Source organism: Suricata suricatta, chromosome 11, assembly GCF_006229205.1.
Source record: "Suricata suricatta isolate VVHF042 chromosome 11, meerkat_22Aug2017_6uvM2_HiC, whole genome shotgun sequence".
NCBI classification, from domain to species: Eukaryota; Metazoa; Chordata; class Mammalia; order Carnivora; family Herpestidae; genus Suricata; species Suricata suricatta.
Window position 1 is genome coordinate 102,320,513 of NC_043710.1, and position 71,646 is coordinate 102,392,158.

The 71,646-nt window shown below is 47.5% G+C and overlaps 1 protein-coding gene and 1 long non-coding RNA gene across 2 annotated transcripts; one reads left to right on the plus strand and one right to left on the minus strand.

The window, feature by feature from the left end:
• Positions 1 to 9,950: 9,950 nt before the first annotated feature.
• On the minus strand, positions 9,951 to 32,921 carry POU2AF1 (POU class 2 homeobox associating factor 1). Its single transcript, XM_029914483.1, has 5 exons — positions 32,702 to 32,921; positions 14,122 to 14,252; positions 13,562 to 13,604; positions 13,202 to 13,467; positions 9,951 to 10,584 (listed from the first exon to the last, which is right to left on the minus strand). Exons 1-5 carry the CDS (start codon positions 32,715 to 32,717, stop codon positions 10,270 to 10,272), a joined length of 771 nt encoding a protein of 256 aa, XP_029770343.1. The 5' UTR covers positions 32,718 to 32,921; the 3' UTR covers positions 9,951 to 10,269.
• Positions 32,922 to 33,470: 549 nt separating this feature from the next.
• Positions 33,471 to 50,877, plus strand: LOC115271980. Its single transcript, XR_003900187.1, has 4 exons — positions 33,471 to 33,595; positions 34,157 to 34,221; positions 45,315 to 45,402; positions 50,837 to 50,877. It is a non-coding gene; the product is annotated as an uncharacterized LOC115271980 (long non-coding RNA).
• The last annotated feature ends 20,769 nt before the right edge of the window (positions 50,878 to 71,646 follow it).

Genomic DNA, 71,646 nt, shown 5'->3' on the forward strand with positions numbered 1-71,646 from the left:
TGAATTTGCAGCCAGGTGATTCCATCTTAATGTCAGCTATAAGAAGGCTAGTTTGCCTTTAAATTTTGTTTATGAAGTGCTTCGACCACACCCGGGAGCCATTTTTAAAATTTCAGTGTAAGGTACCAGGAGATCTTCTTTACCTTCTCCTTAGGAGGAACTAACATTTATGGAGGGTTTAGAATAGAGCATGTCAGGCATTCATTACAAGGGGCACTTTAGTTCTATTATTACTTATATCACAGGCATTCCAACCTAGTTGTGTCTGCTCCAAGCTGTTCTTCTGCTCACTAGATAACACTGCCTCGCGTGAGGTAACAATGTGTGTAATTTGATGTGTGGAGGAGTCTGGGAGTCCATTTCAAGAAGGCATCTCATCAGAAGCTGTAACGGGGAGCACACGTGGCGTCTGAATGCATCTGGGCGAGTTGGTGCCGAGTCACTGCGGTGAGCTGGCAGGCCGGCTCAGAAGTGCCTTCAGCCTCATCTCCTCTCTGCCTCCTCGTGTTCAAGTTCATAGGCCAGAGACACTGTTCCCCAGTGGTCAACAGGGCCGAACACCACAGCTCCAAAAAATCTTTATCCTGACTCACTTCCTCTGGCAGAAAGACAGAATTCAGGTCTGCAGAGGTATTTCGGCATTTTTAATGCATCTTTACCCCAAAGCCCTTGCACTCTATTGGCTTATGCAGAAAGGATTATGCTTTTTCTGTTTAGTAAGGTAATGTGTAAATTTCTGTTTGAAAGGGAGAAAGTGGATCTGTAAGTCTAAGACATTTGGGAAAACAAGAAGATCCCCTTCAGAATAAAGCAAAACACCTGTTTCGAATTATCTGCTAAAAGCTTCATACCGACCATATCTTTCCTTCCTCTGAAAGGCATTTTTTAAAGTTTATTTTTGAGAGAGAGAGACAGACAGACAGACAGAGATAGAGAGAGAGAGAGCATGAGTAGGGGAGAGGCAGAGAGAGAGGGAGATACAGAATCCGAAGCAGGCTCCAGGCTCTGAGCTGTCAGCACAGAGCCTGACGCGGGTCTCGAACTCACCAACTGTGAGATTATGATTTGAGCCGAAGTCAGACGCTTAACCTACTGTGAGACACCCAGGCGCCCCAGAAAGGGATTTTTAAATCAAATCTACGGAATAGGGCACTCTCATGAATAATTTGCCAGAACTGAATTCTGTGTTGAAAGTGCTCAAGGTGTTTAATCCATTTAATTTCAGCCCCTTAGATATTCTGATTTATGTTAATGATGTCACGAAATGAAAAAGAAAGGCAAGGAATTCTTGATTTGGGAAGTGTGCCAGCACCTTGGCTGAACATGGTAGTTGCTCACTATTGTACTGTGATTTTTATGAAATAGAAATTTGTTGGTCTTCACCCTGTTCCTGGCACATTGCTCCTAAAACCCTTGGAATTTCCTAAGTGACCAGAGGGGGGAAGGTGTTTTGTTAATGAAGCAGTTTAGGAAAGCCCCTGCGTAACCTGAGGGGGGTGCTGTTTGCCTGAGGAACCTACCTGTCCTCTGAGGTTAGATCCTCCTGAGAGGGAAGAGGGGCTAGAGGTTGATTGAACTGATTGCCGGGATGGATGATTTAGTCAATCAGTGACTGTGTAATGAGCCTCCATAAAAGCCCAAAAGGGTGGGGTCCAGAGAGCTTCTGGGTCGGTGAACACTTGGAGATTTGGAGAGAAGGGGTGCATGGGAGAGAGCAAGGAAGCACCGGTCCCTTTCCCCCACATCCTTGGCCCTGTGCACCCCTTCCCACTGGCTGCTAAGTAAAATAGTTCTCTGACATCTGTGAGCCACTCTAGCAAATTAATGGAAACTGAGGAGGAGGTCACTGAAACCTCCAGTCTATTACCAGTGGGCCAGAAGCACAGGTAACAATCTGGACTTAGGATCTGCATCTGACGCGGTGGGGTGCAGTCTCCTGAGCCTGTCACCTGTGGGATCCAAGCTATCTCCAGGTAGATGGCGTCAGACATGAGTAACAGCATTGGACTCACTAAAGCGCCTGATGACTGGGTGACTAACATATCAAAAGGAATGCAAAAACGGAGTGCAATGCATATAGAGCTATCATCATCGTGTCCCTCAATTTGGAAAATACTCAAGCATAAGCGTGCGAGGAGGGCTTTGGAGCCCAATCTACTAATTCTCCAAATTCCTCACCCTCAGAAATGGGCAAATGTTCTCCCCTTGGCAGAGGAGAACAACCTGGGCACACAGGTGGCGTGGCAGACTCAGAATCTCAACGGCAACTTTGAAAATGAAAACACCTGAGAAACAGCGTCTGCACACAGCCTTGTTGCCGCCTCTGGGGAGACGCCCGTTGGCTGCAGGTCCACTGAAGGACAGAGTTTCACAGAGACCACGGAAGTACGAAAAGGTAAGAATTCTGGCTACAAATTGGGCAATCCATTAAATAGATTTAGTTTTGTAAATCTACACCCAGTCATTTTTCTGACTATAATGTGTATATACTGCAGGTCCAAATGATACCACCTCGTTTAGTAGCAAAACAGGAGGGTTTGGATATTAGCACAGAGATAATCAGCACTGTGAGTGCGTACCTGACTTTGAGGGGGCGCTACTAACCATCAAGAGTCTAGATCTCAAGGTCACGGAGCAACCAGCCGGCTGACCTAAAATGGTGCCTTCTCTCTGCACATCCATTCTGGATTCAGCGCTGACCAGGTGATTCTCCCAATACGTAGACCCCTGAGTTTTTGCAGTCTGAGGCTCTCCTGAGTCACTGCAGACGCAAACATCTTGCTTCAGAGACATAGGTAGAATTTTAAGACAGCAAATAAGGACATTAGTTGTAGCATCGTTTTACCCTGTCATTGGGAGAAGCAGATTTTTCAGCCCTGCGTGGTTCATTCTTTCTTTGCAGTTTGGTTTGGCTTGAATGTCATCAAGCAATGGCCAGGGAGGACCCTGAGGTGACCTAGCAAAGGCCTCCATGACGGATTCCATCATGGCTTCTGTCTCCAGTATCTCTTCAGCTGACCCCACCTCCGCCATATTTGAATACATTCATCCATGACTGGGGGCCCCTGGGGGGTTCAGTCAGTTAAGCATCTGACTTCGGCTCAGGTCATGATCTCACAGCTTGTGAGTTGAAGCCCTGCGTCGGACTCTGTGCTCAGAGCCTGGAGCCAGCTTCTGAGTCTGTGTCTCCCTCGCTCTCTGCCCCTCCTCCACTCAGGCTCTGTCTCTCTTTCTCTCAAAAAGAAATAAACATTAAAAAATAATAATGATAATAAAAATAAAAGTACACAAGTGAGACAAGGGGAGAAGGCTCCAAACATTCTGCTCTTTCCTTTATGTTTCATTCTTGCATTTGCTCGTGGGTCTATACACATTAAAAGAAAGTCTCGTACTGTCAGATAATAAACATTTAAAATGGCTTTGGCTGCTCTCAACTGAGTCTATCCAGTTTAGCGGCCTGTTCTAGTGAGTTCTAAAAACTCTGGGCTTTGCCTGTCTACTGAAGAGCTTATGCAATCCTATCGCCCTGCCGGATTCGGTAGTGACATAACTGACGGACCAGAACAGCATTAATTCTACGTGTCACACACAAGTTGCATCTGAGATCGGTTTTTCAGGATTCAGACACAAGAATAATCCCAAGACCACTGGAGGGGGAAGCGGGGGGAGCCGTGGTCCTCATTGTCTGCGTGTTGGAGTCACCTGGAGCACTGAAAACCTCGTGATGGCTCGTTCCCAATTTGGGCAGTTCTGTTTCAGCTGACTTAAGTCAAGGGCTGGCACGAGGATTGTTAAAGCCCTTCCAGTGAATTCTCATGTGCAGTCTAGGCTGAGAAATGCTGTTAGAGTTTCTCATGTCATTGAATTGGGTGAAAAGCTTGTACTTTGACCTGGTGAAAAATGCGCTTCCTTTTAGGATTTTCCCAGGTGAGTTGAGTCAGGTGTCACGTGAGGGTCAGGTGGGATAAAGAAAACCTTTGGTGAGGACTTGCTTCTAATTTTAAGGGAGCGTGCAATGACCACACATCCCCCGCCCGCTACGCCCACCCCCACCCCTGTTCTCTCTGAAGAGAAGCATCATTCCAGTGCTCCCAGGCTGGTGCTGGCTTAGAACAGTAGCGCCAAGGTTCTCCAGGCCAGACCAGCTTTCATCGTGGGGTCCCCGCGGGGGCTCTTAGTGACAACTCCAGCAAGCAAGAATCTTTAATCCAAGCTCCAAAGTGCGGTGTGCATATCCTAGGTATCACAAGAGACGATCCCCTGGGAGTATAGAAAGAAACTACTAATTTATGAGAAAAAAAGAAATGAAATCTACTTGTATTAAGGATGTGGACTAAGGGGACCAATGGGCCTGGTTTGTCCTGGAACTCTTGATTTTCAGTACTCAGTCATGAGTGAACTGTTCCCCCAGCATGGACGAATGTGGTGCCCAAACTATGTGACCCACGGGCCTGAGATGTCCCCCGAGAGACGAGGAAGTCCTGTGTGGGAGAAAGGTTGATGGTGGTGCCTTTGCTCAGTTCATTCACTTCCATCAAATTGCAACACAGTGAGTTTTGCAGGATGATCGTCAGTGTGGTTAACTTTATGGATACAGTACCTTTCAGTGATAAAAGCTTTATGAAGGTATGAGACTCTTGTACCCCAAAGAGACCCACCCATGATGTCACAGCAAAGACTCCAGGGAATTGTCAAACTGAAAAACGAACTACATATATTTTATTTTATTTATTTATTTATTTATTTTTTAGTGTTTTATTTATTTTTGAGACACAGAGGCAGTGCATGAGCAAGGAGCAGCAGAGAGAGAGGGAGACACAGAATCTGAAGCAGGCTCCAGGCTCTGAGCTGTCAGCGCAGAGCCCGATGCGGGGCTTGAACACATGAACGTGTAATCATGACCTGAGCCAAAGCCGGACGCTTAACTGACTCAGCCACCCAGGCGGCCCTACATATATTTTAAAAATATAATCATTCTAAACTTGCTATTCTTTTTTGGTTGATAAGTCGACTGTCCAAAATATGTTACCTGCAGATTATTTTAAATGTTTTATTTATTTTTGAGAGAGTGCAAGCAAGGGTGGGACAGAGAGAGAGGGACACAGAGGATCCAAAGTAGGCTCCAGGCTGACGTGGGGCTTGAACTCACGAACCAGGAGGTCATGACCTGAGCCAAAGTCAGATGCTCAACCAGCTGAACCACCCAGGTGCCCCAGATGTTTTTTAAATAACAAACAATTTACATTCAACCCGCCCATCAAACCAAAGATGACATTTTAATGATGCTTTTAGAATTTCATGCAATGGGGAAACTTTCAGGAAGCGGAAGTTTAGCAGATGTTCAGGAATATATATATCCATCGTCATGTGCTTTTGTTGCCACTGTTTAATGATTCAGGTGAGTGTCACCTATGAAAACTGCCTCCATACCTTTTTTTAAGTAGAAGCAGAATGTTTTAGCTTGTTTAAGAATTTTCCAAATAAAGGGTTGCCTGGGTGGCTCAGTCGGTTGGGCGTCTGGCTTTGGCTCAGGTCATGATCTCACGGTTCGTGGATTCGAGCCCCCGCGTCAGGCTCTGTGCTGACAGCTAGTTCAGAGCCTGGAACCAGCTTCAGATTCTGTGTCTCCCTCTCTCTCTGACCCTCCTCTGCTTGCATTGTCTCTGACTCTCAAAAATAAATAAAAACATTTTAAAAAATTAAAATATATATATAAAAAAGGCAGCATCCTCAGTAAGTTTGTAAGACTAATTGAGGTCAGCTAGGATGGAAATTTACTAGCCAGATTTACAAATAAAGCCTTTGCAAAACTGATGGAGGCAGTTTTGAAATACTTTTTTAATTCATTTAGCACAGCTAATGATTTACTATTTTTATTTGGATCTCAGTATCTTTGTATCGTATCTTTTTCATCTACGACATCCATTCACACAAAGTACTTAAATCAATTAACTTAGACCCAGATCTTCAACTTGGAGTATCACAAAGATTTCATTTTCTTTTATTTAGATTTTATTTTAAATTAATTTTAAGCTTACTTATTTATTTTGAGAGAAAGAGAGAGAGAGAGCACAAGCAGGGGAAGGGGCAGAGAAAGAACGAATCCCAAGCAGGCTCTGCACCAACAGAGCCTGACACGGGGCTCAAACCCACTAACGGCAGGATCATGACCTGAGCTGAAGTCAGACGCTTAACTGACTGAGCCACTCAGGTGCCTCTGGAGTATCACAAGAATTTTAAAAATCAATTTAGCTACATTAAATAATATTTCTCTTTCTCAATATTAGTTATAGTTAATGAAGTTAAAAGAATTTTCTAGCATTAATAAATGAAGTAACTTTTTAAAATACTATGTTTTATGTTTATTTCATCTTATAAATTTCTATTTTTGTGACTTTTATAATGGATGTTATGTCCATAGAGTAGTTCAGGGGTACAATTTATAAATAACTAAATATACGTGTATAGGAACACTCACACTGAAAAGAGATCACTGTGCTAGAAAACTACTTCAGAGCAGAAATCTGTAATAACTCTTGTTGCCTACCTAGCCCAGAGCTGCCGCTCAGGAACTTATATTCAGTGAATGAATGAACCCCTTGGTCAATGTTCTCATGTATTTTAGGACTGCTGAGTAATAACCACTGTATGTATATATCTCATTTTATTTATCCTTTGAGGACATTATACTACATGAAATAAACCAGTCACAGGGGGACAAATACTGCACAATTCCAGTTCTCTGAGTTTTTTTCTAAAATTGTTAAACTCACAGAAGCAAACAACAGAATGGTGTTTTTGCCAGGGGCTGGGCAGAGAGGTCAAAAGGAGTGGCTAATCAATGTGTATTACATTTCAGTTATACAAGATGAATAAGTTCTAGAGATAACAATACTGTGTGGCATACTTAAAAGTATGTTGAGTGTTCTTAAAAAATTAATTAATTTTTTAAACACTTAAGTTTATTTATTTTGAGAGAGAGTGAGAGCAAGGGAGGGGCAGAGTGACAGGGAGAGGCAGAGAGAAAGAATCCCAAGCAGGCTCTGGCTGCCAGCACAGAGCCCAACAGGGGCTCGAATTCAAGAACTGTGAGATCATGACCTGAGCCAAAATCAAGAATCAGGTGCTTAACCGACTGAGCCACCTAGGCACCCCTAAAATTTTTTTAATTAAAAATAATTTAGAGCATTAGCACAGAATCCATAGCTGTACCTGTAACAAATAAGAACACCAGCTTATGGAAGTTCCTACCCAAGCTTTAAGGGAAAAAAAAATCTAAGAAGCATCATGTGTCTGAGTCAAAGAAGGGAGATTTCACTGTAATCAACTCAGTCATCTAATCCGTATTCCTTCAACAGAACACAATGGAAGTTACTACACAAAGGAAGTTACTACAAAATAAGTTATCTGTGATTTCTGATTTCAAGAAATTCATGTTTAGAACATGTCTCCAAATTCCACTTCAAAATGAGTGCAGATGAATCAGAGAATTTGAACCTCACCGCCATGTTATTATTTCGTAGGTGCCCAGCTTCTTTGCCTTGCACTTACCATCTCCTCTCTGCCTCATTTCCTGCTGGAAACGGATAGCTTCACAGATCAGAATCTGACAGAACACCGACCTAGACCAAGGTAGGAGACACGTGTTCCACCTGCAGGCAGATGGCATTACAGAAGCTGGTGAGAGAGGTTTTTTAGAAGATCTTCCCCTATCGTTGAGTGTTAGTAAAATTAGAGGGGAAAAAACCCTCAAGTACCTTTCCTTTCGGGTCTTTATTCTAAATTACGATCTACACAGAGAATAAGAAAAAAGATAACAGTGGTGATCATGTAAAGCAAACGAAATAGCTAGAGACACTATTGTCCCCCAAAACCTGGACAGAAGCCATATGGCAAAACAAAGTGTACTATTAAAAAAAAAAACAAAGAACAAAAAACCAGTTACCCCAGGAGAGATTAACAGTGAAAGCAGTGAACTCAGAAGGTCTTAGAAAATCACCAGGAAAAGGAGAGCTTCCAGACTGTTCCTCGTTTCAAGGACTGGTGTTCCAGAGGACTGGCAGGCTTCTTGAATGTCCCTCTCATGTGATGTCTGGCCCTGGTAGCCCACGTCCGGTGGGCATGGCACGCAGGCACACCTGCCCCTAGGTTCTGACACATGGGAATACCAGGGGGTGAACTGACCTCTGGACACCCAGCATCACGAGAACTTACTCATGTCACATGAATAACAACCAGGAAGGGCAGCAAGGCTAAACATTTTCCTTCATCCCAGATCCCCGCCCTCCTGGACACCAAGCCCAGCGCCCGGGGAGCCGCAGGCAGCTGGGGCCTGCGTGGGGCCTGCGCCATCTTCCCAATGCAGATCAAATTGCAAAGTCAACAAGACCAGCACAGGCTCCTGCCCACACTCCCTCTGCCCGACGCGGAACGGCCAGCCAAGGGGGATTACTCTGATAAGAAATCAAACGCTTGGCACAGAAGTCTGAGCAAATCTTTATTAAGATGTTTCCATTTTAGCAGGGAAACCCAGGAAGAAACCGAGAGAGACCATTACAACCAAGAACTTTTTACCTCAAGATAAGGAGGAAAAAAAGACACTGTTTAAATCTTAGCAAATACTTAAAGTATTTTCTTTTCCCTTCATAGTTTTTGCCAACTTCTCTCCCTTACAGAGATTGCTTCTACATCCTCTCAAGCTCTCAAATAGTAAGCGGAAAAATCTTGCATAGTGTTTTCTTAGAGGAAACCGGGGTGTTTGATCTAACAGGCCTGAGACGCCCCTCCCCCACCCCATGCCTACTCACTACCAATAAAGATGTAAATTTGGCATCTAAAATCTTATGCTTTGAAATCTAAATATTAAGTCTGAATAAAAATAATTTGGGATATTCGTATTGGGATTTTAGGCAGATGCTGAGAAATTTGGGTCAAAATAAAACCAAAGCAGAAAAAAAAAGATCCAATAAAAGGCAACTTTCTAGAGTTTTTACTTAAAAGGGGAAAGAAATGTGTCCAAGAAGCCATCGTTTCCGGGAAAAGCGTCTGTCTTCTTCATGGATTCCACCAGCTAACACCGGGCAGACGTGCCCGTCCTGACAGCCCGTCACGAGCCACACGCCCCCAGTGACAGGTCTGCTCTGGCCCCTGCCAGCTTGGAGGCCCCACAACCAGAAAAAAAACATTGAAATAAAACCCAGGGGTCCTTCTGGCTGATTCTAGAGGCCCCCAGGGCGATGCTGGCAAGGAGGCCGAGGCCCCACATAATGGTGGCTCGTGCGGGTCTGCAGGACACAGAAGAACCACGTGTGGCACTTGGTCAGGCCCCAGCCACCGATGGGCTTCAGGGGGTCTTGGCTCCCACACAGCAAGCACTGCAGTGGGTCCACACTGGGAAGAAGCAGCCGCACGTATTAATCCTCCTGATGAGAAGAGCTTGGCTTTCCTTGCGAGTGTCCTCAAGGAAAACAGCAAATCCACCAACCAAAGCAATGATTTCCCTTAAGTTTATTCTCCTTCTTAATAACCCAGTGATCGGAAGCTCAGTGGTTCCTTAGAACCCCTTCTCCCAACCCAACCTTCTCCTCCCCTCTCCCCACCCGACACACACACTCACACACTCCATTCCCCATTCCCCTCCCTCCTCTGTCCCTCAACCCACCCACTCTGCGGTCCCTTTTCCTCCCCCGGACCCCCCCCACCACCGCCTCACTGAGCCCCAGGCCGTGGACTCTGCTGCCCGGGCTGTAAATCTGGCAGCACGGAGCACAGCGAACAAAGGAGCAGCTGTGAGAACTGACAGCTCAAGGACATGGGCAGTGGGTCTGCAAGGCCCCCCAGACACCTCAGAGTGACCGAGGACGGGGCTGGCCCTGTCCCCAGCACAGCTCAGCGGGGCCGCTGCTCCAATGAATGACATGAGGCAAAAATAAAAGCACCTGGGACATAGGTTTGCAACACTGGCGTCAATATTACCACAAAAATCTCTGTAATTCCTTCTCAAATAGGAACAGAAATGAAAAAAGAAATAAGAAAGGAGGGAAGGAGAGAGGAAGGAAGGAGGGGGAGGGAGAAAGGAGGAGGGGGGAAGGGAGGAAGGGACAGGGGAGGGAAGAGGGGAGGAGGGAAGGGAAGCCAACAATTCTAGTTGAGGGTGGAAGGTGTAGCCGTGAAATAGTTTCTCCAAACAGGTGTGACTCTGAGGCTCAATCCCAGGCTCAATTTAAAATCCCAGGCTCAGGGACCAGGACTCTCAGGGGGGCGCCCGCCCTAAAAGCCTTCCACGGAGAGCGTGTGGTTGAGCGCGTAGGCATCGCCATCCTCTTCCTCCAAAAGCAGCTTGTCGATGGTCAGGGAATTGATGGCTCTCCTGGGGTCTTCCATGTCCTGGAGGACCGGCTCGGGGATGGAGATGGGAAGCTGGACGAACTGCGGCCCCGGCAGGGCGGGGGCCGGAGGCTGGTACTGCAGGGTGGAGGCGGGCAGTGTGGGCAGGGGCTGCGGCCAGGGGAAGTAGGTGAGGGGTGCCTGGTGCTCCGGGCCCTCCAGCTGGGGCCCCACGGTGGGTGCGGCTGCGCCTCTCGTCTGTGATGGGGAAGACACAGGACCAAGGTTAGCAGCCCCCGGGGGTCCGCACTTCCTTGCTCATCCTCCTCCTGGGGGGGGGGCTCTGTGTCCCCCTCAACTGGGCCCTTTCCTGCGTCTCGGCCCAGGGGCTCCAGTTCCCCCGGCTCGGCATCTCCAGCTGGGTCCCTGACCCTGTCCCTCCCTAGCTGCACGTCCTGGCTCACACCGCCTCCCTAAAGCCTCCATTTCCACTTCTGTAGAGTCCATTACAAATAGGACTGACCTCCCAGGGCTGAGCCAATTAGAGACGCTTTTCCAGATTTTACTGAACATGAATTCCATCCTAATTTCAGAGAAATTAAATTGTGGAGGGGGGAATGTATATCTTAAAAACTGATGAGAATACAGCATCATGTTTAACGACCAGGCTGGCCCCCGGCCACCAGCTGTTTTCCGCAAGGCGACACACACAAAGGCGGGCCTGCTCCACATGGCAGCCCTGGCATCCTGAGGTCCATCCACATAGTGCCGCCCATGTCCCGCCCGCTCTGGATCAGACCCGGACGCTGGGGAAGCCCGGGCCCGCCACCGCCGCCTCCTCTGTCTCTGAGCTGGGCCCCTGTGGGTGTCCCAGGACGGTCCTCACAGGTGCCCTTCTACCAATACCCCTCACCTGGGCACAACCACACTACAGTCCTGAGGTCGAGTCTGCCAGAGAGGTAGGGCCTAGATGCCTTCTATCTTCCACAGCTGAGGAAGCAGGGGGAGTGGCGGGAGGGGGAAGGCCTCTGCATGAAACGACTCGAGAGAAGTCTCCCCCTACCGCCCCTAGTTCTGCCGTCCTATCTCCGATTGCCACTGCCTTTTGAGAATAAACCATTAGAGTCATCTAGGGAAGAGATTAGCTTCGTGTCCTGGGAGTCTTGCCACAAAGCCCATTCTGGTACAGGAGGCCTGGGTGGGGCCTGGGAATCTGCATCTCCCATCAGATCCTCGGTAACGCCACTGTGGCTGGTCCAGGGACTGTAGTTTGAGCAGCAAGGCTTTAGGGTGTTTCTCTATAGAATGATAGAGTTGGCCAGGGTCTCGGAGGCCTCCCAGCCTCCCAGCCAAGCCTGACTGTTTCCAGCATTTCAGAAGTGCAAATGAAAATCCTGCTTTGTGGAATCATAAGCCCGTTTGGTCACCGGCAACCGCAGGTTTCTTTGCGCGGGTGGAATTCCATCGACCCCTTGCTTTAACGGGTCTTATCTTTTGCTAATCAGGGGCGCTGACTGGTAGCTCTCACCAGCTTTGATGCGTTCATTTACAAAGCGGCAGAACAAACAAATTATTTCTTAATAAATATGGTTTGTTTGATACACAACCTTTCAAGGTAGGAGGTGGGGATAATAAATAATGAAAGAAATCCTTAGGAATGAAATGACTGGGAACCATTAGGCCTACTGCTTCCCGCCCCCTCCAAAGGCCCTTAATATGGAAATGAGTTACTTGGGAAAGGTAATGAATTCACTCCTTCTCTAGCCACCATCATCCGTGCCCCACTTCCGTGAGCCCTTGCGTGGATGGTGCTGAAAGGGCACGTTCAACAGCTTGACGCTGAACCCTTGAGGGAAACGGTGGGGAGGTGGGGAACCAAAGCAAGCTCCACCATCAGCATGGGCTTCGCAGCTACTCTGAGGCCCCAGCTTCGCACCCCCAGAGCGTCCCCTGAGCTGAGGCTGGATACAGCTATGTGCTTAGACCTTTCCCCCTCTGAACACTTAGGGGATTCCCATTCCTTTGCTCAAAGAGATACTGTTCACGTAAAGCCACTCCTCTTCCCTTCTTCATGCCTCGGAGAGCAGGCCCTTCCTTTCCCAGTAGGCCTTTCCTTTCCCATCAGGTGCTTGAAGGCAGCCCTTGGTTAATGCTGCTGGCCGGCTTTAGGACAATCCTAATAACGTAACATTTATTGAGTATTTTTTGTATGCCAGGAACTATGCTAAGTCCTCCCTGGGCACCCCTCCCAATTGAGCCTGACATCAGCCCTCTTGTTAATATACCCATTTCACAGGTGAGGACACCAGGGCTCAGAAATTAAGTCACTCAGTCCAGGGTCACCTAGCTAGTAAGTGAAGGGACAAGGATTCGAACCCAAGCAATCTGATGCTACAGACAGGACTCAACAAATTACCCTGCAGGTGGGTCTGACTTCATCAAGAGTTGTTTTCTGAAAAGTCGTGTCACCTGTTGCAAATCCCACTGTTATGTGACTAGTCAGCCTCTAAGTTAGCTGAATGGAAAGCAAGGATTGCCTGTAGCATAAGGCCCCGAGCAGACCTCGCCTGATACCTCCGTTCACTGAAAACTAAAACTTCCGGCCAAGCCCTTCTGCTCTGGGCACAACAGGGGGAGGTTCGGGGCAGAAAGGCCAGAGAACACCCAACCCGAGGAGCACCAGGAGGCTACACGCCTTCTTCATGGAAGAAAGGTCAATTAGGTCAATGGGAAGAAAGCAGGCCTCCCTGGCAGACAGGAGGGGCTTGATGGCTCACTTATCCCAAGAATCAGTAGCAAGAATGACCCCGAGTGAGGCAGGCATCCTGGGTTTCAAAGGGTGCCCTGGGTGCAACCGTGCTTCAGCGTGACATACCGTGACGTTAGTGATGAGTGGCTGGGAGGCATAGGTCAGCACGGAGGAGGGCCCCACCACCGTGTAGCTCGGGCACATGGGCTGCACGTACATGTCAGCCGAGTAGGGGCAGCTGACAGCTTCATGGGACATGTACTCCGTGTAGGGCGTCCACGGGGCCAGGGGTTGGAGGGTGGCGGGGGCCGGCTGGGAGAGCCACCCGGCACACAGGGCCCCCTCCTCCGTCACTGTGGAAGTGGAGACCTCCATGTCAAGACAGGAAGGGCCTGTGGGAAGAAGGAAGTTACGGAGCTGCAGGTGTGGCCCAGACAAGGGGTGGGGGGGGCCCGGGAGGGGACCGGAACTGAGGGGGGCGCTTACCCACTGTGGTGTAGGTGGCCAGGGGCTGATGAGGCAGCACCACCTAGAGGGAGGAGAGACTAGGATCGGTGTTCGGCTCTCTCCAACTGGCCCTCTGCAGAAAACCTGCCCAGAGGGCCCCAGGGCACGAAAGTATACGGGGGGAGTCTTCCTTCTTAGAGCAAAACTTCCACGCCAGATCCCGGCCGTCACCTCCTATGCTTTTGGGGGATTCGTGTTTCCATTTAGCAAGAAGCCTGTGCACTTAGGGACCTGGCATCGTCTTCCCAAGGGGAGCACCCGGCTCATGCTTGGACATGTGAGTCACCTGCTCCCTCGGGCCCCCGGCACGGGCTTTGTTCAGTGGGTCTGCCCGTAGCCCCAGCCCCACTCGGTCTACCCAGGGACCCCTGACCTGTTCTCCCCTCAGCCACTCTTCAGCAGCCGTACATGGAGCGTGTTGCCTTTGTGGCCTCGATGAGCCTCCCATAGAGCCAGGGCCCCTACTGGACACCCCCTCCCCCGCACACACATACACACACACACACACACACACACACGGGCCACAGCGGCCCCCTCACCGCCGTCGGTGTGACCGCCGCCCCGCTGCTGGCATGGCCACGTTTCCTCCGGAGCAGTTCCTTCACCGGCTCCTTCACGCGGACGCCCTGGTACGGCCGGGGTGGGGCCGGGGCTTGTTCTGGCGCCGACGCTGCAAAAAGCAAGGTCACTGGTGCTCATCAGCCTCTCGGACGAGCCCCCACCTGTGTGTCCGCTCCTCTCCTCAAGGGTCTGCTGGCTCACCTCAGCTGTGCCTGAACATGGAGGACCCACCGGACTTCTAGACAGTTTCCTCCGATGTTGATTGCCACTCCTCCTGCCCCAAACCTTCCAGAGCTCCCTTCTGCCTGACCACTTAAGCCCTGTAAACTTAATGTACAATTGAAAGTCCTGGGCTGCAACAGCTCAACCCATTTTTCAACCACTTTGCACACTAAGGACTATATCAAGCCTGACTCTGGCCGGAGCCCTACTCAGATTTCTCTTCTGGTTCTTTACTTGTCTCCTCTCCTCATCTTTACTTGAGATTTCCCATGGTCAGGATTCACGCTCACACTTCTCAGCCTCTGATTCATCCTGGCTTAGGACTAGTGCAACGCTCCTGGCGGCCATGGCTGCCCACAGAGGTGTCTTCATCCTCCAGCCTTTTAGACCTGCTTAGTGCTCATCACAGGGGGCAGTAGAGGACGGCGTAAGAGCAGGGACTCTGAGTCAGATGGTACAGGCCTTGAAATCTGCCCCTGGCACCTTCTAGCTGTGTGATCCTGGGCAAGCTACTAAAACTCTCTGTGCAATTTCTTATCAAAGGAATGTCATAAGGAGTCACTGATCTAGTCAATGAGAAGCACAGTGTATGCTTAGTATAATATCAGGTACAGAGCGAGCATTTAATAAATGGCAATCTGCCATAGGGTAATTAGTAATCCTTTGGTGTAAATTTCATATGCCCCTACCTAGATGATAAACTTGTCAAGATAAGATATTGTAGCTTATTTCTCTATATCTTCCCAAGGAGCCTGTCTGCAGCAAGCTCAGTAAGGGCTTTGTTGGTTAACTGGTTGGATGATTATTTAGAATGCGCTGCCATTCACCTTCCCTTCGCCTCTCCTGGACCTTTAGAATGGGCCACAGTGAATGGTTCCTGGGTTCTCCGGGGCCCTCAGGACAGAGGACCAATGCCCAGTGGTCATCCACCTACTCAGAGCGGGAGAGTGTCCAGCCTTGCTGCAGACAGAAGGCTCCCAGTGCGCTTTGTCTCAAAGCTGGGAAACCAAAGCGCTGAGCTGGAGCCGGGCCCTTCCTGGCCAGGAAGAGCAGGCCAGAAGCAGTCCTGGCTGGGTGCTGGCCCTCTGCCCTCTCAGACAGCCACAGCCCAGGGTCCTGGGCCTTTGGGGGGCAGGCCTGGATCAGCCAAGAATAGTGAGTAGCCCTGGCCTTGGGGACTCACACACAGAGCCCATTATCATCCCTGATAAGGGCCCCAGGGACCTGGGCTCTGAATCAAAAGCCTGGAAGCCTAGGTATCTATTAAACCCGGAACCATAGTGCTACCTGGCTGAACTTTGCTCGGTAAATACCCAGCTGATAAGAACCCATGCCTGACCCGGCACCAGACCTCCATCCATGCTCCAGGCACACATGCAGTTGTCCTGGAAGCCCAGCAGGCAGAGACAGGCAGCAGGAGAGGGAAAGGGGTGTCCAAGAGCCCCAGGGACACATAATGCGGAGAACCCCAGACACAGACGCATCCATGGGGCTCCTAGCCTGGTCAGGTAGCAGGATTGAGCAGGAAGTGGTGCACAGTGCAGATACCTAGGCCCTGTTCCCAAGTAGTTCTAATCCTGGGGGGTTGATGTGGGCCTGGAAGTCTATATTTTAACAGTCTTCTGGGTGATTCTGAAGCTCTGCTGGGGTTAGCATCACTGACAACCCATCCCTGATCGAATACAAGAGCCTCCCTCTAACATCCTAATAGGAGATTAATGATCCTATTTATAATTCCACCACCACCCCCCACCACCCCACCCCATCATAATGAGGAATCTTAACTGATATTCATTCATTCTTTCAACTATCCCCGGGCCCTAGGAATACAGCACCGAGCAAGATAGCTGTGGCGCCTGCCCACACGCATCTTGTGTCTGGTGGGAGAGACAAGCAATGAAACAGTTACAACTGACACAAAATCGGGCTGAAACTGGAGTGTGGAGCAGAGAGATCCAGCCCTGTACCAGTGCCCTGGGACTACCTGGGCACCGTCACCTGCATAAAAGCAGCGTTAACAATGAACTTGAGAGCCAAAAATAACTGTATTCAATTCTGGGCTTTCGCTTATTGGTGGAAAGGTCTCGGATGATTGACTTAACACCCCTGGGCCTCAATAATCCACGTCTCACATAGTGGTTGTGAGGATTCACTGCAACAACACACCCGAGGTTTCCAAAGCCAAGGCCGGCTATGGTGGATGTTACTTTCCTACCCCTCCCTCCACACATTGCCACCCTCCTCTGGGAGCTTCAAGGCCAGGAAACTCTTCCTCTTGCTTGACAGGTCACGCGGTAACGAGCACCATTTTCCTGGCATTGCCTTCTAAGGAAACTTACCATTCATAATCCATCAACGGCCTTCTCACCTCTACAATGAGGATCATAATGGCACAAACCTGGTAGGGCTGAGAATCCCATGTAAATGCTTGAAAGAGAGCTTGTGCTGAGCAAGCATTAGTAAGTGTGAGCTGACTAATCATTACTTACTTATCATTAGTATTGTAGTAAGATCCCTTTCCAGCATCCGTGGCAGAAACCACGTCCGTGTAGAGTCTGAATGAACATCCCATTCTTCCAGCCATTTCTTAAGGATGTGCTCTGAATCCTTCCTTCTGGGTGCCTCCCCCCGCCCCACGGGTTCCATGTACCACTTCCCCTCGTGATCACTGATGCCCAGCGTTGGCCACAGACCCCAGATGGGGCCCAACATAGCAGCAAAAGGGCCGCCTGCCCTCCCACGCTCTGCGCGCTGGTTCTCAGTCATCCACAGTGCCTTTATTCACACCCGTATCAGGCTGCACTTGTCTGCAGCTGGGTTTCCAGCTATTCTTAGGCCCATCGGGTACAGCCCGAGGCATCACTCACTTGGAGAAGACTCAGGGGACAGGGTTATGGGGGGGGGTCTAAGCACTGTGGTCACACTCGTAAATCAGTTGAGGGACAAGAAGACCTCAATCCCACATGCACACATCTCAGTCCAGACCAAAGACAGGCATATGGCTAACCCCCTCTGGTCTGCATGTACATTTGTGGGGAAGGGCCCAGAGGACTCCCCACCGGCTCCCTCCCAGGAAGTGGACACGTCGAACACTTGGCTGCAACGGGGCCAGCTGGGCATTTCCAGGATCTTGTCGGGGGACGGCTTCCTGCCTTCTGTTGTTTTTAATCAATGAACAAAGAGGCCTTGGGGGAGGTGCTGTGAGCCGAGGGCATCACCCTCTGATGTTTGGACTTCCTTAGAAGCCACAGTGTCAACAGGTGTGCCCTGGCACAACGACCATATGGAGAGCAGTTTCTAAGTCCCCACCTCTTCCTAGTGCAAAACTCTCAGCTCTCAGGGACCTCCTGCCGCCCCACCTACCAGCCCACAAACAGCTGCCAAGGAATCCCGGAACTGACTGCAAGCACGCATGCGCGAGGGTGCTTCAGGCGGTGTCTTTGTAAAGTGACCCTGAGACCCCAGAATCAGAAGCCTCAGGATTCCCAAAGGAAGCGTATTTGCAAAACCAAAACTTGCAGTTAGTGCTTTTCACACCAACCATTGTAAAACAACAATAAACGTTCCTAATTCTACGGTAAGCCTGGTACCCCCTACCGCCACCGGCCTGAGAAACCAGCGGACAGATATGAGTTTGGAAGAGGAAAAGAAGTTTGCCTGAAATCATGATTGCTTTTTCTTGGGGCGTCTGCATCCCTAAACCGAGCTGCTTTAAAACATTTAAACTACAATACTGAAAAGAACATTTTTAAGATTCTTAAAATAATTTCTTAATAATAAGAGACAAAACAAAGCAGGAGATGAATAAGATGATACCCAGTCCAGTTTCCCCGAGTAGAGTTGAGCAGAAAATTTAGTAGCCCCCTGACCAGATTGCAGCTTCAGGTAGCATGTCCTGAGAGCCCGAAGCCTCCTCACCATTTATCCTGCGGGTCTCCTGGGAGCATCCAAGTGTCTGTCACTGAGAAAAATCTTTCCACCTAAACATGAGCCTGTTGGCCTCCGCTAGGAATCTCCTTTCTCAAGGTGAGACTTCAGCCATGTTACCTTCCCACCACCAGAAGTCAGTCACCAATGGAGTTTGGGTGGGGGAGAGAAGAGGGGAAAAAAAGCCAACAAAACTCATTTACAGAAAAACCTATAACTTTGGCCCCAATGAGGGCTTCCCTTTTCCAAAATGAGCGACAAAAAAAAAAAATCCGAAGGTATAAAAAGTCAGAAGACATTTCAGTTCCCCCTGCCACACACCCGGACACGCTCCACGTCACAAAAATAAGGGGCCTGCAGCTGTCGTTCCGCTGGAGGGCACAGACCATGACAGAGCGAGCCACCGGTCACTTCAGGCAGTGGTCTGGCTGCGTGTGGCACGGTGTGTGTTCGCACCGAGCTCAGGGAACATGTGGATGCCACTCATTTAAATAAACACGGCCCTCCGGTTCCCTGAGGAAGGGATAATACAGATCACCAAGGACATATGCAAAATTGTCAGCACTTGTTTATTTAATCACCCCACGTGAACCACATTCACACCACAGCGAGGAAGCTAAGGAGATAGGTCCCTCCTAATGGCTCCCAGTGGAGCCAACACCCAGGTATTTGTCACTAACTTCTCCTCCAGTCAGCTTTCCGACGGCCTTCTCCAGACAGGTGCTACCCAGAACAGTGTCCAGGATCCTCTTGGAAGAAGACTGTTCTAGCCACTGTCCTGTTACAGAGTTCCTGGGAGCCACCAGGGCCAGCCAGTAAGTTGAACCCCAGATAAGACTGCTGCTCTGAGGGCTAGTTGGGGTCCAGGGTAAGCCTACATTTCTACCGTCAGAGAACCAGGAAGAGGAACCCAGCTCACTCAGCCCCACTATCCAGCTCACTGAGTGCTTTCCATTTACAATGACTGCTTAAACCTCAAGCCTGCAGCCACACAAGGCCATTTTGAAAGACAAAACCTTCCTAGCCCAGAACACATGACACACTCTTGATCACTCCAAGTAACCTCAGTAAATATTATTCTCTTTTGCTGTTGAAACTTCAGTTTGTTTGTTTTTTTGAAAATCCACTAAGGAGAAATACAAATAATTTTCTCTTTACTTGTAGCAAAACCAAAACCAAATAAGTGAACAATAGGAATTCAAGCCTAGGGCTAACAAACTTGTCCTAGCTTCTAACTGAAAACAAAGTCATAAAAGTTGCTGACACTTTTCACTTGAATGTAAAGAAGTTTGTTTGTGTTCTCCGCCGAAGGTAGTTGAGGGCGCCTGGGAAAGTTCAGCTCACATTGGCTAAAGGATTATCCACATCTTTAACTGAAACACTAATGCGAACGTTCCTCTTCTGGTGAAGATCTGAGTCAAAGTTTTCAAATTTGTTCTTTCCATTCATGGACAATGGCTGATTTTTTTCCAAACAGGAAGAAAGAACTTGAGCTTTGGCCAAAGATTGGACTTGACACGCTACAGAAAAGCTTTCCCGCCCAATTTACACTAGATTGCTGTTTACTTTTTTTTTTTTTAATGGATGCCAACAAAGAGATTTCATACCCATGTGAATGTGGGCTTTCCACTCAATGACGTTTGAACTGAAAGGGCTCTGCAGCGAGGCGGTATCACCATGTCACTCATACATTCTAGCAATCTGGATAACATGCAAGGAGAGGTGGAAAAAGATAGATGGACAAAAAATGCCTTTAAAGGTGTTTAGAAGATATGAGAAAGTAGAACCTCAGCCAAATTACATTCTGATGTTGCCTGTAAGGCTGCTGAGGCAGCCGCAAAGGAGTAAGTCATGGCATCTTGATGTGTAGACTGGGAGGTCTCCATCAGGAGAGCTCCAAGATGGCGGCTGATCCCGGGCAGGCTCTCTGGTCTGATCAGAGAAGGGAAGGGAAAAGTAGTGACATTTCCTCTCTCTCTGTCCCCATTCTAAGAGGCATACTCTCATCAGCCCCACATAGACCTGGATGAGCCAAAAGGACCTAGAGCTAACAACCTGAGAAAGAGCCAGGGGAGGCTCCTACAGTCTGTCTGGGGCAACCAAAGAGGTTTGTTCAGTCTTAGAAACACAAAGCCCCTGACCAAGGAGGTCCAGGAACTTAGTGATCCCTGTTGTAGGGAAGCCCCAGCCAGCCTGGAGTGAGTACCCAGGGTGATCACACTGCTCCCAGGTTATGTCAGGCTTAAGCAGAGAGCCAGTTTTCCTACAGTCCACAGCAGTCCACTCTCATCTACCAAGTTCTGCATAAGGTGTTCCCATCCCACAGCCTCAGGATTACCTGGATTGTCCCAACGTTCTGGATGTCCCACTCCATGACCTCGGGTGAGGTCAGCAAAAAGGCTGCTGGTGCCAGAGCCTTCAGACTCTCTTCATGGGCACTGTTGCTGAGACATCCTTTCCCCGGGGACTCTAGGTGCCTTCCGCATCATGCGTCCATCCTCCCTCCAAACCTCCAGCAGAACAAGTAAAGCACACAGGCTCTTGGATTTCTCTCTACTCCCAGAGACAGTGTCTGTGTTCTGCCTCTTCATTGTGGAGGCTCAGGCATGTTGAATGCATGCGTGCCAAGGGTCCCTGTATTTCCTGGTCGTGAACTTAGCCCCCCGGGAACTCAGAAATCACCATGCTCATCTTTGCACACAATGTTCTGTGGCTCACATAGCCTTGACACAAATGATTGCATGTGTGGCCTCAGCGCAACTTCTGAAATAAGCAAGGGACGTCTCCCTCTCATCCTCCTTTGCATTGATGAGGAACACAATGCCCAGAGAGGTTAACTGGCTTGCCCAAGTCCACACTTGTAAATAGCTGTGTCATCAGCTAAACCCAGAACGTCTGATTCCAAACACAGTCCATTTCTGCCAAATCCTGCCTGTCCTCTGCCTGGGCAAGTCCATTTATTTCTCTGGGTGACCCTGAAGGTCAGTCACCAGTTGTCTCCTGCCAAGTTCTGACCTTCATTCCTCTCACTGGAGTCTGAGATTGGACCACCCTGATCCAGTCTCCTTTGACTGCCAATTTCCCCCCAAGAAATAGCATTTCCCATCTGAGAGAGGAAAAATAAGTCCATGAGAAGGTTACCAGCAGTGTGCTCACATGAGTGACGAGAACTGAGAGGCCCAAACAATTCCCCACAAAGTTTTATTTTTGGTATTTTCGACTGAAATGACAGTGGATAGGTCCACCTGAGAAGCCAGCTGCATCTGCCTGTCTCTTACAGAAACTGGGGTCACCGGAGCAGAAAGGGCTCCCATCTGAGATACAGTGGGTCCCGGAGCAGAGGACAATACTAGGAGAGTTCTGCTAGAGCATGCCCTGAACAAATGATCACTAAGCAGAGTAAACCAGGTCCCAAACATCATGGAGCTCACTGTCGTCTAGTGGGGTGTAGACATTAATTACATAGACACATAAGCTAGAATTAAAACTGTGACAGAGCTGCAAGTGCCTCACAGTTGAAGGGTTCTGGCTTGTTTGGCTGGTTTCCACCTCCACTTTATTCTTACTTGGACTTACTTGAGCAGCAAATGGTGGTCCCCAGTCTGTAGAGGCTATATAAAGGGGACAGTGCAAGAGGCATGATTGTTCTGCCTCCAAGGCAGAGAGACTGGTCTGGGGTTGGGCTCAGCCCACACCACGAATGTAAGGCTTGCCCAAGTCACATAAAGCAGTTCCAGATGTTCAGGGTTCACCACCAGCCTAGGGGCCCTGGATGACCTCCAAAGATGTTAGACCAGCTGCTCCTGTCCTATCCTGGCTGATGAACCCACTAGACGAAGACCAGTCCTCGGAACTCAGATTCTGAAAATCGGCTGGCTCCAGAGGCTCTATATCTCAAATCTAATTTCCTGAGGTTCCTGTTTGCAGGAGCTTTTGAGTCAGTTACACCTGCTCTCCGTGAAGTAAGAGTCCACTTTCATCTAAGGGTGGACTTATTTCAATGGGGAAGGGAAGACGCATCTAATGGAACCCTAAAATCCTGGAAAATGGCATGCTGCTGTTTGGGACCCAAGCAGACCTAGTTTGGAAAGCCTACTACATAGCTTATCACTGTGTGACCCTTGGCTATTCACTTAACATGTGTGTGCTTCAGTTTCCCTATTTACTGAATGAGAGTAATGATATCCATCTCATGGGATTATCATGAGGGCTGTATGAAATTAACATAGTTAGGCACCTAGAACATTACAGGGGTTCAACAAATGTCTATTTCTCCTATGACCTCAGTCCACCACTCATCAGAGAAGTAGCTAGCCCTCGTTGCAGTGACTCTAACTTGCCCTTGTCTTGCTACATCCTGATACTGAATGTCTCTATCCTCAGTATACTCAGAGCTTCTGTTGCCAGGAAGGCCTGTCTCAACCTGCCTTCACTGTGCTCCTGGAAGTCATCCCTCAGGTGTCTGAGCCTGGTGTCTCCAAGCAGCAGGAGAGCTATATTTAGGAGACAGGGAGCCAATGATGCTGCCTAGAGACTGGTCAAAGACCTCAACTTCAAACAGAAACAAACCTGGACAGGAGACACCAAAATCCTAGCATTGGTCTCTTTTAAAGAAACCATGAGCTGAGCAGAAGGATGTCTCTATGTCTTTCTTCAGAACCCAGCAGAGGAGTAGGTTTGCGATGGATTTAAATTTTTAAAGAACAATGTCAGGAAGGAGCACCTGGGGGATTTTTGAGAGGCAGACAGAGTAAGATGGTATGCCCTTGTCCTGACGTCAGATAGAGCCCCTCAAGGAATTTCTGTGTATCTCCCAATGGACAGAGACGGAGTCTTGACTGAGACCAGGGTCATGGTACTTCTCCAAAAGGCTATAAATTTAGGAGCATGTACCCCATATGGGTTGGAAACATGGCAGTGTACACAGGAAGGCTCTTTGGTGATCGGGAAGGGAAGTTTTATGACCTATTAGGGCAAGGCAGCCTTCCGGCTGACATAGCAGGGGCATTGCCTTAGCTTTATCAAGAGAAGTAAGAATCAGAATGGGGAAAGAGAGAGTCTACACTGAAGGCACAAGACCATAACAGGGGAGGAGTCAACCCAAAGTGTCTACTCAAATTTTATAGCAAGGTAGCACCAAAGTAAGGAGATTGAGTAGAGAAGACAGAATCAGCTTTCCTTATTAGATTAAGGCCGGAGGGTGAACCTAGAATTGACAGTCTGATCAAAAACAGGAAACACCTATAGGTCAGGCAGTTGGAGGAGAAGAAATCCAATTGTTTATTCCTTGCTTTAAATAATATCTAGTCTGAGATTTTCCAGACCAAAGATATCCTTGTTAAAGAAACCAAATTTTCCCAAGACCACTTCCCTGGAGGAAGGACTCTTCAGACCCAACACCAGCTGTACATCTGGGGTCAGGTCCAAGTGCTCCAGCCCCAAGGCTTGTGGTGGCCTGGGGCACAGCCCAGGTGATTGAAATTAGACCTTATAATTGGTTCATGATGTGAGGTATAACTGCCCATCATGATGAGTTTTTTTGCAAGTTTCTGGTTTACTCACCAGTGGTCTCATGGCGTGGGGGCATTCCCTCATGAAGTTGTTAGAATAGCAAGCCTGGGAGAGGAGTCAGCAGGTCAGTCTTTGAGGAACATATGCCCTTCTTTGTTCACAAGATACCCACATAGACTGAAAATATGACCTTCACAGCTTCAAAGCTTAATGGACACCAATACAACATGCTTTGAAGTGACTCACTTTGCTTTAGGAGTGTAGGGTTTGCCCTGGAAGTACAACCCAATGACTTCTAACCAGCTATGAGGAATCTTGCTGAATGAGCGGATGATTGGCCCAGGTCATGGTTGTCAAGCAATGATCTAGAGAACCTTAGGATACAGTGAAGGCACCTGCCTTCAAAGAGAAGGAAGCAGGAGGGTCAGGGGGTGGGTAAGCAAGCAGAGCTCCAATATCTCCTAAATGGCTCCATTTTTATTTTTGTATTGGAGTTTTGCAGTATGTTTGGTTTGAATAAAGAGGTTCCCCCACAAAAAGGTTGTAAACACCAGCCTACATATCCTTAGATTTTCTTCCTAATGCTCATCCATTATGTCCTAGTACGCTTCTTCATCTCCCAAGATCTAAATAAGAAGTCTGACTATCATGTATTCTTGAGGATCTGTATCACATGCTACAGGACACCTTCCCTGATTCCATCTTCCCTTCCCCACTGCTAAAGATAATTTATTTCATCACTTGATTTCTGTACTAGGAATAATTCCATTATTGGGTGGATATATGCACGCAAAGGAGGACAAATGGATGATTGATTTTCCTTCCATGCCTTTTCTGAATTGGTGTTGCTTTCATCCAGCATTCAAACTCGCTCCTACTTTCAACTCTCTTGTCTCTCTTTTTTCCTCCTTCTCTATCTCCCCAGAATTTATCAGTCCTGAAAATTTTCTTTTTAATTTTTTAATGTTTTATTTATTTTTGAGAGAGAAAGAGAGACAGTGTGAGCAGGGGAGGGTCAGAGAGAGGGAGACCAAGAATCAGAAGACAGGCTCTGAGCTAGCTGTCAGGACAGAGCCCGATGCGGGGCTCAACCCCATGAACCATGAGATCATGAGCTGAAGTCAGATACTTGACCGACTGAGCCACCCAGGCGTCCATATGAATCCTGAAAATTTATAACAATCTTTGTACACTTCCTATCTTTCCATTAAATTTATGAGTCTTTCTAGAGGATTAAAAAGTAATGCAGCCTTTCTCACGTGTGGTCAGCCCCCCTTTGGTCCCAACACCTGTCCTGAGAATGTCTCTGGCTTATAACTCTTTGCCTGCTCTTCCCAGAAAGTGATACCAATGAAACCATTACTAAGAAAGGCAGCACACTGGTGTTTCAGTTTTCAGTATCATTTGTGCTATTTCTTGCAAAATTCAAGGGTCATTCTCCTGACACCTAGATTATCAGCTCCTCAGTCCAGTTTGTGAATTAAAGAAACAAACACAATTTATTAGTCAGTACGAGCCTGCTGCCTGATGAAGCATGATTGCAAATTGGGGTTCAGGTTCCATGTTTGGTCACCGAACGGCCAGCTTCACCATCAGCGTTAGTCCTGGTCACTAACCGCACCACACATTATAAGACTGGAAACGGGTCGCCCTGCTCGTTCACAAGAAATGCAGAACTCGGAGGCCACACAAATTACCATCTATAATTAGCTGCATAAGCTTTATTCTCAGACGTAGAGCAAGAGAGAGCGGGAAATTCAGAATAGTAACTAATATTTATTATTGAGCATTGCTGTAATGCAAAGCACAGTAGTAAACACGTACCACAGCGCTGTGAGGTAGGAACTGCCGGCCCGTTATGTACTGAAGGAAATGGCAACAAAGTGAGGCCAAAGGGCAACCGGTGAGGCATAAATCTTGGACTCGAACTCAGATCTGCCTGCTCTAGAGGCTAAGCTTTAAACCGCTAACGGCATAGAAAGAACAGAGACGCCACTCTCTAACTCCAAATAAACCCCTCCTCTATAGATGTTGCTACCCACGCCACACCACACCCGTGCACACACGTGTGAACAGACAGCCTGACTCTTCCAGAGTCTAGAGAGTTCAAAATGAAGGAAGCGCTGAGGAGGCAGAAACCATGCGTCCCAGCTCAGGCTGCCACGCCGCAGCCTTTATTAGTGTTGCCCAGAAAACAGACGGGCTGCATTTTGGAGGGAGGGGTAGATTCTAGGTCACTCTCTCCCCTTTGAGCCCTCCCACTGCAGCTGAAATGTCTGCAAAGAGCCTGGTGCAGGAGGTAAAGAAGCAAAGACCTTATTTCTTTCAGTTAAGTTAGATGAAACACATGCATCAGAATGAGGGTGTGAAGTATGACCATCAGTCTGCCAGCGGCTGCACGTCATTTTCGTCACTGCTTTGTCCATTCCTTTATCTGACGAGGCAGGCCTGTGCCTTTACCAAGATCACCCTCCTGAGCCCCGTGAGTGAGCCAAGCCCATGGCGGGGACATGGGACAGCTTTGTAAGACAATATTCAGCGTGAGTTACTAACCTAATCTTTAAGCTCAGATTTTCTCATCTCTGAAATGGAGCTTGAAACAGAACCTACGTCCTGGAGTTTCTATGAGGATTAAATGAGATAATACATCCCAGGTGTGGCAAAGACTGGCCGTGGCCACACCCAACATCAGCCCTCTCCTTTCTGACTGAACAACCCCTACATGACAGGTGGGTAGGGGGTGTCACTATGCCTGGCTAAACAATGACACCGTTCTCCCTTGCAGATAGGAGTGACTGGTAGATGTCAGCAGTAGTTGTGGAGGTGGGGGAGGGGGGCAATGATAGAGAGGCATGATCCTTTTGCATCTTTTTTCTTCTTCTTCCTTGTCCAAAACACAGAGGCGGTGGCTGGAGCTAAAAACCACAAAGCAACTTAAAGGACAAAAGCCACATGCCAAGGACGGTGGACTGGAAAGACGGAAGTAGCCTGAGATGGGTTTGAGACTGCAGAGTCTGCACACAGCCCTGTATACACGAGAGCTTGTACCGCCGTCTTATTTAAATCCACGTTGTTTCAGGTCTCCTCACACGCAACCAAATGTAATCAATCTGACGCAACAGAACATGTGATGCAGTGCAAGGCGCCAAGGAAGCCCTCCATGCCCCAGAGCCAGAAACAAGTTCTGCCCACAGCACCATAACGTCAGAAGGAGTATTAGAAGCTGCCCCCTCTAACCTCCAGGTCAGTAGTTCTCACCTTGACTGCACATGAGAATGGCTTGGGAAGATTTGAAACTCTAATGCCCAGGGCAATTCAATGAGAACTCTTGGGTTGGGACCTGCACATTAGGATTTCTTAAATCTTCCAGAGTATTCCAGTGCATAGGCAAAGATGAAAAGTACTGCTCTGTGCAGATGGGAGAATGCCTTCTACTAAGTTAAAGACTTGTGTTTGAAAACATGTATTTATTTTATATAAGCATTCATGAAAGCTCAGAAATTATAGCTAGAAAAAGAACCTGAAGTCAAGTTCAGTCTTCCGGCTCTTAGCCAGGATAAGGCAAGCCCTAGTTTTATACCTGGAACACTTAAGAAATAGGATCCATAGGTGGCTCGCGTATAGCCCCACACCTAATTACCTGTAGACTGGAAAGTAAACTCCATGCCTACTGTCTGCAAGAGCGATGTTTTGTCCATGGGGCGCCTGGGTGGCTCAGTTGGTTAAGCGTCCAACTTCAACTCGGGTCATGATCTCACAGCTCTGATGGCTCAGAGCCTGGAGCCTGCTTCAGATTCTGCATCTCCCTCTCTTTCTGCTCCTCCACTGCTCACACTCTATCTCTCTCACACACAAAAATAAATAAAAATGTTTAAAAAATGGGTGGACAAAGCATTGCTGTGTCCATTGCCTCACACAACCAGGACAAGAAGATTCCAGAGAAGGCCTCACTATTCCAGGCAAGCCCACTCTCCTCAAGCATTTTTCCTATAAAAATGATTAAGCTAAAATGTTAACCAAGTATTTCATAAAAGTGAAGCTTAGTTAATAACCTTGATCAATTAGCCAACTTTGGCTTGGTTGGCTCAAAGTTAGAAATTGGTGGACTTCTTGATTGGTAGGCAAATAAACTCCTTTAGAAAGAAGTCAGAGGGAGGAAAGAACCTAATACCTTTATTTTGTAAAGGGAAGGTTTAAAAGCAAAAATTTACAGAACATCTAAGCTGATTAAATATCCAGGTATTTAGCTAATAAGTGTAGTCAACCTTGGTTCTTTTTTTTCCTCACAACAGAACAGATTTGCAGACTTGAACTAGAAGAGAGATTTCCAAGCCTCCGGCTTGGGAACTTTCCAGGTATACAGAAAAACAAAGTTGGCATTTTTCTTTAGTAAATACAGGGAGAAGGAATGAAAGTGTCCACCCTGAAAATTAATGCGTTCTTACCAATTAAGCTGTGTGCTTGGTAGATGTTTGTCACTTACTTTACTTCCTTCTGTGCGTGTGACTTTGCATCGGTCTCTTAGACCCTACTTGTCCTTATCGACAAGAACCACTGAATCAATAACACAAATTTGGTAACAAGTAAAGGTGCTTCCTAAGTGGGCAAAGGTTGTAACACACAACAGAAATGTTAGAGGTACTCCACAGACCTAAATTACTTCTTGTTTCAAGTTTGACTGAGTTCCTGCAAGAGATAGAGTTCCCAAAATTAGAGAGTTACCATAGGTTTTCCTTGTTTTACTGAATTTTCACTCCCCTTTAAAAATCGGCTATTTGGGGACACCTGAGTGGCTCAGTCAGTTGAACGTCCAACTTCGGCTTAGGTCATGATCTCAGGACTTGTGAGTTTGAGCCCTGTGTCAGGCTCTGTGCTGACAGCTCAGAGCCTGGAGCCTGCTTCGGATTCTTGGTCTCGCTCGCGCTCTCTCTCTCTCTCTCTCTGTTCCTCCCCTACTCATGCTCTGTCTCTTTCTCTCTCTCAAAAATAAATAAATATTTTTTTAAAAACTGTTTACAGGGCTGCCTAAGTGGCTCAGTCAGTTAAGCATCTGACTCCATTTCAGGTCATGATCTCCTGGTTTGCGGGTTCGAGCCCCACATCAGGCTCTGTGCTGACAGCTCAGATTCTGCTTCAGATTCTGTGTCTCCTTCTCTCTCTGCCCCTCCCCTGCTCACACTCTGTTTCTCTGTCTTTCAAAAACAAATAAATGTTAAAAAAAATTGTTTTTTAATTGGCTATTTAGTGGAACCCTGGAGCAAAATCCAGAGTTCTACATTCCTGAGAATTTAGAGGTCCCAATTATCTATTTGTGAACCACTGCTCTGTTGAAGTTGTTGGAAAGCAAAGGAGCATTTATGCCATAATAGTTTAATAATAACTATTTCCTGTTTGCAAGGTGCCTCCCTGGGCACCACAGCAAAGAAACACCCAGGCCATGACTACAGGGCATCAAGACAACTCGCCAGTTCAAAGAAAAATCGGGCAGCCTGCCTTTCATTATCATGTAAATCTTCCCTTACACAAAGAACAACAATGAAAAGCAGTTATGTGACTCATTCATTTTGTAACAAGCAGTGTTGAGTTTATTATACACGGTTCCATAGCTTTTAAGGAAGAAGTCAATCAAATCAAATTTCAGCATTATGCAAATCATTTAATCAATTGACTGCCAATTTTATCTCCTACTGGTACTGACATTGTGTGACCCCAGGAGGCAGAGAAACCTAAGGAAATGAATATCTAAAGTGTGAACCAAATCATTTTAATTTAGAGGTCGGCAAACTATTTTCTGTTTAGGACCAGATAGTAAATATTTTAGGCTTTGTAGGTCCTACAGTGTCTAGGGTACCTACTCAACTCTTCCATTGTAACAAAAGCAGCTCAACAATATGTGAATAGATATGGCTATGTTCTGATAAAATTTTATTTGCAAAAGCAGGTGATGGGACCTATTTGGCACTCAGGCTATGGTTTGCGAACCCCTGAGTTAGACCTGTGGAAAATTGTTTGACAGATGCCATCACTCAAGAATATTTTGATGATGTCTTTTTAACTATTCTAATCAAAGTGCGGAAAAGGAGAGACAGGAAGGAATTTAGCATAACGCTGATGCCTCCAGATGGGCACACGGGAGATGCCGGAGGCCAGCAGGTGCCCTCTCACCACTCTTAGGAGCCGTGATAACACTACCTACATTCCCTACTTCAGCTCCCGCAGAAGCCTTGTAAGGCAGGCATTAAAATTCCCATTTTCCAGATTTGTAAGAATCTGAGAAGGTTGAATAATTAAGCTGCCGAGCCAACTTTCAAACCCAGATCCGCCTTGCTTCTGGTCACTTCTGCTCTTTCTACTGCACTGTGACCAGCTGGCCTTGACAAGGACCTCTTGCTGGAGGTGAATTCACATCCACTAGGGACCTGTAGGACAAAGTGCAGAGCCCAGAAGGAGAAGCTGCAGGTGGCGTGACTGCTTTATGTAACTGGCCAGTCAAGCAAAGCTCAGATCCATGGATGGGGCTCGAAGATCTCCACTTGTGTGTGCCAACAGCTCTGAGCTGATCCGAACCAGAATGTGTACATTTTGTTCACAAACAGGGATCATGGGCCAGGTAGGGAGGAGGCAACATTTACAGAGTGGATGTTTTCTTAACCCTTTCCAGAACCCCATAGCACAGTCATTTCAGATCATGGCCCGAGGGTGTTTTCTGAAAAAAGAAAGTGCCTTTTCAGCACTCTTGGTGTCTGATTTCAAACTCTGCCCTTCCATCAGGTGATTCTAAGTGGGCTGACGATGCTGCCCTGTTTTTACTGGTTTCCCCACAGAGTCTAGTCACTTAGAACCCCTGAGTGTCCTGGAGAAGGATCCAGGGTGAGGGGTCCAGTGCCCAGGGCCTTGCTTAATTTCGCTTAAGCTGCCAAAGGACAATTAAAAAGAATTTGGATGGTATGCATCCGAACATGTAGAACCATTCACCCCAGTTATCCCACTGACGAGCTTACAGTACGGTCTCCCTAAGGATGCGGTTTTGCTGGATCTGACTGACATCCAGGGTGTCAGCAAGAAACATGCCTTCAGTTTCCCCTTAAAAACAAAAAAACAAAAAACAAAAACAAACCAAGAAAACAAACTTAAAAAAAAAAAAAACGGTGCTAATCTCTCAAGAGGAATTAAAGAAGGAAAAATGTAGCCTATAACCAAGAGTGGGGATATGGCGGCTCACGAACGCGGGAAAGCAGCCGTATCTCAGACACTGAAGCAAAACCAGAGCGGCCAACAACATGGCGGCCCGGCAGCGTACCAAGGTAAGGGTAGCTCTGAGGAATCGATAGTATTTGTACCCCATTTTACATATAAGAAACCTACGAATTAAAAAAAAAAAAAAGGAAAATGACTTACTCTGAATAAGAATGAAGCAAGGCAGAAGCCCCCCAAGGATTCATATAAAATCCACCAATTCACCTCTAAGCGCAAGGGACGTGCGGACACCCAGCGCTTCCAGTAAAGACAGTAATACCCACCCCCGGCCAAATATTCCTCCCTTGGGGGCCAGCTGCCGTTACCTCTGCAGGTCAGGGTCTTGCTTCATGTAACTGTGCACACCACACATGTTAGCATATCTCTAATTATCTTGGAAGGATCCCGTAGCTCTCCAGCCCAAATTGAAGTTCATGTCTTTTTATTAAAAAAAAAAAATTGCATCTTGCCAGTATCAAATAACAAGACCTCACAATCTGAGAAATTTTGGAATCACTCCTCCAAGTTATCCATTAACAAGTTCAATTCCAGAGAATTACCACAAGTAATAAAGGAAACAGTGAGTTGGTGATAAAGGACTATAAGTTACGTTTTAATCAATGAAGATATATTTTCAGAACTTTAAGGCCTCCAAGAGAAAATCTTTCTGTAAAATGAAGACTCCCCAGTTTATCATCTTCTGTAAATCTAGATTCTCTTCTATGAAGTTTGCTTGAAGTAGGGTGTACATGAATTTGTTAAAAGACATTGTAAAGACCTGAGCACCTTTGAAAAGACAGAGTGATTTTTTTGTGTGTACTATTGCTCTCTTGAAGTAGCACAGAACTGAGCCCCAGTAAAGTTCAAGTCTTATGAGGCTGTTGAGTTGACTTTGTTATTTCAAGAAAGGAATGTCATAGATAATCTCTGTATGATTTCAATTATTAATAACAGGAGTCTCTGTTTGATCCCACAAATGGAAAGTCAAGTTCACAGTTGTTCCATCCCACCCCAGGGATAAACATTAAGGTTAAAGATAAACCCGCGGCCCCCTTGCACTGGGACACACGGGCCTCGCCACCGAGTGCGGAGAAGAGTGGCAGCAGGCAGGACAGAGGAGCGAGTGGAGGCATGCCTGACCCAAGCCGAGCTTCCACATTGTCCCAGGGCAGCACGCAAACAAATCACGCCTTCGGCAGAGACCCAAGTCACTCAGACAGCAATAGGCCCGAGAACTTGAACCCCGGGCCACAGAGCACCCGTCGATGAAAACTAAAGCCAATCGCGTGCGGGACCCCAAGGCCTTCCCCTCTCGGCCCCAGAGCACTGTCGCGGTCGGCTCTTCTGTTGTGTGAATCATGAACTGCCCTTTCCTCACCACGGTGATTCATGCCTCGCAACGGAGACACGATGAGCTGGCCCACCTTGGAACACTCGTTCGTTCCCCTCCAGCCTGGAAAATCAGCATCACCTCTGACAGGCCGCTTTCTCCACGGGGCTCCGTCGCCCACCTCGCCCCTGCGCTCCCCTGGTTGGGGACCCAGGTCCCCCGATGCCGCCAGCGCCACCACATCCTCCCCGGGCCCCGGGCGGACTCGCCGGTGAGCCCCCGGCCCCTGCCCGTGCCTCCACGGCTCCGACAGGCACGGCCAAACCACTTACGTTTCTGCCAGAGCATGGCCTGCGACAGGATGTTGCCTTTTCTCTTTGAAGCAGACAGTTTGGCTGCTTTAATGTGAGACTTGGGTGTGCTCTCCTCCAGTGTAGCCACCGCCTGCTCAGAGGCTGTTTCCTCAGCTTTTAAAGGCGCGAGTCCCCGCACACAGCGTCATCACATCCTCCCACCTTGGGTCCCTGGGCGCGTTTTCTGTAGCCGGGCTGCCTGTCACCCCACTGTGTGCTCCCTCGGAGGCCCCCCCCCCCCCCCCCCCCCCCCCCCCCCCCCCCCCCCCCCCCCCCCCCCGCCACAGACCCGCGGAGCCAGCCAGCTGGATCTGAACAACACGGCACAGAAGGCCGCGTCCTGATGGCCGGAGTCATCAGAGTGGGGTGTGATGTGTGCTGAGTGTGAAAATGGCTGTGTGTGTGAACTCCGTGAGCCAGTGCATGAACCCTGGACCTGTCCTCATCCGTGAGGGGCCCCAAAGACCCCTGGAAAACTCTGGGTTTTCTATGGTACCCATCTGGGCTTCTACAGCACAGGCATGTTAGCAGGACCCAGTCCGCCATGGGCCCTGCTCAACGGGAAATGCGATTCCCAGGGGCCACTGGTTCTCAACCCAGGAGGAAACACCTGTAGTCTCTTCAAGCCTCACTAAACAACCTCCTCATTCTTTTAATACTGCTTTTCTGTTTATTCCATTTTGAAACACAACAGCCCCTCCCTTGCCCCCCAGCCATCACCAAAATGGCGAGGCTTAATCATGCTGAAATACGGGAGACACTGGTTCCAGTGGTCCGTATGCCCATGGAAAGAAAGGCCAGTTCACTCAGGGAGGGAAAGAGAGGACACCCATGCTGTTTAGCCAGAGCTGGTGACTGAAACGGGACACGCAGGTACAGTATAACAGGGCCTCTTTCCTAGTACCCACCCACCTGGTAGCATGAAGCTTCTCAAAGGAAAAGGCTCCCCACCTGATAGCATACGGGTATCAGGCCAGGACTCCCTCACAGTCTCGAAGCTTCCGCCACTCTGGATCTGAATTCATATGCTGAGGTCCCAGTGACCCATCATTTGGGATTAGGACCTCCTGACGAAGGTCCCCTAGGGCTGGTCTGGGGCCTTGCCCCCTACACCACCTCAGGGCCATCTGACACAGCTCTGCCGACTGGAAACAGAGGCACATCCATCCGGCCCGGCCCCATCACGGCAGAGGTGGGTTCCCAGGGAGGCTGTGCCACTCTCTGGTCGTGTCCTTTTCACCAAGTCACGTAACACTGCGCCTCAGTTTCCTTGTTTAAAAAATGAAGAAGCAGCTCTCTGAATGTCTCCCAGGGTTCTTAAGAGGACATGTGACCTCACTTGTCCTGTCTCACATCGTTCTGAGTTTTGTCCTATTTCTCCAAGTTCCACGAGATTAAGAACTTTTTCTTATGTATCTTGGTCTCTCCTCACAGGCCTAGCACGATGGTTTCCCTGAAGATATCACAAGAACGACTCCTTAGGAGGCACCAGCTCTGTGGTAAGCCTTAACTACAGTATCTAATCGAGTTACCACAACTCTGAGGAAACTTCTATCTATATTGCTCAGAGAAACAAATGCTTGGGACATTTAATTTGCCCAGAGTCACAGGGATGTTAGGCGATAGGCTGGCTGTCAGACTCAAGTTCATTTTACTAGAGCCAGAGCTTTAAATAATCACACTGACAGATATTCGTTACGTTGAACTCAGTGAAAACCAAATGTCAGCCATATTTAAAACCTAGAACAGGCTGATGGAAGCCCGGGGAAAATTGCTCTTTCCTCTGGAAAGAAGGGAGGGAGAACACAAATCCAGAAATGCTCTGACAAGTCAGATCTTAGCAGATAAAAAAAGGATGTCAGTAGGTTAGCCCATTCTCGTGCCCAGCTGTAAGCTCAGAACCCTCTGATAGCCTGAAACTCAGGAACCAGATTGCAGCTCAGTGCTTCCAGCAAAGACTCTGGATATCAACGACCATGTATAAGGGAACCAAGACTTCATCACAATGTCAAATATTTCCTGGAAAATTTTTCTGTGCCTGAGAGTCCGAAGTCAAACTTCATCATTCAAAAGAGCAGAAGGAAGTGTCCATTATGACCCTTCAGGAAGTCGAGGAAAAGAAAAAGTTCTCTTAACGCCTCCAGATGTCTCAAATTTGGGTGTGCTCACAATTTTTGAAACTTTCCTATATTGAAATCAAAACTCCTAAAATAATTCAGTAAGGAGCCCTGATCCACACTGCAAAAGAATTCGTAGCTTTGCAAAACAGGATTTACCAGACTTCACTCCTTCCTTCAAGTGGACAAGTGTTTGCTAAGTTCTCCCTAAGGGTGTCATCGTCTAGACTAGCCTTTGTTTTCCCCTTTCTACCTGGGCCTTCATCGTCCTTTTCAGCCATGGGACTTTATCATCATAGGTCCATGCAAGGTCCCTCTCTTATTTATTCATTCCCTCATTCACTCATTCATTCATTCCCCATCCACATCTGCCATAGCCGATTCTTTTTCTTGTCCCCACTCACCTCCATCACATACCAATCAAAGCAGCTATTTTCATGTGGTTGATATCAACCCTTTTATTTGCGGATATTTGTACCTGTTCTTACAAAATGTATATTGTTTGGCATGCATACATTTTTCATTCATATAAGTGGTAACGTATTACGGTGCTCACCATGTTCCTTAGTTTGTAACTCAGCACTATGTTGTTTCCAACCCCATTGCTACGTGGATATGCTCTCTGTCTCTTCGAATGTTTTGAAATTGTCTTGAAATTGTCTTCAAATGTCTTGAAAAAGCCCATGGAATGCAAACAACCTGACTATCTACAAATTATCCCTCCACAATCAAAGCGTCAGTGAATATTTTGATGCACCTTTTTTACAACAATACATCCCTTTATGGGTTATATGCCCAGAGGCAGAATTACTACCTCAGAGAATATGCATATATTCAAACAGACCAAATACAACCAGATTGTTCTCCAGGACTCCCGCCAGCAGTTCACAAGGCTTCATGTATTTCCATTTCACCAGCAAACGTGGTACCAGCCAGCTTTCCAATTTTTGCCAACCTAATAGAAGTAGTGAGGGTTCGTTATGCTTTTGTTTTACATCACTAACACTAATGCATTTGAGCATCTCTCCATATGCCTGTTAACCTTCTGGATTTCCACTCCTCTGAAATGACTGTTTATTCTTTGGCTAATGTCTCTAGTGGGGTTGCTGTCAGTGTTGGTTAGGAGCGCTTCGTATATTCTACATGTAAAATTCTATTTACTCAATATAGATTTCTTCTCCTAATCTGACATCTGTTAAGGACACTCATAGTGTCCTTTTTTTGAATAGAAATACCTAATTTATATACATGGGCCTGTCTTTGAATTCTATTGTATTTCATTGGTCTCTTTATCTGTTCTTGTACTAATATTTAAAAGTTTTCTCTATTATTTTTTATAGTACATCTTAAAACTTTAGAATAAGTTTTTCAAGCTCCTCCAAAAAAAGGCAACTGGAATTTTTATTGGCTCTTCATTGAGTTTTATAGATTGCTTTAAGGAGGACTGTCATTATAAGATTAATTTGGCCCCGTCAAGCATGGGATAGCTCTGCATCCCTTGAGATCAGATTCCATGTTCTTTATTATTGGAGTTTAAAAATTGTCTCCGTAGAAGTCTGGTGTATTCTGAGCTAAGGTAATTCTTATTTGCTTCATAGTTCCTGTTGACGTTGTGAATAGCATCTTACTTTTTATTGTATTTTTGAGTTGGCTGTTGATGTTATTAAAAAAATTCTAAATAATACTTGTGAATTTATCTTACATCTTACTAAACTCTCACGGGTTCTAAGAGTTTGTCTATTGGTTATGATGGTCTTTCCAGGTAGACGATCATCACTTCTGTTAACTTAGCAGTTTTCTCCTTTCCCTTCCAATCCTTACATCTCTTATTCTGTTTTATAGTGTTACAGAGTATTATGATAACAGCAATGGTGTTGGTGGTAATTCATGTCTTGTCCTTGTCTTGAATATGATGAAGACAAACCCCTAAAATTAAGTGTGTATATATATATATATATATATATATATATATATATATATATATATGAGAGATCTAATATTGAAAGAGTGATGGACAATCAAACTGTAGGGGTAAGGAAAAAACTAACACCTGGATACTTGATTATGAAGTTTAAAACCAGCTCATACAAAGAGGAAACTCTAAAAACCTGTGGAGAAAAATAGTATATTAACAAGAATTATATGAATACTATACTTCTTAATAGCAAAACTAGATGAAAACAAATAATGAAAAAATATTTTTGAAGTATCAAAGAAAAGAACATTGAACCTATAATTTTAACTATCATTTAAATATTGCAGGGTAGCAAAAATATCCTCAGACATACAAGGCCTCACAAAAAAATTGCTCTTTGAGGGGTGAGTGGGTGGCTCAGTTGCTTAAGCGTCCGAAATTTAATTTCAGCTCAGGTCATGATATCTCACAGTTTGTGGGTTCAAGTCCCACATCAGGCTCCATGCTGACAGCACAGAACCTGCTTGGGATTCTCTCCCTCCCTCTCCCTCTGCTCCTCCTCCCTTCCTCCCTCTCTCTCTCTTTCTCTCTCTTTCCCCTTCTCTCAAAATAAATAAATATACTTAATAATAATATAATAATAATAATTACTCTTTGAGGAAGTATTCAAATAAAAAGGGGAACTGAAAGAATTTCAAGCCATATGGGAGCAAAAGGTGGTCAGATACATGGGTCAAGTTTAGTAGAGGGATTTTCTTTAAGCTGGGAAGAAAAAGAAAATACATCCCAAACCACCCAGAACAAAATATCTCAAAAATGTCAGCATGATTGCTCGAGTCCAGGGGACACCATTCACATTATATTTTGTTTAAATTTGCAGAGGCGTTATAATGTGTGGTCCTGTTGGAGATCAAAGGGAACATTAAAATACACTAATGTTTTTGCTGCTTTATAAAAGGGAAAATATAGGTAATAATAAATTTAGGAAATCGAGAGGGGAAAATATAAACCTAAGTATGGATCAGAAGGGGCAACTGCCACTTTGGTTCTGCCTGGGTGGTTCAGTCAGCTAAGAGTCTGACTTCAGCTCAGAGTACGATCTCGTAGTTCAGGAGTTCGAGCCCCACCTCGGGCTCTATGCTCACAGCTCAGAGACTGAAGCTGCTTCTGATTCTGTGCCTCCCACTCTCTACTCCTCCCCTGCTTTGGCTCTGTCTCTCTCTCTCCCTCTCTCTCCCTCTCAAAAATAAATAATAACATTAAAAAAAAGAACATATATAAATGTTACATTTTTAAACCAGCTGAAGAAAACTAGATCTTTCTATGGAAAACAAGAAGGAGGTATTTAAAAAGAATACAGTGAATGGAAAATAGAAACAAGATAACAGGATAAGTTCTAATAGAGCCTAAACTATAATAAATATAAAAACCATTAAAACCACCAGTTCAAAGATACAAATTCCTGGACTGAGTTTAAATTCTAATTTTTTTAATGTTTTATTTATTTTTGAGAGAGAGAGAGGGTGAACAGGGAAGGGTCAGAGAGAGAGGGAGACACAGAATCTGAAGACAGACTCCGGGCTCTGAGCTAGCTGTCAGCACAGAGCCCAATGTGGGGCTCAAATCCACGAACTGTGAGGCCATGACCTGAGCCAAAGTTGGACGCTTAACCAACTGAGCCACCCAGGTGCCCCTAAATTCTGAAAAAAAAAAAAAAAAAAAACCCTCAAACCCTATGTTGTCTCTTAGATAGAGTGAAAACAAAAAAGTCACAGGTACTTTGAAAATAAAAGGCTGATACAATTCTTGATTTTAAAACTAGTTAAGGTCAATACAAGAAAAGAAGATTACAGGCCCATTTAATTTGTGAACAGAGATTCAAAAGTCCCAAATGAAATATTGGTTTGCTGAAGTTAATGATGTATTAAGAAAGAAGACATAATGGTGACTTAATAGTAATAATAATAACACATCATGATAAAGTAGGATTTATCCCAGGAATACAAAGATGGTTAAGCCTTAGAAATTTTATCAACAAGGGACACCCGGTAGCTCAGTCGGTTAGGCATCCAACTTCGGCTCAGGTCATGATCTTGTGGTTCTTGCATTCAGCCCCGCGTCGGGCTCTGTGCTGACAGCTCAGAGCCTGAAGCCTGTTTTGGATTCTGCATCCCTCTTTCCTTGCCCCTCCCCTGCTTGTATTCTGTCTCTCCCCACCCCCCAAAAAAGAAATAAACATTAAAAAATTTTTAAAGAAATTTTATCAATGTAATTCACCACTTCAATAAACTATAGTAGAAAAACCATGAAATTTACCTCACTCAATGTTTAAACACTTGATAAAGTCCAGCATCATATGTAATTTTAAAAAATAATGTAACTCTTATAGATCTTAGACTAGAAAGGGACTTTTCTTAGCTTGGTAAAGTTTATATACCAAATATCTAGGGTGATATACATAATCGAGAAATTGTGGACAAATTCCCTTTAAGAACAAGTTTTCCTATTATACGTCTATGACTTAATTTCCAAACATTTTTGCACACGACAATTTTCAAAAACATACATTCCACACAAAATATAAATCACACAGATTACATCATGCAGTTACACCAAGAACTGCTCTAGGCTTTAGGGATCCCACAATGAACAGAACAGAAATGGTCAGCATCATATAGCCAGGTATTTGGTGTTGGGTAGTCAGAAAATCCAAATGATCTTCCAATTAATGGATCATCAGTGCAGACATGGACAGACTAGAACATGAAAAAATGGAGGGCCTACAGGTTGAGCCTGTAAAGATTGTGGGCCAGAAAATCAGAGCAATTTGTAAAGTCATATCTAGAGAAAGATCTCTTTTTCTTTTTTTTAATGTTGATTTATTTTTGAGAGAGACAGAGACAGAGATAGAGTGTGAGTGGGGGAGGGGCAGAGAGACAGGGAGCCAGGAAATCCAAAGCAGGCTCCAGGCTCTGAGCTGTCAGCACAGAGCCCAATGCAGGGCTCAAAGTCATGAACCGTGAGATTATGACCTGAGCCGAAGTTGGATGCTTAACCGACTGAGTCTCTCATGTGCCCCTAGAGAAAGAATTCTTCCTTAGGGGTGGGGTGAGAGACAAAGGGAGGACCCAATGATTTTAAAGAGGGGTTGTGTGTGTGCGCACGCTTATATACATTCTCCTTGGGAGACAGTCTGTAGAGATCATGAGAATTCCAAGGTTAAGAATCACTTTATTTCAGAGAAATACTATGATATCAAATTTTTAAATACATGAAAGATACATTGTCTAAGTACAGGTAAAACAATAATGAGCCCCCACATGATATGGGAAACCCAGGGGCATAGTATCAAACTTCATTGCTACCTACAGGCAATCCCCCGTACTTCCTTTACATGCTGAGTCAGCTAAGCCCATTTCTCATTTCTCCTACAAACAAATATCATTTCATACTTCCACTGAATTTGCCTCCAGGCAGGACAGCAGAGCGTAATGAAGAGATTATTTAATGTAAAGTCAGAGAGCCTGGTACGGCCTTGGTAGCCTTGGGTAAGTTGAGTTTCAACTCCTAGCTCGAGTGTCCTCTTCTTCCAGATGGAGATAATAATAATAGTAGTAATAATAAGGATAATTGTTATTGCAATGATTAAATACAATAGCCTAGGGTAGAATACTCTACATTTACTAATGTTCATTGTTTCATTCTGATCAAGAGACTCCATAACTGAATTCCCTTTCATGTTTTTGTTCTCAAAACTCATGCACACTAGGAACCCTTGAAGCTTCAACAGTTTGTACTTTTCCGAGGAAAGGGCAGGTTCACTACCTTTGCCAAAGGAGTAGTGGGATTCAGACCTTGTCACCCCCAGACCCCCGCCATCTTCCAAACATACGGCAGATAGCCGCACAGGGCCGGCTCTTATCTGGGAGTGGCATTAATGGTTGGGATTTCCAGCGTTATTATGTGTTAAATACTTAGATGTTATGATTAGGAACAATTAAAAAAGGAAATCCCATTCATTCTCATTGCACAGATGCAGGGCAGAGTGGCCTGGATGGGTGCCAGTATTCAGAAGCCAGGGCTTTATTGTACGTGGCCGCCTGGTCTTCGTGACAATGACGGGCCCCTGATGCTAAACAGATGGTCCCAAGAATTTAAAGGTGATTTTAATTATTATCTATGGCTCAAGACTGCCATAAATAATCCTGGAAGATAGTCAGGAAAACTGAGTGGTTATTACCTTGCCCAGGAGCTTTAAAAAACAGCCTTTGCAAAAGAAAAGGTCTCCGGGCTACTCTGCCCACGTGTGGCCCTCTCAAGGCAAAGGGACATTTTTCCCCCGTGCTTTACCCTTCCTTGGTACCACACGCTGTATAATAAGTTTAATTTGGTAGTTTAACCTCCATGTTGCTAACAGTACCTCCCCCATAGTCTACACAGTGGATGGCCACCTTTGAGAAACAGCTTCCATCATACTTCTAAAAATGCTTTTCTAAAAAGGTTTACTTATTTAGTTTGAGAGAGAGAGAGAGAAGGAGAGAGAAAATCCCAAGCAGGCTCTGTGCTGTCAGTGAGGAGCCCGACTCAGGGCTCCATCTCCCAAACCATGAGATCACAGCCTGAGTCCAAACTGAGTCAGGCAGTCAACCGGCTGAGCCACCCAGGCGCCCCTCTACAAATGCTTTCTGAACACTAACTCTGTGTTGGAAATTATGCTAGACGTTAGGGATTTCTCATGAGGAAGACACAGGCCTCTGTGCTCAAGTATTTATCCCTGGTGTGAAACACCTGATTTTTTTTTAAATGAAAAGTCCTACAAGAATTCCTAAAGAATGGTTTACATCCTAATTATGCAGGATAATTATTATAAAGAAATATTCTTGGGTCCCAGCCTCAGAAAACCTGGTTCAGTAGGTCTGGGAGTTGTCTATGACTCTATTGGCTGTTTTTTATTTTTTTTTTAAAAAGTCAGATGACATTATTTTGGGATTTAAGAAACACTAACTGGGGGCACCTTGGTGGCTCAATTGGTTAAGTATCCGACTTCGGCTCAGGTCATGATCTCATAGTTCCTGGGTTCAAGCCCCGCATCGGGCTCTGTGTTGACAGCTAGCTCAGAGCCTGGAGCCTGTCTTCGGATTCTGTGTCTCTGACCCTCCCCTACTCATTCACCCTCTCTCTCTCTCAAAAATAAATAAAACATTAAAAAATTTAAAAATTAAATGAAAAAAGAAACACTAACTTAAGAGATCAAAAGCTAGTCCTTCCTGAGGCTCAGGACCCCCTACCAGCATCCTCTGCCTCACTCCCTGGTCCAGGCAGAGCCCCATATGACTGACCTGATCCCAGGCAGGATTTTAATTGGCTAGACTTCACAAACGTGCAAGGGGTCCTGCCTGGGAGGGCCCTTGTCTCCATTCGGTGACTTTCCTGACCATCTGCAGTTCAAGGCACTCCAAGAGGATCTGTTAGGGGTCACCTTCTCCCCTCATTCTCCTGGGCCGAAAATCAAGCATCTCCCACTTGAGTGTGGTGACAGAGAACAACCTTATCAACTTCCAGATCTCTTTCACTATTAATTGTGCTCTTAGCTGTAGGCTTTATTAAAGATTCCATTTGCCAGATTATGGAAGTTTCCTGCTGTTCTGGTATAGTGAGAGTGTACATGATCATGGGGTGTTGTGTTCTATCCTACCCTTTTCCTGCCTCTACTCAGAGAGTCACACTGTTTCTCTTAATCAGTTAATATGAATCACATTCATCATTAACATTCAAAACAAAAAACTAGTCCTTTCTGTTTTCTCAAGATCTCTTTTCCTTTCAATCCTCTTTCAAACTCTTATTCATTGGAATGCCCCTAGAAAGCCCTGATTAAGAAGAAAAACAAGAGTCTCTGGCTTAAGTGTAGCACGGAAGATCCTTTGTCGAGGGAAGCAAATAATCATCATTTCCCACGCTTGGAGGGGAGCTTGGCCGCGCCAAGGAGCCGCAGTCAGGTGACCCTATGACCTGGCACCCACTTGGCATGCCCATGACTCAGAGCACTCAGTCTTGCTGCTTTTCTGTGCAGTGTTGAAAGGTCGCCCAAGTGATCAGCGCCCCCCAAACAACAGCCATCAGGGATGCTCTTGGCCTCTGTTCCTTGAGCTAAAGGCTCAGAAGAGTAAAGGGAGGGGAGTTTGTCCAATGATGCTTGTCAATCATCCTTCCTTCTAAAGTGCAACAAAAGAATCTCTTCCAGTTCCTTTTCCTACAACACCAAGCCCTCTAGTGACTCAGGATTTTCACCAGGTGTAGTTCATGATTTGTGCCCAAGAACTATGGAAATTGGAACTACGGTAAAGCTAAGGTCTATTTCCTGGTGAATCAAAGGTTTGGTTTACTACCAGAAGGAAAGGACTGCAGACAAGCTCCGACAAGTCTGTTTGCATTCGCGCCGAGCTCCTGGGCAGCCGTTAGTCTCACTGGTGGGCAGCTGTAATTTGGTGGGAGAGCAACTCGAATGAATGAATGAAGAGATGGAGAAGTTGAAAAGGAGACAGGAAGAGAAGTGCAAGTTGAGAAAGAAGAAAAAGAGGAAAAGGATGACAAAGAGAGAATGACAACCCAAAATTTTAGACATCCCAAATGTCCAAGGGGAAAAAAGATCTGTCTCCCAAGACAGAGCTGTTAATTCAATCAAGCAGTAAGTGTGTGAGGTGGGTGTGGCCACAGTGCCACTGGGGAGAGACTAGTGAACCAAGTAAGCTAAGCGTGCGCTCAGTGAACCCAGAGACAAATTCAGATCCTGACAGTCAGTACCTACACGTCATTGTCCCTGGTCTGGGGCAAGCACTTAGCCACCAAAGTATACGATGTCCAGAATATAATAAGAGTCTATGAATGGTGGCCATTATAGTTATTATTTTTAATATGAAATATTTTAATTTATACGAAAGCTTTTGAGTTGAGTCCAATATCTCTGCCATTACCTGTGAGAGCAAATACAGAAAACGAAAACACAAACAAAAACAGGGTTAGAAATGTAACAGGCACACAATAAATAGAAATTGATTGGCATGAGTATACTAAAAAAATATTTCTTAGTTAGTGTGTTCCACAAGCGGACACAGTCACACCACAAAAAAAAATCAAAGTGAGAGGAGGGGCCAGAGATCAAACAGCTCCAGGGGCTTGCCTTCCAGCATGTACCTTCCAGCTTGCAAAGCCACCGAGAGCCACAATTTATGGACATTTACTCTATGTCAGGAACTGTTCTCAATACTCTGCACATACTATTTCATTTAATCCTCATAACAATGCTTTGAAGTATTAGCCGCATTTTACAGGTGAGAAAACAGACAGAATAAGGTTAAGAAACTCGGCTAAAACACACAGCTCATAAGGAGAGCCAGGGATCCCACCCGGACACGTGGATTCCACGGCTCTTTTTTTTTTATTATTATTTAGATATAATTGACACATTCATTTCTGGTGTACCACACAATGATACAAGTACATACTGCAAAGATGATCACTATGTTGAGTCTCGTTAACTCGTTACATTTCTTCTTGTGATGAGAACAGCTCATATCGCCACGAAGCAACCTCTCCCCAAAAGAGAGCAAGGTTCCAAACAATCTGTCATTCTTCTGTCCATCCATTCGGCGAAGAGTTGTTGACTCCGCTGTCATTCTCCCGTTATCCAGGCTGCATTTGGCACTGAGGGTATAGTAGTGAACAAGGCGAGTCCCTGACTTCACAGCACTTACATTCTAATGGGGGCTGGGAGGAGGTGGGGGGAGGTGGAAGAGAGACAGCCAGCACCGATATCCTCACACCCAGAACATGGGAAACAGTGGATCAGAAAGCATCTCCCAAATAAACAGCTTGTATTTCCATAGAGAGATGTGCATGCAGAAAAGCACTTATAAAAACCCAGCTAAGGATACAGATAAAAACCATCAATGACGCTAAACCCAGATATTCTACACTCAACAAATTCAACAAACATCCCCTGAGCACAAACCACTGCTCTCACCATGGCGAAGTAGACACTGAGTTCAAGGAAGTCCAAGCTCAGTCATATAGCAGGAGGTGGGCAAGGATTCTGGTGGGCTTTCTACTCTTTCACAGATGCCTACAAGAGTTTTACCAGGAGATAAATGCCATGCCCAGAAAACAAAAGTCTAGTAAGACCCAAATAGCCTTGCCTTCCCTCTCGCTCAGCCTCAGACGCAACTCGGACCACTTCTATCTCTGCAACAAGCTGACCATTTCGCACCAGGGAGGTGGCCTTTCCAGGCAAGAGCACAGACCCAAAAGCAAGTTACAGACAGATTGCTAAATCCCAGATCCACATCAGCTTAGGTGTGGATTGCCTGACACATTGATGACGCCAAGCTGTGGAATGCAGAAACCTTGGCAAATCACCTCTTCTTGTCCAAGAAGAGTGAGTTCCTAAAGGAAGCATCTCGGGTTCCTTTTGTATCCAAAAAATTTGACACAATGACAGTTGTAGAGTATATGCTCAGTAAAGTCTCATGGATGGGTTGATCGCTGGCCATTTATTCTTTTTCAGACAACCATGTGGACAACAGCAGCTGAACCTGAAGCTGGAGAGCAAGTCCCCTGGCCCATCAAATCCAACTGCAGTCACTAAGCACCAGGTACTTTATTCAGGATGCTGACTGAGGGGTACAATGGCTCACAATAGACTCAAGCTCATGCTGTTAAAAATTTTGAGTCTTGAGTCTTGAACCAACACATCTACCAGCCTTGGGCAAGTTATCTTCTCTGGGTGCAAATATTTTATATTTTTTGTAAAGATTAGATTAGTTAGCATATGCAAAACACTGCAAGTGCCTGGCAGATGTAAGCATCTAAAAGTGATAGCTATGACTATTACAATGCTGTGGCTGGGCTCAAGCCCAGCCCCCAAGGGGAGTCAGGTGGTATTGCCTAGACCACAGAGGGGCATGAGAACATGTAACAGAGTGTTGGAGGATTACATGATACAGTCACCTGAATTCACAAATATACATACCATTGAGTACAAAGATTGCTAGAACAGGGAGATCACTGCGGGCCTATCCTACGTAGATCACCCCAAGGCCTCCTTCAAGTCCACCGTGATCATGTAGCTCCCTCTTATTTCTCTGGGTTGAGGAATCAGGTTACTAAATAGGTTTACAAATGATGGTAAGTCACATTGTGTAATCTAGGTAGCCCTCTGGTCTCACCTGTCAGAGAATGTGATGCCAGCGCAAACTGATTTGATCCACCAGAGCAAATGGCAGACATCAAACATTTGAACACCTGCTCTGTCCAGCCTCCGAATGCCCGTAGGCAGCACAGGCAGCTGACTGGCTCTCAGTCCCCGTGAATGCTTGAGAGGTACATGCTGAAACAGGCAGTAGTTGAGTGTGCATGCTGGCCACCCAGAGAACTACATATTTGGAAATCTACTTAGTTCTAAATTTTAGTTGCACCCTCTGACCCCTAAGAGAATTTCCTCATTAGCCAAAGATGGAAGGACCACTGAGCCGAGGTTGCAGAAAGAAGCCATGGGCAATGGCTCCCAAATTACTAAAGAAAGAACAGAGTGTCTAAGCTGTACCTGAGAAGGAAACACTCCAGAAAGGAAGGGTGAGTGACCAAGTCACAGGGCCCCTACCCCAAGACCCAACACATGCTGCAACTCTATCCTCCCTGGGAGCTCTGCCACCCCTCAAATAGTTCCCTCCAAGCTTAAACCAAACACATCCCCTTAGTAACTCCCGGCACAGTCAAGATAGGCTGATGTTGTCCAGGGGACACCACAGCAAAAAGCAGTTAAGAATTTGATCTCTGGAATTAGATGCAGGTTCAAATTCTGGTTCTACCACTTAAAACTGTAATCTTAAACAGGTCACTGAACACTCTATGTCTCAATTTCCTTGTCTGTAAAATACAAGTAATAATTCCTTCCCAGGCTATTCTGAGGATCGAATTGAACACTGCGTGAAAAGGCACACCACAATGCCAGCAACAGTAGATGCCCAGTGAAGGTTGGTCATTATATTACTATTCACTGCATGTGAGAGCCCACAGTGGGAATGAGCCCAGAGGACACCAGGCTTGGCCAGGAAGTCAAGCCAACCAAGTTCCACAACCAGCTTCTTCCAATGGCTCAGGGTCCTGCCTTTTCCATATCTGAAGTTCAGATGAATGCCACTGTGTGCCTCATCAACGCTGCTCCTGTTTATCTCCATGTGAGCCCGCCTCAGAGGCTTGTGCACAGCCCATGCTGCATCTGAGCTGACCTCCTCCCCAGGTGACTGACACCAGGCACAGTGTCTCCTTGTGATACAATTACTCCTACCCTCCAAGACACAGTTATGCCCTTGTCAGCCCAACAGTCTTACACAGTGGGAGAGCCACATGCTAGCATGCTCATAGAATCACCCATTTCACAGATGCTGGTAAAAAGCCTATGAGATGTCCTGTCCCCATCAGACCTTTCCCTTCTTAGAAGCGATTGCATTAGATCTTAGTTGCCTGGCTCAGGGAATGCCTCCCAGATGATGAGGCCATGAGGCAGCTACGGAAGAAGGCTGAGCAACCTGGACACAACAGGGAATCCTTCCAGGAGCAGAGGTGGGGAGGGGGCCAGTCCTCAAGCACAAGCAGGAAGTGAGAAATGTGCCTGGCCGGAGGGGCTGGGAAAGGCTTCCCAGCAACTGCTCCTGCTGTCCTCAAGGTGCCCGGGGCTCCGCTGCAGGTAGGGTCAGGAGATGTGCCAGGGGAGGCTGGCTCAAGGTCCCCAGTGGCTTCCTGCCTGGACAAACACGCCTCCGAAGCCCCGGTGGACTGTCCCTTCCACTGAGCCCCTCGGGCAGAGCTCACACTAGCCCATTGTTCCTCCCACTGGCAGCTCTCCTGCTCTTGCTCCCCAGCCTTGCCTCCAGCGCCACAGCAGAGCCTTGGCATGTGCCAAGCAGATCCTTGGGGCTCCTTCCATCCCAGGGTGCCCCCATAGAGTTGGGGTGCTCAGCCAGTGCCTTCCCTATACTCAGGACATTCCTCCAAACAGGGACCAAAACAGAATGTTGTGGAAAGGCCATTTGACAGCCAAAGATATTCAACTGATTTCTGTCATCAGAACCTTTTTCTTTCTCAACTCAATGCTGCAACAGATCCCCAAAGTATAAACCAGATAGAAGAAAACTAACTCCGGTGAAAACAGAGTGAGGTCCATCGGCAGTCTTTGGAGTCTCCCACCCCTTTGGCTTCCCCGGCCCTCGGTCAAGCAGTCCACAAGCATCTGCAGAGAACAACCAGGGTTGGAAATGTTCTGCCCCATGACATTCCCTCTTGAACTCACCTTGCAGACGGATGTCTTCTGACCAGACTTTGGTTCCCCGTAACCCCCCCCGACACTTTGCACAGACCCTCCCCCTGGCCCACAGGCCAGTATAGCTGTCTCCCGGAGCCAGGCCTGTCTTCTCTCAGCCTGGCCTGCACCTGCCTCTGCTGCCACAGGGTCCAATTTCAATGCTTCTGTTCTTCCACCTCCTCCCTACCTCCTGCCCTGGTGGTGGCAGGTGGCCATCGAGTGGCAACTAGTGTCTGGGGCTTGAGGGCCACTCAGAGTCAAATTGACCCTTTGGTACAACTGAACTCTGCACAAGAGCAGATTGTTTCAGGATTCAGAGGCAAAGGGTTGGGGTTTCTGGTGGGTGTGACTTTAGAAACGGCGCCTTCTGTTATAGGTAACTTCTAAACGGCCTTGGTGCTAGGTAAGGTCCAGAAAAGTAGAGCGTGCTGATTTCTGGGGCGGCAGTCAGAGTCATGGAGGGCCCCTCGGCTGCCCTCTCCAGGCCTATCCCCAGTCTACCCCACACGCCTTTCCAACTGTGTGCAGTTCCAGCAGGGATGGCAGAGAAGTGACCGCTACTCAAGATGGGAACTTGAACTACTGCCTTATTCTTTCCTGAAAGCGACTGTGCTTTTCTCTTATGTCTGAAGTCCAGTCGACTTTCACTGAAAATCAAGACAAACTGAAATGACAAGTGTGAATCCAACCACAATGCCCAGTTCCCCCACCTGCACTGTCCTCCCTCAGCTGGTCTCTCTACCCACCCCCAGGAGCCTTCAAAGCCGTGTTCAAAGACCAAGACCTACATCTTCCACAAAATGACTTCTACGGCTCCTCTTAGAGCGTTTATGATTCCATCCTCACTTTTTGATAATTAATAACACGCAGCTTGAATTTTCAATGAACACTGAAATGCATGTTTTTATTTCCATAATTCAACCATTAGTTTCTTATGACCAAGGACCAAAGCTTCCTGGATTCCCCATGGGGTCCAGCACAGTGTTTTATATTGTGATTTGCAAGAGGCTAGTGTTCACCTAGTATTAGTTGACTTATTCATGCCATTAACTAGAAACTCCATATGTCAAATGCATATCCACTCAAGATAGATGCCACAGATGTGGTTCAACCAAAGAACAAAACTCGGGCTGAAAAAGAACACAAGAGACAATGCATTTGAATCTCATAATTTCTTAGTCCATTTCATATTTTTCCTATGCAAACATTCATTAGTTTAATCTGTATAATAATAGACAGCTCATGTCTCCCAATACTACGGCTCCTCCTCCTCCCCCTGGCCAATGCACCTTCCAAAGTGTTGCCAAGGGATTTATTTCTCATGCAAATCTATCATCTTCTTCCACTGCTTCAAATCCCTCAATGGTTTCCAGTTGCCTTTAGGCGCCTGTCCAAATCCTTCATGGGACTTCCGAGGCCCTCAGGGATCTGGACTTGCTGCCTTTCCAACCTCATCTTCCATCCCCTGCCCTATGCTCTCCAGGGCCTGGCTTATTCAGCTTGCAGCTCTTAAAACTTCCACCCCAGGCTCTCTCTGGACTTCTGATCTTCACATGAGCTTTTCCTCTGTCTAGAATGTTCTTCTCTCCACTCTCTTCTTCATTCCCCTGCATCCCTACCCCTGGCTGATTTCTGTTCAATCCTCACTTACCCAGAGAGAACTTAGCCCCAGACAGCAGATCAAAGAAAGTGTCAGATGCTCACACAGCATCATTCCTGGATCTCCTCTTCATTGGCAGTCTTGTTTATTTCCCCTCAAAGATCTTGAGGTTGGGGACAGTGTCCCTCCTGCTCCTTGACAAGCACCTCTTGTTCATCACCCCAGTACCAAGAACAGTGCTGGTTGAATAGACTAATTGAAATGTCGCCACATTTCAGCCAAATGTTTAGGACTTTCTCACACACAGCGCTGCAGGCCATGAAGGCATTACCCTTCAAAGTAAGCTTTGGGACCACTGTTTTTGAGATTAAATTTATAACTAAAGAAATAACATACCGTGAAGAAGAGTTGCATGACCTCTAATTCAGTCTAATTCAGCTTAACACATCAGATTACTTATTTCCCCTACCACAACATTATTCTCTGCCTCAGCCCTGTCCTCCAGCATCACTTGTGGTCTGTGGCTTGTAGGACACAAGAGGAAGGAAGGGGGGAGTCATGACCACCAACATAAACAGCACCAGTTAATACTATTACCCAAGATACTGTTGCCACTTGATGTAAAGCTGTCCTTCCTACTGAAAGAAGAGGTTCTAATACCGCTGATGGTCTGCAAATCTGAGACAGCCTCAGTTGAAGGACAAGGACTCAGAGATGGCTTCATGTGTACAGAGACCAGACAACAGTTTACGGAATGTGTTTTCAGGGCGAACTGGTGGCTTCCATCCATTGTTCTCCACTCCTGGCTAACATGTGCCAGTTAGACCTCTGTCCTCTTGCTCAAAGCAATGGTTCTCAAATTTCACCATTTACCATCCGAATCAGACTTACTAAAACAGATCATGGGGCCCCACCCCCAGATTTTCTGATTCAGGAGGTCTGATACAGGCCCCAAAATTTGCATTCCTAAGTCCCTAGACGATGCTGATGCTGCTGGTCCAGGCACCGCACACTAAAAAACCTCTGCTCGAAGTAGGAATGGTTTCAGCCCTGGTCGTGCGTGGAAACCGCTCAGAGCTTTATGACGTTACAGAGCTCAAGTGAGGCCCGGGCTTCTGTATTACAGATGTGCCAGAAGTGATGCCAATGCATGACGAGGACTGAGAACCACTTATGTGTTCATCTCCCTCGAAAGGTAAGGGTCCTTCTAAAGGGTTAACACTTTGAACTGGAATCAGTCCATTACATGCTAGTATGAATGAGTTCCCAAGGTTTCCTGGGATATGATGATGATTAAAGGCAAAGGGGTCTCCTGGATTGAATCCTGGAAAAGAAAAAAATAATCCATGGAAAAACTGGAGAAATTCAAATAAAGTCTGTATTAATAGTTAATAGTATTATACCAATGTTAATGTACCACAGTTATAGAAGATCTTACCAACAGGGTAAGCTGAGCGAAGGGTATCCAGAAATTCTCTGTACTTCATCTTTGCCACCTTTCTATAAAAACTAAAATTGCCTTAAAATAAAAAACTTTAAAAAAAAAAAAGGCTGTACGTGGTATGGGCAAAGGCATTGTTGCCGAAAATGTGTCAATGGACAATAAATATGTTATTATTCTTTGGATATAAGGTATATCTTTCCAGATGTAAGATTTAAGAATTGTACATCAGTAAGCCTGAGTTAAATGTCAAAAAAAAACACGGCCTCACTATCTTTGTCTCAATATTTGCTAAATCACACTATATTCATGTGAGAGATTTCAGGTCTCCTACCTCACAGTATCGCCATCACCCACCTCAAAGTAGACACTCAGCGTAGGCGTTGAGTGAATGAACGAAAGAGTGAATGAATGACAATATTCCGGGCTTTGTGCGAGGATAGTTTGATATGCTCAACCCTTGAATTCTTGGAGCATACAATCTAAAAAGGTGTATTTATATTATTTTTTACTTATTGATAAGTATATTTACATTTTTATTATGTATTATATGTAAATCTGAGAAATTCAAGATTTGCATATAAAATCTACAGATATACATATATGTATGAAAAATACAGGTGCATATATATGTGTGTGTGTGTGTGTGTGTGTGTGTATATGTATATATATATATATCAAATGAAAATCAAAGAGAGCAAGAAAACAATATGAAGCCAATCTGAGGAAAAGTGAAATTTGTCTCACTAGGGATTCTTGCCTCTTTTGGTTCCTGGCTGTATCCTGCACCTAGAGTAGGTCTGGCATCAGCTCACACTCAATAAATATTTGTTCAGTGGATGAACGGCTCAAGCCTCCTGTACAAGCCAAGGGGACGCCTTCCAGTTCCTTTTGGGGGAGCGTGTGGGACGAGGGGCTGCTGCAGAGAATCCCTCAGCCTCCTCAGCCTCAAGGCCAGCTGGCACGGGCTGTGTTTCTGCTAAATGTTCTCCTGAAACGCCTTCGAGGCCTTCCACGGCCGTTCAGAATCTGCACTGTGCACAAAGGTCTGACTGTGTTTTTATCCAAAGGCAAAAAAAGAAAAAGAAGAAGAAAAGAAAGAAATACCACATCGGAAATGTCTCCACACGCTCATTTCCACACTGTGTTGATCTGGTGAAGAAATTCAACGGAACCGAACACCCCGTTTGCAGAGTGGAACTTCTCAGCAGAGCCCCCCGACCCCAAAGCAAAAATTTATCCTGGTGAATCGCCAAATAAACATCTCTCCAGAGAAGGGCTCCTCTTATGGGGCCCCCACGTGGTATTTATGTCCATCTTCTTTTCAACTCTTAACAAGGGCATGGCTCTGGACACAGCCTGGGTAATTTCTCTACTTCAGAAACCCTCAAAGTATAGCCGTGGGTCACAAAGATGAAACACAATTGTGTACACAGAAATCTGTCTGGGAAGCCGAAGGTAATTAACTCTGCTTTTTAGGCTTCAGAGTCCCAACCTCAAACACTTCTGTTGTCCTCCTCCAGGCGCTCCCATCATTAGAGACGAAAACTGAAATGAAGCATCTTCTCTTTACCATGACGTTATAATTAGTGGGGAACAGGGAAGTGATTTTAGTGGGCTAAAATTTTGAGGGACATGCAAAAGACCACCCAACTCAAACTCACACCCTTTCTGCTCCACCACAGGGACTAAAATTGTCAGCACTAATTTCCAGCAAGTCGCTCCCTGCCTCTGAAAACCTGCAGAGATACTGTCGGAGTGGGGTGACAAGGTAAGCCATTATCACACTGGGAGAGCATAATATTTATCAGAGTAGCGAGCCAGTTGATTAAAAAGGTCCTACAGGATGGGCGCCTGAGGGGTCAGTCAGTTAAGCATCTGACTCTTGATCTCGGCTCAGGTCATGATCTTACGGTTGGTGAGTTCAAGTCCCGCATCAGGCTCTGCACTGACAGTATGCAGCTAGCTATGGGATTCTCTCGCTCTGCCCCTACCCTGATCCCTCTCTCTCTCTCAAAATAAATAAATAAACTTTAAAGAAAAAAAGATCCTACAAAAATGAGTCATGGGATGTACTGGTTAGATGAAGGCGATGATGGCAATGATAGTGATGATATCGCTAGCGATGACAGTGAAGACTGTGGTGGTGACAGTGACGGGAGGTATGGACAGTAGAGCTGATAATAACAGAAAAACACCCCTTTACAAAATGTGTAATGAGCCCTTCACTATGAGGAGCACTCTGTATTAATTGTTCCATTTCCTCCTCGCATTCACTTTTAAATACCCATCTTACAGATGAGAACAACTAACTGGAAGAGATTAAGCAACTTGCCCAATGTCACCCAGCTAAGGCCACAAAGGTTCAAGATGGTGCCCAAGACAGAGCACCCTAGGTTCCCAGGGTAGGAAGGGTCTCCAAGGTCCCTGGGGAGGTGAGAGCACACCATGAAGGGGGTAGAGGACCAGACATCCCCGGACTTACCCCTTTGGCCTCAAGTCCCCTCGATTCACATCTCTAGGACAGTTACTCTCCGGGGATAACAGTCAAACTGCCTTCTCTGCCACCTCCAGTGAAGAAATACATAGGAAAGAACAGAGTCATATCTTGCTGCTGGGTGAAAAATGTTCCTGGCATGGAATTTTCTTTTCTTCTCTGAGAAGGGAAGACAGGTTACCCACACTGGGTATAGTGTCCCTAAAAAACTTAGAAGTTTGAGGGGGAAAAAAAGAACTAGAGCATGAGGGAGACACAATTAGCCATATGTTCCGTCCACCTCCCACTGTTTTGTTGGCAATACCGAACAATGTTGTGTTACATCGCACTGTTACCTAACGGTACTGTTTGGTCATCTTAATCCATTGTCTCATCTGTTTGATCTTTCCAACTAGGCTTCTAACTTTTTGTGAATGGAGACCATAAATAATCTTGTTTCTTTTCTGCATCATGCCCCCTGGTCGCTGCACCATGTGGGCGTGATGTAGGTGCCTAAAGAATTTTTGTGACCTGCTTTATCGAGCACTTCCATTGAGCCACAGGGGACTCTAATGGACACTGAGGTGTCCGAACAGTGAGAACCCAGACAGTTGGGAGAGATCATCTGGCCTCCCTGCAAGAACAAAGATGACTCTCTTGATATTTTTCTGCCATCGTCAGGCAAGCGTTCCCAGTCTTGGTCTCTGAAGAGGCGCAAGCGAGTTCTCCAAGGAGTAGATTCAGCTCCATGTGAAGAAGGGCCCGATTTCCTCTGTGCGGGAGAGTTTCCCTATGCAGGGAGCTGGGGGCGTTACCTGAGATGACGATGGAGGCACGCCTTACCAGTGCGCATGCTCCACGTGTCTTAACCACCGGGCTGTTAAGAGCACGGGTTTGGGATTACCTGCGTTCAGATGCCAGTTGTGCCACTTGCTAGCTGTGTGACTTTAGACAACTTATTTAACGTCTCTGTGCCTCAGTTTTTCATCTGTAAAATGGATATAATACTCCTACTTTTCTCATAAGACTATTGTGAGCTAAATATATCTAAAGCACTTAGGAGAGTTCCTGGTGGGTGCCCAGGTGGCTCAGTCAAGCATCCGACTTCTGCTCCAGTTGTGATCTCACGGTTTGTGGGTTCGAGACCCGCATCGGGCTCTGTGCTGACAGCTACCTGTGTCTCCCTCGCTCTGTCCCTCCCCCACTCACACTCTGTCTCTCTCTCTCTCTCTCTCTTAGAAATAAACACTTTTAAAATGTAAAAAGAAAAAAGGAGAGTTCCTGGCATATAGCAAGTGCAGATATAAGGTATCTTCACCGCTGTCACAACGTATGATGTTTCACTTTCTCCCAACAAACCCACCAGACACATTTTATTGTTACCCTCACTATAGATAAGAGGAAATTTAAGATCAGAAGATGTCAGTGATTTGTTAACCATCTGTGCTCATTTCACTTCACCGTTCTTGTATTTTGACGATGGTGCAGATAATAACCTTCAGGTGACAATCAAGCCCCATCGTGCCTGGGGCGGGGCCGGGGCAGCTGGCTCGGGACAGGCTGTCTCCCAAACAGGCTGTGTCCTGGGCTGGCATCCCAAGGGTCCTCTATTGTTTGACCACCACATGATTAAACCCATGCTTGTGCCCAGCGCCTCGCCGCTACTGACTTTTCTAATATAGTCCCTAACTGCAGAATGAACCTATATCTTTCCTGTTCTGATTAGCTTGGTGGTCATTTTGTGTCACTGCAGTACGCCTGTATGCTGCCTGTGATTTTCCCCAGGGCAGAAACATCTGCCATCTGCAAACAGGCTCAGAGAGAGCCTGTTTAGTTGGGCTCGAAATGAGCAAGAGGCTTGGGTGTGGGCATCTGGGTACCAGGAAGCCAGCCTCCTCCCTCCCAGCTCTTAGCTGCTGAGGGCACATTTGCTGAAGGCCCCTGCTTGTATAGGCACTCCAAGACCACTGCCAACCTGGGGCAAGGCGCCGGAAGGTTACAGGCAATGGAGACCCAGAGCCCCGGGATGGATATAAAGTGCATGTTCCGCAAACTACTACCCAAGCCAGCCTGCCTCGTTTCAAATCCGCTCTTCCTCTTCCTAACTTCATACCCTTAGGCAAGTGCCTCAGTGTCTCATCTACCAAATTTGGATAATAATTATACCTACCATGTCAAGACTCAGTGAATTAATATATACGGTGTCTGCACATGATAAGGATTTTATAAAAGTTAGCTATATTAATATTAATACTAGTATCATATTATATATTTATCTACTATTAAACATATAGTAAATACATAGTATATACTACAGATAGACTAGAAAACATACACTCTATAGTTATACTATATAAGTATATAATATATAGAGTATATGGCCTACATATAGCATATTATTATATTTACTTTTATTAAAGTAACTAGATATTATTATAATATTCTATAGTGACACCAAGGAGAAAGTGATTATATCTGACAAGATGAATCAGAGAAAGATATACAGTAAAACCTTGATTTGCAAGCATTAATTCATTCAGGAAACATGTTTGTAATCCAAAGCACTTGCATAGCAAAGCACATTTCGAGAACCATTGGCTTAGTTGTGATCATGTGACATTCAGCATCATGTACCACTTGTATTTTTTGTTGTTGTTGTTAATTTATTTTTGGGAGAGAGAGAGAGACAGAGCACAACAGGGGAGGGGCAGAGAGAGAGAGAGAGAGAGACAGAATCCAAAGCAGGCTCCAGGCTCTGAGCTGTCAGCACAGACCCCGGTGCAGGACTTGAACCCACGAACTGTGAGATCATGACCTGAGCCAAAGTCGGACACTCAACCAACTGAGCCACCCAGGCACCCCCACATGCTACTCCTATTGCAAGACATTGCTCATTTATCAAGTTAAAAAATTTTTTATGTTTATTTTTGAGAGAGAGACAGAGACAGAGAGAGAGCATGAGCAAGGGAGGAGCCGAGAGAGGAAGACACAGAACACGAAGCAGGCTCCAAGCTCTGAGCTGTCAGCACAGAGCCCCACACAGGGCTTGAACTCACAAGAGATCATGACCTGAGCTGAAGTCAGACGCTTAACCGACTGAGCCTCCCAGGTGCCCCATCAAGTTAAAATTTATTAGAAATGTTTGCTCGTGTGCAGGGCACTTGCCGAACAAGTTCCTCGCAATCCAAGATTTGACTGCAGTTATGTGACAGCAGAACGGTCGCTGTTCTCCAGGGCTCCCGGTGTGCCAGCGCCTTCACAAGCATCATTGCCATAACCCTCATAAAACCCCATGCGTGGAGAAGAGTTGCCACAGTCTGGATGAGACAACGCATCCTCGGAGAGGGTAAGTGACTTGCACCGCAGTTCACCGTGGGACGGAGATTCGCGCCACGGTCGGACTGCCTCCAGAGCACAGGGTCCTCAGTGGGGAGCCCGACAAAGAGCCAGGGAAAAGAGTGGCCGAGACAATGGCCCAGAGGCAGCCACCGGCACCTCCCGAAAGCTGGAAGGAGGGAGAGCGTGTGTCCCGCAGCGGGGGAAGGCCCAGCAGTGGGAGCCGATGTGAGCAGCTGTGATCGGTCCGGTAGAAGAGAGAGCCAGAGCCTCCTGACAGCATGGCCCAGGGGGCTCTGCGTCCAGTTGAGAAAATTAATCCCTGTGACATCGCAGCTGGGCGCTTGCAGAGGTGGCCCCAGCCAAGCCTCTGGGCCCTACTCTGGGCCCCCTACCCTGCCCTCCCCGCCTACTCCCCCCCACCCCACTCCTGCAGGGCTGGGCTGTCCTGTTCTGTCTGTTGTTCAGTGAAATGTCAGTGTGGGAGCAAACCGAGAGCAAAGGTGTCTTTCATTTGCCAATTAGTCATGTACGACCTGTGACTTCTTGTGTGTGATGTGTGCGCACGTGCTCTGCAGTATTTAACCTCCCCTTGACTTGTCGTTGATGCCCCCACTTGAGTTTCATTAAGCTCCATGTGCGGCGGGACCGGCTTGTCCTTATTTGGATTCCCCAGAGCCCTAGGCAGGCAGCTTCCGGGGACGGAGGGCCTGTTCCAGAGCAGGGAAGCAGCCCAGGCCCCAGGAGACAGCACCCGGGGTGGAGGTGACTGCTCCCTTCGTAACCGGGGCTCAGGGAATCCCTGCCCGGCCTCGCCCTCCCCGTGAGAAATGGCAGCGCCACCACGCGTGGGCGTGTGGTGTGAAGGCGCTAGGTGAGGTTCTCGTCCGCGCAACTGTTTTGCTCTGTTGTTTTCCTGCCCTTTCCTGAGGAGATAAGATCTGGACAGGCTTGCGGTTCTCTCCCACCGACCCTCAGAGGCCAGGCAGAAACCAAGCTCCCATTTCTCAGCCGCCTCCCCAAAATCACACCCCATCTCAATATCTGTTGTGAGATCCGGGTCACTTGAAAGCAGCAGCAAAGAAAAAACAGAGCAAGATCAAGGCCTCTGAGCTCCCCTTTCTTCTCAGAAGGTCTCCAGGCAAAAGCGATTTGCATGGGCCTGCGGCTCAGAACCTGGGAGGGGGCTCAAACCGGAGGTTGGTAGAGAAGCGGCCACATTCCCCGGCACCTTAGAGATAAAGGTTTAAAGGAGAACTGAGCATGCAAGTCTTCCCGGGGCCTGGGGAGAGGGGCGCAGGCTGCTCTGGAAAGACAGGAGAAAGGAAAGTCGCCTATCCTCCAAGAACAGCTAAAGAGTTTAAACGGCAGGGCGCTGACCCCCTGCGTGCCCGCTGGCTCCCACATGGGATTCCAGTTGCAAGATGCCCAAGACGGGGACCGACCCCTCTAGAACCCTGCCTTGCCCAGAGCAGGACGCAGAGTTAGCTGCTTCCCTCTGGGCTTCTACTTGGCCTCCATTCCTCTTCAGACTCCGGTTCCTTTACAAGCTGGCCGCTGGTCAGCCAGTCGCCAGGAGCTGAGGTTTACTGAGCCATCAGAGAAAGGGAGCATCAAAGATAGTGCACAGAGAGAGCTTGAAGGGACAGAGCGTAAAAGAATTAGACATTTCTTCTTTATTTTAAAAACAATCATGTCCTTCTGACCTTAGGTGCCGGAGGTCAGAGGCCAGGAGGGGACAGAGAAGTGAGTGGAAAGAAGGAAGTGGTGGGAGACAGAGACAGAGAGATTGAGACATCCGAATTCCTTTGTATCTCCTGGTATTCAAAATAGCAGGAATTCGAAAAGGAGGCGAGTGTGGCCTGACGTCCCTTAGGACTTAGCAATGGCTTCTGAATGAGCAGCCCGACAGCCTCCCAAGACACGTCCACATTAAACGAGAAAGAAAATCTGGCCTCCAAGATGAAGTCCACCTGGGGGCAGACAGGAAGAGGTGGATGTAGCAGTCCCAGAGGCTGAGGGTAGGGGTGGGGTGGGAGGAGCCAGAGGCCCACAGGTTAAAAATACAGTGGAATGTGGCAGCTCCTTTGCCATTAAGTCTCAAGATACTTGTCATTCTGGGCCACACAGAATGTCCATTGTTAAGAGAGAAATGGGCCTGGAGGGTGTGAGGAAGGGGTCACTGGGGTTTTGCTGATGGTGTAGCTGGGGTTGTGGGAATGGGGTTGTATAGACAGAGTCTATGGCTTTCATCTGTTCTTTTCCTGGATCCTAGATGGGAAGAACTGAGTGTCTCTCTCTCTCTCTCTCTCTCTCTCTCTCTCTCTCTCTCTCTCTCTCTCTCTGACTTCTTCTTGTACGTATTATTACATTTAATCCTAGATGACATAAGCCCCTCACTTGGGGTCCCCATACATACCCACCCCAGTCCTCAGAGGATGCTGGCTTCCTGAGGTCAGGTCAGAAGAACAGATCTGAGAAGCCATCAGCCATGCCAACGGCATGGGATAATTTGCAGTCCTTGAGGTAAATCCAGAGCAAGCCTTGGGCTCTAATCAACATTCATGCCTTCTCCCAAGTACAGCCTGGAACCCGCAGGAGGGACAGAAGGTATTTGCCCACGGCAGGACAGGGTGACCATTGAGAGCACAGGCTTTGGGGTCAGAGCTCCTGGATTTGTATTCTGGCCCCACCATGTCCTTTATGACCTTGAGAAAGCCATTTGACTTCTCTGGGTCTCATTTCCTCAAACGTAGCAAGGGAATAATAATGATCCTTGATAGGACTCCACGAGCCGTGGTGCATGCCTAGCCAACACCTACGTGAGCAGATAAGATGCTCAGTAAATAATAGTCATCCTTTCTGTTTTATCATCACTATTTTTGCTCGCCCCAGGTCAGTGGCCTCGCTGGGCCTGCAGTAGCTCTCAGACTAGGTTCTCAGGGAAGCCAGGGCCCCAGCATTTCCCGAGCCCCGGGCGCTCTTGAGGGGACCGGAGAGCACACGGTTTGCCATATGTTAGCTTCACCTGGAGGGACTCAAACCCCAGGGAGGCCCAAGGTTTCCGACAGTTTGGTGGCAAACCTGCTTGTCAGAGTTTTACTGACTCTGACTGAAGGGTTAAAAATGATGTTAAGCAGCCGTTGTGACTCGGTTTCTGCCAGTCACTGCATCGCCTGGCTGCCTCTGCCTCTCTTCCTCTTCCTCTTCCTGTCCTCTCTTTGCTGATCTGGACTCGGCTTGGTAATCTTGTCACAAGGTCATCTCCCAGGTGAGCTCAGCTCGGGCATGAAACCAAACAGTTCATCTGAAGGCAGCTCTCGGTCTGCTCCGCAGGGCGGGGGGTGGGGGGGGCAGCCCTCCGCACTCTCCTGACCCCTCCTCACCCCTCCCAAGGAGGCTCTTTAAGTTCCCTATTGCAAAGCAGGGCACAAAAGGTTTTAGCCTAAGCTCGAACCTTCGGACAGGGCGCATGAGCTGCCCCTGATCTGGGTGCCAGCTGGTCTGTTTGGGGTCAACCATCAGCTTTCGAAGATGTCTGGACCCAATGTGTTTTCAGAAGGCTTGTATGTTTGTTATGTTTTAAACTTCGGTTTTAGATCCGTTTGGGTGTTCTCCAGAGGAGAGCCACGCCGACTTGGCTTGCGACCCTTCCCTCTCCCACGCTCCCTCCCTGCACCCAGGCGGCTCGCATCCCTGCTGCGCCAGCTGCCGCTTCGTGTCTCTGAGCGTTTTCATGTCCTTGGGCCGCGGCTCGTATTTTATAAACACATGGTCAAGTTTACACTGCCTGGGAACTTAGGGGCTTTCCTCCCTCCGGGAAACAGCTGTGGGGAGCTTGACCAACCTTGGCTTTGTGGAGAGCGAGGCGTCGCCTCTGGTCGTGCACGTGGGGCAGGTGCCCTGGCTGGGTTCCTGTTGCTGCGCCTGAGGATTCGCCCAGAAATGCCGAGGAGGGAAGTTCATTATGCTCTCCTCACCCGCTTCCAGTCCAATGGCTCATAAATGGTTTTGCATGTTACAAACCCCCAAATCTTTCATCTCATGCTGTCTGCCAGCAGCACCTTCTAGCGTCTGTGACTGTGAGGTCACAGAATCGCAGATTCATAAAGCTGGAAGGGACTTTGAGAGTGTCATCCTTCCAACAAACTAGGTGAGTGCTTACTCTGTGCAAAGCACTAGCGCTGGATTCCGTGGGTGAAGGAAGGTGAGCAAGACCAACAAGTCTCTGCCTCCTTAGAGAGACAGACTTGCTGCTCAGCCACCACCTCCATGAAGCCTTCCGTGACCTCCCCAGGCTGACTCAGGTTGTCTTTCTCTGTGGTCCCACATCCCTCTGCTGACCACGATCGTGGCCCTGGCCACGCTGCAGTCAAATGGTCTTTGTGACTTCCTTCCCCGTAGAATGTCCGCCTCCAGCGGGCGGGACCAGCCTCGCTGGGTGACAGTGAGATCCTGCAGTTCATGAGGGGAAATAACAGAGGAAGAGAAACGCTTTATGTATTAGCCACCAACGGTGGTAGCTATTTGGCTAACCACCTAACCAAGATGAGGTCAGTGGCTGCCTGAAGAAGACAGAGCTGGAGAAGACAGAGGGATGCTGGCAATCTTTTCTTTAATTTTGTTTTATTTTTCTTAATGCTTCCGTATTTATTTTGAGAGGCCAGAGAGGGAGAGAGAAAATCCCAAGCAGGCTCCCTACTGTCAACAAAGCCTGACGCGGGGCTCAAACTCACAAACCGTGAGATCATGACCTGAGCCGGCATCAAGAGTCAGACACCTGACTGACTGAGCCTCCCGGGTGCCTCATACCAGCAATCTCGAGAGCCCAAGAAAAAATGGTCATAATGTGATCATCTAACCTACTACTCCCTTGGCCCTTTGGCAAACCTTCTCCATTATTGCTGGAAGAGGCTGGTTTGCTAGGGCCGCTGGAACAAAGTACCCCCAACTGTATAGTTTAGACAGTGGGAATTTATTTTCCCACAACGGCGAGGGCCAGGAGTCTCAGAGCAGGAATGCCGATAAGACTGCTTTCTTCTCAGGGCTCTCTGCTTGGCTTGCAGACAACCACCTTCTCCTCTCTGTCTTCACATGGTCTTTTCTCCAGGCCTGTCTGCGTCCACATCTCCTCTTCCTACATGGACTCCAGTCACACCGGATCAGGGCTCATCTGTATGACCTCATTTTACCTTAAATTGCCTTGTTAAAGACTTGATTTCCAAATGCAGACGTATGCTGAGGTCCTGGGGGCTAAGACTTCATCTGAATCGTTTGGGAGGTCAGCCCATAACGGATGTCAACATTGTGCTCACAAATGTGCCAGAGAGTTCCTGACGAAAGCCAAGCCAATCATTCTGGGGGCTAATAGGCCTGCGTTTCCCGCCCTCCTTGGATGACTTACAACCCTGGAGACTCAAAGCTTCATCTATCACTTTGACCAAATGTAAACATTTTACCACCTCCATCTTTTAAAAAAAGGTTTTTAAACATTTATTTATTCTTAGAGAGAAAGAGTGTGAGCACAAATGGGAGAGGGGCAGAGAGAGAAGATCTAGATGTGGGGCTCGAACTCACAAACCACAAGATCATGACCTGAGCTGAAATCGAGTCTCCTACTTAAGCAACTGAGCCACCCAAGTGCCCCACCACCTCCATCTCTTACGTGCACCTCCCCCATCCCTTCCCTCCCCGTGGCATCGGTGCTACCTGAGGCTTCTGTATTTGAGCCAAGGGCAAGAGTAGTGTCAATGTGGAGGAAATAGAGAAACGGATTCCCCCTGGGGACTAGGATGGAAAATGACATCGATCGAGGCAATTTCCAAGGAAGCCTACTGGCTCGCTTCCCAAGCTCATAAAGCAGACTAGAAGAAAGGTCCAAATGCCCTGGCTAGATGGAGGAGAGCCAAGCCACCAACAAGTACCAGCAACGGAGTGCTGACTGCCAGCCAGAGCCACGCGCTGCTAGACAGGGACCAAGATGGAGCAGAAAGAAAGGCCTGGCAGCAGGGTGACCTTCCCCTCAATGTGGCCCTTGCTGTTGGCTTGTGCAAGGCTCTAAGTCCTCAGCAGCCTCGGTTCCCAGGGTTGTTCTTTACTCTTGGGTGCCAGTTGGCTAGAACATCACATTGGAACAGAGTACAGGATGCGAGTTTCCAGATGAACCCACTCATTGTAACCGCACTTGGCTTCGCCAGGCAGCACGGTGCCAAGAGAGCAAGGGGGATGCTGCTGATTCAGCACAGGCGGGGGAGGCGTGGCTGGGGGCGGAGCATGCCCACTGCACACAGGTCACGTGGCCTTGAGGCTCTCGGCGCTCAGCCAGCAAGCCACAGTCCGGCCCTCTAGAGAAAGGGGAGTCTCCAGGCAGGCTCCTCAGCTGCCTCTGAGCCACATCTGTAGGCACAGAGTTCTGGGGGGCTTGGAAAACACAGATGTGGACTTCTTCAGGAGGTTTTCAAGTGTCTTCAGAAACCATCCCAACCAGTCCAGATGACCTGCTTCTCCCTCTCACCCTGAAATTGCACCTAGGACAGGGTAGACCGTGCTAAGGACTCTCGCTCTGGAGCGGTAGCTCAGGAGGTAACAGCCAACCACCTTCCCTCCACCGAGTAGCATTCTGGGCTTCACCTGGAGAAAGCCACATTTTCCACACAAAGACCAGACGCTGAGAATCGGGAGAAAGAAGTCGGTGGGCATGATAGAGAATGGACCTTCACTGAGCAGAAAGTCTGAGGGAGATAAAACAGGAGGAGCAGTGAGCATCTCACAAGAACTCAAAAAGCACAGGAGCTGCATGTAGAACTACTCAACCCACTGTGGTTCTCCCCTTTGGTAGATAAGAACACCAAACAGTAGCCACACCACCTGAGACAGGAGTCTGTCCACTAGAAGGTGGGAGGGATTCCACTGGCGACCTGGTGACCCCATTTATTCTCTCATTCAGCTCTTATTTGTTGAATATCTACTTTCTGCCAGGGACTCGATGGCTGATAAACAAGAGAAACTCCCAGCACTATCCTCACGAAGCTTACATCCTACAAGAGAGGGAAGAAGATAATCAGTTACACAATGCAAAATATTTATAGTTGTAGCAAATGAGACCAAGAGCTTTGAGACTGATGACAGAACCCAAGGGGGACAGTCTGGGCAGGCTTCCTTGGAAGCCACACCTAAGGGGGGGCTCTGAAGGGTGGGTGGGAGCTGCCTAGATAAAGCGATGGGTTAGGGATGGGGAGAATACACCGGGGGTGGGAACAGGGAAAGAGCAATATATGTAAAGGCATTGAGTTTGGGAAGAGACCTCAGACCTCCCCTCTGACTTGACCTTGTGTTGGGTTTCCCATTATCTGAAAACTCTAGTCTGGACAATTCAAGAGGTTACTCTGCTTCTAGTGTTCAGAGATAGTCAACTGATTTGCAAGATCAAGTTTAGGTTTGCACTTGTGTGTGCAGAAGGGCAGGATGTCCCTGAGGGCTCCCATGCAGGCCACACATTAAATGGGCCAGACCACTCAGCTTGCAAAAGCTAAGGGGCAGGAATGACAGGGCCCAGAAGCTGCTGGGGGTCAGCCTCTCTCCATTTCTGAAACTCGGCGGTTCACTGCAAATTTCGTCACAAACAGGAAGATGGCTCCTTCTCCATCCACCCGAGGAGAATCTCGAATCCCCTCCATCTGGTAGGATTCCCCCCAAACTACCCCAGGCCAGAGGATCTAGTTTCTGACCCAGAGGAGGAGGGATGCAGAGAGAATCCTTCCAAGACCAGAGACTTTCAGAAAAAAAGTCCAGCAAATCCTCCCCTACCTCTGAGCCAACTCTCCTCCCTGGCACCCCAATCTCAACCTCAATCTTTTATGTATTTTTGTATTTATGTGTATATGTATGTATTTTCAAAAAAATTTTTAATGTTTATTTTTGAGAGAGAAACAGAGCATGAGTGGGGGAAGGACAGAGAGAGAGGAAGACACAGAATCCGAAGCAGGCTCCAAGCTCCAACATGGGTCTTAAACTCGTGAACTGTGGACCTGAGCCAAAGCTGGACGTTTAACTGACCGAGCCACCCAGGCGCCCCTCCACCTCGATCTTGATGCCTAAGGCACAAAGACATGTCTCAGAAGTCACCAGTAAAGGTAGAGCCGTTCGGAATGAGGCCACACTGCCCACTTATGCCTGCTTCCTCCCCGCTTGCCCGTGAGAAATGATTCCAGCCCCGCTGCTGCTCAAATATCTAGACTCACACCACACATATCTGTGTCTCATCTCACACATGCAAGACTAATGACAAACCTAACGTCCATCCTCAGGCTTCCCAGGGCCTCAGGTAGCGCGAACAGAGATGGAGAAATGGCTGTAGCCTCCTGCAACAGGGCAACGACAGGTCCCGTCTGAGCTTCAGACCCTCTGCAGGAGGTGGACGTCTGCTCTCACCCCCACCACCTGGAGAGTCGTAGGCACACACAGGCACTTCCGCATCTGTCCCCTGAAGTGCTCAGAGCCACCCCAGGCACTGGAAGGAAGGAGGCCTCGCTTACCTCATCTTCCCCTCTTCCCAGCCTGAGGCTGGGAGCTTCCTTTCGAACCTTCCTGCTTTTGGGAGCGGCTGATAGGCCAGGGCAGCTCCATGGGGGCTGCTCAGTGAGCAGAGACACGGGCACCCACCCAGGGCACACTCAGGAATGCCAGGTGCTGTGTCGGACCCCACTGTGGCCAGTCTCCACAGGCGGCCCTGCGGGGGAGCCGGAGGGCAATTCTAGCAGCTTCGGTCTTAGTGAAGACACGCCCCTCCATCCCTTCCTCACTGAGACACCCTGAGTTGGGATATTTGTGCATTTGCTTTGTGTGCTTGACCCGAGCACCCTTCTAACCCCTGGGCTCTAGGCACAGTGGATTTCCTCTTCTTTTCCAGCTGGGCGTCCTGCAGCCCACAACTCTTGACCTAGCTACTTTTCAGTACATGTCTACAGAGGAGAGAGCCCTTGGCCACTCCTCCAGCCCCTCCTCAGACCCCCAAGCAGACCCTCACCCCTGCTGCAGCAAGAGACGGCACCACAGTGACAGAGCTCCCCCTACTGACAGCGCGCCATGGTGCCCAGCCCAGGCAGCCTGTGTGGGATGTCTCTCTGCCTAGTCACTGTGCTGTGAAATTGGGTTCTGGAAATATCTTCCGGCTCCCCCTCCATCCACCTCTAAATGAGGCAGTTTTATCTGGGAGATGTGGAGAGGCAGAGCCCTTTGGGTCACTGCCAAGGCTCCGCAGACAACACAGAACTTGAAGTGACACTCGGGACAGGCCGCTAACCCAGCACCGGGCCAGACTGATGGGATGTGTTCCAGGTCCATCCTGTGCCAGCCTCAAAGAACCGTGTGTGTGCCAGGCGACTCAATTAAGTGCCCACACTGTCTGCCCCACAGAGAGCTGGGCAAACCCTTCCCAAAAATTTCTTAGACGCCACTCATTGCTCACAGCACAGGCAACTGAACAGAAGCCTACAATTTCTAAGGGACTGTCAACGTCCATGAAGTGAGTGATAGCATAGTACATGGTTCTCGAAGCACCACGACATTCATCATATCACTCAACCCTCAACAAGCTGCTGCCACACTCCCCTCCCCATAAAGCAGATGCCACCACCCAATGAGGAAATTGAGGCATAGAGAAATGCGGTGGTACGCAGGGGGTAAAAGCTCAGCTCCTCCTCTCTGATGTCACTTTCCTGAGGGGGAGGGACACTGGGGACTGGGAAGCTTCTGAGGCAGGGGCTTCTTTCCCTCCTCAAGCACTGAGTTCACCATAGCAACCTCCCCAGAGCTTCACGACCTAGAACCACCAACGCTAGTGAGACAGAAGCTTCACAGAGAAGCGAAGCAGGCAAAGGGGACCCGCACAGGCTCATGGACATGATGGGCCTCTGCTGTCTGACCATCACTAGGAAACACATCTTCAAAAGGATCCGGAAAGCAGGCAGCTGAGGAAATGGTAGGAGGCCCTTGTGGGTTAGACTTCAGGGAGTCTCAGCTCAAGTATCTACAACCCAGTGCTTCAGAGCTTGGCATGGGATTCACCTTGATGTGATTTTTGCTGTAAAACAACAAATGCTAATTTGTTCACATTTATTAGAGGTGATCAACTCCCGGCAGCAGTAGCATAAATGAATGTTAACTGGCCTCCAAGTCATTCATCATCATTAAAGCTATATCCCTGTGTGGTCACTAATCAAACAGGCTTGAATGTATTAATTCAATACATTTTACTCCGCACATCCAGAAGAAGACACTGTTAGAAGCTTCAAAGATGAATAAAAAAAGATCCCTGCCCTCAAGTAAGTCAAACCTTAGTAAAGAAAGACATGAGAAGTCTTCAAATAAAGGCCAACTATGTCAAGTGCCCTGGGAGAGTAAGAAATGCCATGGTATTTCAGAGAGGGGTTGACCGTGTCTCTCTAGGGAATCATAAAGGGCTTCCTGAAGGAGGTGAGATTTGGCCTGGGCCTTGGGAAGCAGGCCAGGGGGGATTGGGGGGGTTATTCTTTGGAAGCGTGAGGGTTCCTAGTAGGCAGCAGCATTTGGGTGTAGGAAAGTAGCTTGCAGGCATCGCTGAGGCCTTGCTGTGTGCCAGGGCCTCTGGGCTATCTGCAGGCTCTGTGCAGAGAGCAGGGATTCGCCAGTAGACAAAACACACGAGGTCCCTGCCCTCAGAGAGCTTAAAGTCCCTCCAAGGATGAGGCCAAAAACGAAGACTAGAGAACCCCCAGTGTCGCCCTCTTAAATAGTTCTAGGATTTTCAGGTTGACACTGGGGAGTTAGTGACAGTATATACTATTGCAAATTCATGATCAGAGCCTTTTGGAAGAACAATCTAGTCCCAGAGCACAAAACAAATTTAAGGAGAAAGAGGAAAAAATGGGAAGTCCATCTGGGTAGCTATTGCATTGACTTAGATGAGAAATAAGGATCAAAAGCAGTGCAACAAGCAGGACGGAAAGCAAAGGTATGAGTGGAAGGGATCCTGTCCAGGTGTGCTCTCCTCCGTTTGGGAACGGACCGGATATAGAAGGCGGGGCAAGGAACGCAGTAGACTCACCTGGGCTGTGCATCCTGGGTGGCTTCGAGAATGTTGGTGCCATTGTCCAAGACCAGGGAGTCAAGAGGAGAATGTCGGGATGGGAAAGAAATGACGAGTTAGTGTGAGTTATACCCAGTGTTCTGCCCATCAGTGAGGCAAGGGGTGTGGCATGCAAAGAGAGATGAGAATGGCCAGGAAGCCAGGAAGGAGGGGCCAGTGGGAAGGAAAGGTAAATGAAAAAATAGTAACAAGAGGGCCAGATAGTGAGCAGTTATGTCTCCCCAAGACCCTAGCACCCATTGTTCTCTCTCGATGTCACCAAAACTCTTTGGGAAGACATTTTGTCTTCTAAAAGCCATAGTCTCTCCTCCTGCTGGAGACTGCACAGTAGAGAATATACTAGAAATGTGTGTGACTTATGTGGTGGGGATATTACAGGAGATTTGAATTCTAGTGGTAATGGGCAATCCAGAGTCTCCATCTTCAATGTCCTTTGTGGCTCTAATACTTTATCTTGGTTTCTCCTCTGACAATAATTCTCCCTCTGTTCTCAGAGACCCTGGCTCTGGGTCTAGAGATCCTGATTCATTGGTTTTCCCATGACCCCAAGAGCCCAGGCTGGCCTGAATTCCAGATGATGGCCACCCCTGGCACCAGAAGGACCAGATCAGAAGTCGCTGTCTTAGCCAGCACCCAGGCCTCCTCACCTACCCCTGCTGTGTCACACTTCACCAGAGGCAGGCAGGCCCAGGCAGGTCTGGCACAGCGGCTCCCTGGTTGGGGTGGAAAAGTTGACATCTCAGAGTTTACGCAAAGTGCATGTGCCCTAACAGAACATGTCCTCTGGGACCTCACAGGGACTCTGAGTGGCATAGTCAGGACATTTCTCTGGCGTGCAGCAGCCAGATGCAAACAGCTTCCGTTTGCAATCTCACCACCAAAGTCTCAAAGACAGAAGGAAAATCAGCTTCCTACAAAGGAGTTGATTTACTCAGGAACCTAGAATTCCCTCAGTGGCAGAGTTTCTCCACAAATGCATAAGGAGAGTCACTGCCACTTTCATTATTCCATTGGAACATCTCTTTTCTCTCATAACCCCATTAAACAAACCAGAGCAAGTGGAGCTACGGAGTTGAAAGACCGTTACCAAATGATCAGCTCCCTACAGATCTCCAGCCCTGGAGTTTAGAAGAAACATGAGATCCATTCAGAAAAAGATTATCCTCTTTCTGGAGAAAGCCAGCCACATCACAAACCTCTCTGAGCCTTGACATTGAGCAGGAGCCTCCGAGAGAGGCCAAGAGAGAGAGGGTCCACCGCGGGAAAGGAGAATCATCATCACTCACCTTGGCATTGCCAATATCCCAGATGTCGGACCTCTGCTCCCGGCTCACAAAGGGCTGTTCTTATCTCATCCAGGCGGGATATGGCTAATTCCACAAAAAGGACAGAAGAATAAAAAGGATTTTTTTCTAATAAATATTCTTCTGCAGCAAATCCGCCCACCCTTTGTAACTGTCGGGCTTCATGGGGCTGGCGGCGGGCCCATCAGATAAGAGATGCAGCTGTGCCCAGAGAAATGTGAGAAGAGGAGCAGATTAATAAACATGAAAAACATGTTTGGTAGCTGTGTCTGAGGGGAGTCCTCAGAAGAAGACCCTGGCGGTTCACGTACCCTGAAACCAATGCCACCCAGAGGCTGTGGCTGCCCCATGGGGTAGGTGTCAGGCGCGTGAGCCCTGAAGGCAGGCAGTTGAACCTGTTTCCTGAGCCTTCCTGAGTCAGCTCGGTGGAAAATGGCAACAGAGTGACAGAGGTGCCAATCACAAGGCACCTGCTTTTGGTGTCCTCCACCCCCAGCATTAGAGGACACATGAGCTCTGCAGGGCTCACATCTGTCACATGCTCCCTTCCTGCTTGGTGACAGTCCCTTGGCAAGTAGCAACCTCTGAAGATGAAGCCAGAGGGGGAGGGGTTTGACAGGACAAGTGTCCAGACAATTGCATGGGTAAGATGGGGATATCAGGACAGAAAATGTCTGAGTTAGGGTGTCCCAAAAACCCTGGCCCTGGGAGGAATGACACTGTATACAATGGAAACACCAGTCTTCCAGGCTCAGCAATATGGCGGTGACCAGTACGGGGGGATGGAAGAGGAAGAAGATGAAGGAAGGCGTTCCTTGTATACACCTCTTCACCTTTCTCCAGTTTCCCATCAGCATCATCAATGATTACTCTAAAGAAAGATCTCCCCCATACCAGCCCTCTGGATTTCTTCAAACTCCACCATGTGGTTCCTGAAGCCTTTCATTGCATCCCTGTCCTGTGAGCCTATGCAGCCTCTGCCAATCTACAGAATGTTCCAGAGCCTTCAACTGGAGGTCTAGCTCCTCTCCCCAGAAGGACCTTGGGCTCCACAGTCACCACATGGGGGGCAGCAGACCAGAGAAGAGACCTTGGGGGAATAGGCAAAATTAACCTTCGGTTCAGGGGTCCAGAGCCCTGGGACCCAAAGTCTAACATTACTTCCTTTTTTTTGACTCCCCTCAACTATCCAACTGTTCTGGCCTATGCAGCTATGCCTAGCCCCTCCACCATCAGCTGTCTGGAGAGATTCAGGAGAAGCCGGAGGGCAGGCATTCACTCTGCTCCCTGGGAAGCCAGTGAGAGAGATCCAGCCTGACACCAAGAAACAGCTCTGAGGCAGCCAGACTCTGATAACCAGAAAGACCGTGCGAGGGTCTAAGGAAGAGGAGACCCAGCAGCAGACCACTAAGTAACTTAGCAAAATTACAGTCACTGTATCAGACCAGTCACTATGTGCCAAGCACTGCTCTCAACTCTTCCTACCACAAATTTGTCCCGTCTTCACAGCAACCTACTTATTTTTATTGAGGTAAAAGTCACACAACATAAAACTCACCATTTTAGCCCTGTTAAAGTGTGCAATTATGTGACTGCTAGTGCGTTCACATCTCCCTATTTAATCCAGAACATTTTTATGACCCAAAACGAAACCCGGGACCCTCACAAGCCGGGACTCACAAGACCATACTTCTGAGGCAGCGCCCTCTATTGACGACATCTAACAACGTGCTCTCAGGAAGGAGACACGCTCTCCGGAGGGGGACATCCTTACAGTCTAGCCGGCGTTGCAGAGCAGGTACCGGCAGGTGAACTGGTTGCTAAGAGGCACATTACTCCACGTTCACTAGGTGAGATGACTCCCAAGCTTCCATCCAACCCTAATACTCCCTGATTCCATTCATCAGCCCACAGTCAACTGGAGATGTAAGAACCTAGCTCCAGCCAAGTTCAGAGCTGAGGACACATACTTGATAGCCATCAGCATGAAATTAGTCATAAAGAGTGCCTGGGATTCCCAATGGAGGACACATAGAAGGATCAGAACAGAAAGCCAGAGAACTGAGCAAAAAGGGACACAGATTTGGAGCCAAGGAGACTCTGTGAAAGAGGTAACAAGAAGGAAAATGTATCCCCAAATTAGTCGAAGGGATGCAGCAAGACAAAGGATGACTCAGAGTGAGCCAGTAAGCCTTCTGAGTATCTACTATTCCTGTGAGGTCCTAGTCATTCAACAAATATTCACTGAGTATTA

Bases quoted from the DNA above. Each gene is read 5' to 3' on its own strand.
- POU2AF1 (XM_029914483.1), bottom strand. The intron at 13,605-14,121 runs GTGAGGGGGCCG...TCCTCCCTCTAG, and splicing joins CGGCGGTCACACCGACGGCG to GTGGTGCTGCCTCATCAGCC. The intron at 10,585-13,201 runs GTATGTCACGCT...TCCCCATCACAG, and splicing joins CACTCATCACTAACGTCACG to ACGAGAGGCGCAGCCGCACC.